The sequence below is a fragment of the Hyperolius riggenbachi genome, chromosome 7 (assembly GCF_040937935.1).
Source record: "Hyperolius riggenbachi isolate aHypRig1 chromosome 7, aHypRig1.pri, whole genome shotgun sequence".
Taxonomy (NCBI): domain Eukaryota; kingdom Metazoa; phylum Chordata; class Amphibia; order Anura; family Hyperoliidae; genus Hyperolius; species Hyperolius riggenbachi.
Window position 1 is genome coordinate 248,518,729 of NC_090652.1, and position 72,089 is coordinate 248,590,817.

The 72,089-nt window shown below is 45.8% G+C and overlaps 2 protein-coding genes across 3 annotated transcripts in view; both read left to right on the forward strand.

The window, feature by feature from the left end:
- The first annotated feature begins 7,013 nt into the window (after window positions 1-7,013).
- Window positions 7,014-37,550, forward strand: LOC137525814 (intelectin-1b-like). Its single transcript, XM_068247021.1, has 8 exons — window positions 7,014-7,050; window positions 7,151-7,205; window positions 11,859-12,023; window positions 13,576-13,823; window positions 15,965-16,123; window positions 22,020-22,140; window positions 27,708-27,811; window positions 37,398-37,550. The coding sequence occupies exons 2-8, from the start codon at window positions 7,154-7,156 to the stop codon at window positions 37,548-37,550; spliced, it is 1,002 nt and encodes a 333-aa protein (XP_068103122.1). The 5' UTR covers window positions 7,014-7,050; window positions 7,151-7,153.
- Window positions 37,551-50,093: 12,543 nt separating this feature from the next.
- Window positions 50,094-72,089, forward strand: part of LOC137524937 (intelectin-1-like) — a 22,552-nt gene continuing 556 nt past the window's right edge. Inside the window, exons 1-8 of one of the 2 annotated variants that reach the window (XM_068245465.1) lie at window positions 50,094-50,279; window positions 50,364-50,418; window positions 54,304-54,468; window positions 57,492-57,739; window positions 64,381-64,539; window positions 67,972-68,092; window positions 68,705-68,811; window positions 71,533-72,089. The exon at window positions 71,533-72,089 is cut by the window's right edge and continues 556 nt beyond it. In XM_068245465.1, the coding sequence (XP_068101566.1) occupies window positions 50,367-50,418; window positions 54,304-54,468; window positions 57,492-57,739; window positions 64,381-64,539; window positions 67,972-68,092; window positions 68,705-68,811; window positions 71,533-71,685 (1,005 nt within the window). In that variant the 5' untranslated portion in view covers window positions 50,094-50,279; window positions 50,364-50,366 and the 3' untranslated portion in view covers window positions 71,686-72,089. The remainder of the gene's footprint in view (window positions 50,280-50,363; window positions 50,419-54,303; window positions 54,469-57,491; window positions 57,740-64,380; window positions 64,540-67,971; window positions 68,093-68,704; window positions 68,812-71,532) is intronic. The other variant, XM_068245466.1, reaches the window with a different exon arrangement.

Below are 72,089 nucleotides of genomic sequence, written 5' to 3' on the forward strand. Positions count from 1 at the left end.
TTGTGATTCATGGGGGCTGCCATCTTTGTCATGGGGCAGCCATCTTTTTGGTTGAAAGGAGGTGACAAGGAGCAGGAGACACAGTTCCAACTATCCTGTGTCCTGATTACCCCTCCCAGCTGCACACGCTAGGCTTCAAATGTCAAATTCAAAATGTAAAAAAAAAAAAAAAATTGCACCAAAACAGCAGAACGAGAACAACAAAATCAGAAATCCCATCATGCTTTGCACAGCATCAGGGGAAAAAAGCCCGGGCAGTTTTCTTCTGTGCAGCTAAAAATGAGGCTTGTATAAGAGAAATAAAGTTCTGATGCTGTAAAACTTAAAGAAACACAAAGCCTTTTCAGTGCTGCTGAGTCGATTTTTAGTCCGGAGGTTCACTTTAATAGCAAAGCCCTCATAGGAGCTAGAAACACCAAATTTCAGGGTATATTAAGCAGAAAAATGGAAACAAGAGGAAAAAAAATATTTCAAAAAGACTTTGTAGTTTTTGAGAAAATCGATGTTAAAGTCGGCAGAAATTACTGCGAAAATCCGCAATGGAATCGCTATGCGGTATGACACCGACTTTAGAGGATAATAGCAAAGCCCCCATAGGTGCTAGAAACACCAAATTCTCAGGGAATGTTAAGCAGACAAGTGGGAACAAGAGGAAAAAAAATCTTGCAAAAAGACCATGTAGTTTTTGAGAAAATCAATGTTAAGTCGGCAGAAATTCCCGCGAAAATCCGCATTGGAATGCGGAAATCGTTAGCAGAAACGGTAGCGGTAGCTGTAATTGGCAATGACGGAATGCAGATTTTCGGCACAAAATGGAAATTGGCATTTGCGACCATCCCTAAAATCAGTAAACAACCTCACTGCGCTAGCCATCGTAGAAGTATGCCTTGAGTAAGTTGTATACTATGCTACTGGTGTGCTGGCCCCCCAAACAAAAGGGGAACAATTCTGGAGTCAATGGTTTCTTGCCCAATTTATGGGGCCTGTAATCAAGTATACTGGACAGTACAGCCCACCAGCGAAGCAGCTGGTTACGGTGCACAGCGCTCATCCGCTAGCACCAAAACTAGGTGCCGCAGTACCAGTAATGTTATACCGTGCAGGGGGCGTAACGGTAATTCTGGGTTCCGGCGGTCGCTTGACCCCGAACTACATCTCCCTCCGAGTTGTGACCACTCAGAGGGGGGATAGTATTTTACACTGCCGGGGATTTGCGTGGCAGCAGGGTGAGCCACCATTCATTTTAGGCTGCCAAATATAGGAAGGAATATAGGAATAGGTATAAAAATTGGTATCTAAAAATGTCACAAACACCTGATCTGCTGCATGCTTGTTCAGGATCTATAGCTAAAAATATTAGAGGCAGAGGATCAGCAGGATACCCAGGCAAAGTTAAAAAATTAAAAATTATGTTTTTAATTTTAGATTAGTGGTTGAACTATGGTTCACTATTTGAATATGCTTCACTGTTAAGGTTTTAGGTTTTTACTTTAGATTAATTATGGTTCACTGTTTGAACATGCTTCACTGTTAGACTAGTGGTTACTGGTTAGGTCTCTCCAATGGGGTAACGTCACCGTCGTGGGAGAGTCTAGTAGGGATAATTTGTGCACAATTTATGCTGAAGCTAACGCCCTCCTTTACTGTACCTGTTTTTGAATGCAAGGTGTGTACTCTGCCCATTATTCGAGCTCTGCCCACTTGTGCAGTTAGTCAAATCAGGGCAGTTGCAGCGTCTACTTGGAAGCACTGCCAGTCTCTGCTGTACAAAAAACATAAGTATACTTCAGGCTAGCTACCTCCATGGGCTTCAGTTTGCATTCAAATTTTTAGAATAGTGTTCAGCACATAATTTGCATTTGATTTGCATTCAAGATGTGTATTTACCCTCGGGGGGCTGTGCACATCTCTGTAGGTTTCACTTCACTTGCAGCCTGTGAGTGCTGCCCATTGCTAGCTGCCAGTAAATATATCATTCTTTATTTCCACAGGTTTACAAACAAAAAACAAAACTTAAACAGAAGCACTGTACAGTTTATTGCACAGCGTTTCCAAATGGCCACTAAGCCAATCCATGGCGCAAACTGCTCTGGGGATTGCTGCATAAAGCGCTTGCATGATTGCAGAGTGGGTCCCAAGCCTTAGAGATATTTTAGCTTTTAACATTGGTTTCCCCCTTCAATATCCCCTTCCCCCTTTTCACCAGTATGAGTCGAGGAGTCTGAGCAATTCTTGGGTACCTGGAGTCGGAGGTTTCATAAACTGAGGAGTCAGATGTTTTTTGTACTGACTTCATAGCCCTGCCACTGCTCGGGAGTTGGATTGTCGAAGTTAGAGTGATCTTGGGTACCTGGAGGTAGAGTCGGTGGTTTCATAAACTGAGGAGTCGGATGATTTTTGTAGTGACTCCACAGCCCTAATCACATCCCAAACTCCACTCTGACATATTCGGCCCTTGCCCCACACTGTGGAGATGGCCAATAAGATGCTAATAATTCCAGCTTGCATGTACATTGTATGCGGCTTGTGACTGAGACAATCAGTTGCACTTCCTGCTGATTGTGATTGGTCCAGTTTAAAGCTGCATGCAATCTGCATTACATATACAGGAAAATCTGAATTATTAGCATCCAATGGACCATCTGTAGGTCACCGAGAATAGGAAATAATGGTAAACCTCCTCAATACGAACACAGACAGTGATAAAATCCTGACACAGGTTCTACACATAAGCAACAAAATTGACTGAATTAACAATTAAAGTGAGACGCCACTTGCATTGAACATCGTTACATATACCATAAAGTTAATGGTGGTGTAACTAAGGAGCTTGGGGCCCCAGTGCGAGTTTTACATGGGGCCCCAAGCTTTGTATTGATATGGAGCCCCAAAACCTACCAAGGACAGCTGCAGTATGAGTGAGGTGTATTTAGAGTAAGGAAATCGTGTGTAAAGGATTATATCTATGCAATGCAAATATAGAGGTGTTTATAACCAGATTAGCACCAAGGAAAAGCTAACAAGATGGATGAAGGGCCCCTAGTGCGCACCTCTGGTCCAGGGAGATGGGGCCCAATGTGGCCACAACCTCTGCATCCCCTATTGCTACACCACTGGTAAACACTAATTCACCAAAAAGCAAATTGCACGTGAACTATGTTAAAGGGAACCAGAGAGGAATGGAGCCTGGAAAATGAAAAAAGCTTTTATACATACCTGGGGCTTCTTCCAGCCCCATAAGCCTGGATCGCTCCCACGTCGCCATCCTCCGCTTCCTGGAACTGCTGTTACCGGGCCCGTCACTTCCGGCGGACGCGGACAATTGTCCGCATCACAGGGGCTCCCTCCATACCCGTACGCATGCAGCTGCGCAGTAGGCAGCCTCATGCGTACTTGTATTGAGGGAGCTCCGTGTGATGCGACGAATCGGCAGCGTCCGCCGGCCGACTGGCCGACTCGCGGCAATGACGGGACCCGGTGGCGGCGGATCCAGGCAGCAGAGGACGGCGGCGTGGGAGCGATCCGTGCGTATGGGGCTGGAGGAAGCCCCAGATATGTATAAAACCTTTTTTTGAACCCCTCTGGTTCCCTTTAACTGTGAAAGTAGCCTTACAATAAGATCTCAAAAACTTGAGCCATATTTTTGCATTAAACATGCTGCCATCTTGTGGCAATGTACCTGTACTTCATGTGCTTATTACAAAGGTTTTCAATAAACATTTCATGCACATAGTGTGTCTGGTAGGGATATAAGAGTAGAGATGTCCCGAACAGTTCGCTGGGAGAACAGTTTGCTGCAAAAATGGGCAGTTCGTAATTCGTGTTTAAGGCAATTTTATTTTTTTTCTAACATTTGCGTTCACAGTTTTTACATTGAAGTCACTAGTGGCCGACTTTAGAGGTTAATAGAAAAGCCCCCTTAAATGCTAGAAACACCAAATTATCAGGCTACGTAGAGGAGGACAGTGGGTACAAGAGGGAAAAAAATCAAAAAGACTTTATAGTTTTTGAGAAAATCAATTTTAAAATTCTCCTTCTGAATGTAGGAAAAGTTATAATAGCTGCCGACTTTAGTGGTTAATAGCAAAGCCCCCTTACGTGCTAGAAACACCACATTTGCTGGGTACGTGGAAGAGGACAGTGGGTACAATAGGAAAAAAAAAATCAAAAAGACCTTGTACTTTTTGAGAAAACTGATTTTAATATTCTCGTTCTGTGTGTGTGGAATGTTTCTCTGGCCGCCGACTTTAGTGGTTAATAGCAAAGCCCCCTTATGTGCTAGGAACACCAAATTAGCTTGGTTTGTGAAGGACAGTGGGTACAAGAGGAAAAAAAAATCAAAAATACCTTATCGTTTTTGAGAAAATCAATTTTAAAATTCTCCTTCTGAATGTGGGAAAAGTTATAATAGTTGCCGACTTTAGTGGTTAATAGCAAAGCCCCCTTACGTGCTAGAAACACCACATTTGCTGGGTATGTGGAGGAGGACAGTGGGTAAAATAGGAAAAAAAAATCAAAAACACCTTATACTTTTTGAGAAAACTGATTTTAATATTCTCGTTCTGTGTGTGGGAAATGTTTCTCTGGTCGCCGGCTTTAGGGGTTTAAAGCAAAGCCCCTTTATGTGCTAGAAACACCAAATTTGCTGGGCTTGTGGAGGAGGAAAGTGGGTAAAAGAGGACTTTTTTTTTCAAAAAGACCTTATCGTTTCAAAAAAAAAAATCAATATCAAAATTCTCGTTTTGTGTTTGGGAAATGTTTCCCTGGCCATCGACTTTAGCAGGTAATAGCAAAGCCCACTTACATGCTAGAAACACCAATTTGCTTGGTATGTGAAGGAGGACAGTGGGTACAATAGGAAAAAAAATCAAAAAGTCCTTATAGTTTTTGAGAAAATTAATTTTAAAATTCTCGTTCTATATGTGGAAAAAGTTTCTGTGGCTGCCGACTTTAGCGGTCAGGGCCGGGCCGAGGCAGAGGCGAGAGAGGCTCCTGTCTAGGGCGCAGTGTAGGAGGGTGTGCACAACTCACTCAGCTATAATTCCCCTATTGTGTTTGAAGCAGAGAGAAATAAGAAAGGGGGATACATGGCAGTGACTGCAAGCCAGATTACTATAGATTAAGCTTTTTGGGGTGTTGGGGACCCTGGGGCGCCTCTTAGTCTAATAGCAATCAGTGTGTGACAGCTGGGGTGGGTGGGATGGAGGGGCGCATTTTGGTGTCTAAGCCTTGGATGCAGGAGGACCTTGTCCCGGCTCTGTTAGCGGTCAATAGCAAAGCCCCCTTATGTGCTAGAAACACCAAATTTTCCAGGTATGTGAAGGAGGAAAGTGGGTACAAGAGGAAAATAATTTCAAAAAGACCTTGTAGTTTGTGAGAAAATCGATTTTAAAATTCTCGTTCTGTGTGTGGGAAATGTTTCTCTGGCCACCGACTTTAGCAGTTAATAGCAAAGCCCCCTTTATGTGTTAGAAACCCCACATTTTCTGGGTATGGGGAGGAGGAAAGTGGGTACAAGAAGTAAGAATAAAAAGACCTAATAGTTTCTGAGAAAATTGATTTCAAAATTCTTGTTCTGTGTGTGGGAAATAAAAAAAAATGACATGGGGACCCTCTCCCGAGCCTCTTTAACCCCTTGTCCCCCATGGAACATGCGGGCTGGTATAGCTCAGGGTGCAAAGCCACACGCAGTCAAATATACCCAGCCTGCATCGGGGACAAGAGGTTAAAGAGGCCAGGGAAACATGTCGCACACACAGAATGAGAATTTTAAAATTGATTTTCTCAAAAACTATAAGGTCTTTTTGAAAAAACAATGTTCCTCTTTTACCCACTTTCCTCCTCCACATACCCAGCAAATGTTGGTGTTTCTAGCACATAAGAAACGGGCTTTGCTGTAAATCGCTAAACTCGGCGGCCATTATAACTTTTCCCACATTCAGAAGAAGAACTTTAAAATCGATTTTCAGCTCAGAGAAGCTCTTTTGCATAGATAACTAAAGTTTCTTAACTCTTCCTGTACTGGAAAACAGTAGGAGATTATTTTCTTGGCTACTAATGTTCTATTTCTTAGCTGTCCTACTCATACAATTCAATATATCATACGTTTTTTTTCTCTTCAGTTACGCATTCACCAATCAAACATACAACTGATATTTCCCAGACTTTTTACTGCCATGCACCACTTGACATTAACAATGGTTAATTTGCATATATTCAGCAGTGGTGCCTGGGAGACATCTCGAGCTCACTCCAACCTGAATTATCGCAAATTCTTTCTGTTTTAGGAAAGCAAACTTTTGTTTTTCTTAACATCTTAGTAAGGGGGCTTTTAGGACCATTGTAGTCCCTTACACACCCCAATGAGTTCTGGGTCACCATGAGCTTGCTGGTTAGTCTGTGCCTCTCGGATTTACAAGCCCTACTCCATAGAGCCAAATTAATCCATGCCATGCACTGATGAGGATCAAACAATCCGAAACAGTCTGTATGCATGTTGGATTATTATGGCTCTGTACATATTAACAAGCTGACACATCATTGCATTCCAGCGGTTCTGGAGGTGTGTTTAGCTTCTAAGGGTACAATGGTTAATTTGCATATATTCAGCAGTGGTGCCTGGGAGACATCTCGAGCTCACTCCAACCTGAATTATCGCAAATTCTTTCTGTTTTAGGAAAGCAAACTTTTGTTTTTCTTGACATTAACAAGATTTCTCAAGAAATCGGATTGCATATTGACTGGAATTCCACTAGCTGAAATTATGTTTTGCTCAAATTCCTGGAACATACTGTAGATTCCTCCTTGATAAGAAATGTTGCTGTCCTTGCAGCTGGCATATCCTGTTCACTATATACTGATGAGGTAAGGTAAGTTTAAAAGACCTGCATTCCTACTCTGGACTCAGATCGGACTAGTGCAGAAGTCTGTGCACATCTCCTTTTATCTGACTGATCCTGGAATTCTGAAAGGTACCTCTGAACATCCTCAGTACAATCCTTTGCAGAAGGACATCCAGTGTTATTCCAGAGGACAGTACGAAATCAGGAGGTAAGTTTTGTATTGTGCTACCGGTATGTGTTGTATTGTTGTATCGATGTGTTGTATTGTTTTTACTTGTATCATATAGGTTTATGTTTTTCTCATTTAGGAGATGATCACCCTCTTTCTATTGGGAGTGCTGGTTCAACTTGTTTTGTCAAGGGGTGAGTAAAACACACTGTCTGAGGGCTTGATTAACTAAGGTCTCCAGATCCCCCAACATCTCCAGGGATGAGCTTGATCAGGACTCAGGATACTTTCTGCCCATAAGTTGAAGCCACTTTTACACAAGTAGCAGCAAGCAGTGCTTTCACTGCCTGTCTACGGTTATTGTACACTGACCAGAAGCTTTTATCATGCTCCACATCGGCACTGGAGAAGCATCCATCCAGGGCGTAACTATAAATTGTGGTACCCCCAGCAAAACTTTGATGAGGCCCCCCAACATTTACACTCTTTCACTTGCCAACCTTTTGTGACCCTCATAGCCTGAAGGTCCATCTTGCAAGGGTCATAAAACAAGTGTAGACACAAAAATACCTGATCTGAAGGATGGATCCATTTATCAGAGGGATTAAAGTAGTAGTTGGTGTTCCCTTATAGCTCAAGGTAAGATTGCTTCTTGTTGTTGGGGCTACCAATGCTGCTGTTTGGGTGTATGAAATCACTGCCAGCAGGCACTTGGCAAGAACACAGTTCAACCTTCCATGTAAAAGTAATCTTAATTGCTTTCTTCCTAAAAATGGACTTTCTTCTAAACGGATCAGCTTATTTCTGGGCGCCCCATAGCAGCAATGCTATGCTGCGCGGGGTGCGTAGCAGTAATTCGGGGTCTACAACTCCCTCCGAGTTGCGACAACTCGGAGGGGGAATAGTATTTAACGCCACCTTGGAGTATAGCGGCAGCGGTGAGAGCCGTCATTCGGCTCTCACCACACTGAACTGAATGGTGCCGAAATAACATGCACTCTCTTCTAAATACTCATACACACAATGAATTGTGGTATGATTGTTCATTGGTTGTTTCACACAATCTAACTTTCAGTGTGTACATAACTTATGGTACACAAACATAGGACTGTAATAGAGATTTGATTATGAGCTCCACTGAGGGAGAATTAACGACTTGAACCATTCCATATAATGTAATTTGTAACAAGCTATAGAAAATGTAAGCACTATATAAATGTATAATGATAATAATATCATCATAAGTGATCCAGAAATGTTGGACCTTTCCTTTCATATGTCTGTTATCATCTGGTGAAAGAGCCTATCCCAGATCATAGGCTTCCCATTTGCAGGTTTCTTTCTCTATTTGCAGCCTCCAATTTTATGTATAGAGTGCTTGGAGGTACCCAATATAAAACTTGCATTGAGGCCCATATTTCTTTAGCTACGGCACTGCTTAACCACTTGGGCCGGCAGGTGTTTTCACCTTCAGGACGAAGGAAATTTTCCTCTGTCAGCGTTCCTTCCATCCAGTTTTCGGTGATTATAGTTTTAAAATAAAATGTTCTGCTGTGTATAAAATCCACACATTTTATTTGCCCATTTGTCCCGGTTATTGCAGCGTTCAAAATATTTCCCTAGTACAATGTATGGCGCAAATATTTTATCTAGAAATAAAGGTGCATTTTTTTCAGTTTTGCGTCCTTCACTAATTACAAGCCCATATAGGCTAAAGTAAATAAGGTATATACCGTGTTTCCCCGAAAATAAGACACTGTCTTATATTAATTTTTACTCTAAAAGATGTGCTAGGGCTTATTTTCAGAGGATGTCTTATTTTGGGGCAAACACAGTAGTATTTTTCTTATACAAAATGTACATACTGTATGCCATGTGCAACATACACAGAGCTTGTGGTTTGCAGATATTGGCTCTCAATTACAAGAAATTGATTCTGCTGATCATGTGGGTAAGAGTTTATTTCTTGCAGGCAAAGCCCTCTGTCAGTCTCCCCAGAGCTATGGCAGGATAAGCTGTGTGTGTCCTGGGAAGAGGTGAAGTGCTGGTGATGCTTATCATCACAACAGATCAGAAGGGCTGGCTCCAACAAAAACACAAATTGCCTGACACATATATAGGGCTGTGTAGAACTCACATTGTACTGCTGCTCTCCTGTATCCAGGCTTTGTATTGAGCGTGACTTGCTGGTGTCATGTGGGATGCTGCTAGGGCTTAAATTCGGAGAATGTCTTACATTTCAAGCATTCTTGAAATCCCTGCTAGGTTTTATTCTCAGGGGATGTCCTACTTTAGGGGAAACACGGTAGTAATATACCTTCACAACATACATATTAAAAAGTTTAGTCCCTAAGTTAACGATTTATGTATTTTTTTTTATTTTAATTTTGTATTTTTTTTAAATGTGTGTTTTTTATTTTTTTTGTTAATGGGCAGGGTGGGGAGTAAATCAGTTTTTATTTAGTGTGTATTGTTTTTTTTTTCAATTTTACCAGGAAGTGCGAGATCCTTTTTTTTTCACATTTCGGTTCATGAATCAAATACCTCCTGATTGGAGGCATCTTGATTCATTCACAGGAAATTTGTTTGCCTGGGGAACATTCGTTCCTCTTCAGCTATCAATGCTCTGTAATAGCGGCAGGGAACGAGCCGCCTGCACGTGGATATGCGTGCACAACTACAGCATCACTGCTGGACGGATATATTTGTCCAGATTGCCTTCAAATGGCGATTTTTGGACAAATATATCTGTCCAGATTGGCTTAAGTGGTTAAAGGATATCTGAGGTCAAAAGTGTATAAAGCTTTACTTACCTGGGGCTTCTTCCAGCCCCTAGAAGTCTATGTGTCCCTTGCTGCAGCTTTGGTCTTCTCTTGGGTCCCACTGTCAGTCCAGTACTTCTGCAGCTTTTGCGTATACACGGGCACGTGCACCCTCCCGTTGCCAGGAGTGTTCTGCCCATGCCAGTGCTACTGCACATGTGCAGAATGCTCCGAGCGACAGGAGCACGATTGCAGGTGGCGCACAATACTTATGGGGCTGACAGCGGGACCCTGGAGGAGGACAGAACTGCTTCAAGGGACCACAGAGAGACTTCTAGGGGCTGAAGGAACCCCCAGGTAAGTAAAACTCTATACACTTTCATGAACTCTGGCCTTTCGTTGAATGCATTCTCTTGTGGTTGGCAGTTAGTGAGCGTGCTGTGAGTGCCAGCAGGGGCGTAGCAATAGGGGTTGCAGCGGTAGCGACCGCATCGGGGCCCTTGGGGCAGAGGGGCCCCAAAGGGCCCTCCCTCAAATGCAGTATTAGCTCTCTATTGGTTCTGTGCTCATAATAATCACTTCTACAGATACTTTGAATAGTGGTAATCATTAACACACTGCTCCCCATTCCCTTCTTGCACCTCTGACACTGTAGTTGCCATTGGCAGGTTTTGGTGCGTCGTATCAATCGTTATGTATAGAGTGCTTGGGGGGCCCCAATGTAAAACTTGCATCGGGGCCCACAGCTCCAAAGCTACGCCACTGGTGCCAGGATCTCTCACTGAGTTCCCCTTTTAACTTTATGTGTGAATAAGCCTTTGATTTTACAGTATGTAGCCCACCAAGCTGAGGCCAATGTTAGGCATTCTTGGAAAGGAGGTTAGGGTTAATTAGCATTAGCACATTTTTGCTTCTTTACATCACAGACAAATTGCTGCACTGGTTGAACATTACCAAACAATTCTATATTTTATTTTGTGGATGTTTTCCCAGCAATACACCCAAAACATGTGCCATACACAGAAACCACCATACCCAGGTGCAACTATAGGGGACCTCGGATGATTTAGGCACCACCATAGGCCGTAATGAGAATTACGACTATATCGGCAGACAGTGAGTAATTTGCGCACTGACGATTGCCTGAATTATGTGTCCCTCCCACCCGAGTTGCGAGGAAGAATAGCAATTCAGACTTTCAGTAGGCACAGGGTGAGCAGTCTTTCAGTTTTACCCTGCGTTGAAATTTGGCCACGGCCATTTTACATGTATGCCCCTGAGGCTGTGGTGTCCCCAACTACTTATCCTAACTCCAATACAGGAGTCCACACTGTCCTCCAGATTTGGTGTTGTTGTGGCCTCCCTTCTAAGTTAGGAGATCACGATGGCCTTGTTACCCCTGGCAGATGAGTCTGGAGGCTGTGGGATTCACCACGGTGGAATGTGAAGATGGGTGTGGACAATAAAAGGGCCCCATCAAAGTTTAGCTGAAGTGCCCCATGTTTTGTAGTTATGCCTCTGGAGACCACCACAAGCATTTAAAAGGAATCTGAGGTGAGGGAGATATGGAGACTACCATATTGAATTCCTGAAAAAAATACCCATTACCTGGCAGTTCTAATCATCCTTCTGGCATCAGTAGTGTTTGAATCTCACACCTGAAAAAAAGTATGTGGCTATTCGGACTTCAGTCAGACACATCTGATCTGCATGCATGTTCAGGGTCTATAGCTAAAAGCATAATGCTGGGTACACACTATGAGATTTTCTGGCCGATTTTCTGTCAGATCGATTATTTCCAACATGTTCGATTTGCTTTCCGATCGATCTCCGAGCATTTTCCGATCGATTTCCAATTTAATAGGAAGTCGATCGGAAAATGCTCGGAAATCGACCGGAAAGCAAATCAAACATGTTGGAAATAATCGATCTGACTGTAAATCGACAGCCAGGCAATGTGCATTGTTTAAAAGGAAATACATTTGTCAGCCTCCATATCCCCTTGCACCTCGAGTTCCCTTCTACAAAGCATCAGTCAGTACCTTGCCTTAATTTAATGTATTTAGTTTTCATCTTTCTTCATAGACAGCCCATGCCTTCATGAGAACAAGATGAAAGTCATCAGTCAGTTATTGTCCTGCTGGAGGGATGATGACAACAACTACATCAGTGCATCAGATTTCAATAGATACAATAATGAACGCTACAGGAGCTGTGCTGAGATTAAGCAATCAAAGCCTGGGACTGAAGGTGAGTGAACTGGAGGTTATCCTGTACTTTGTAACCAAGAGGTAAGGAATTAGGCCCAAGGCCGAGGCTGGATTGTTACTTTCTCCATGCCTAGTCAAACTTTCTTGTAACTCCCCTTCCATGTGCATCATCTACCTTCCATTCCACGTGAAGCCAACTGTTCCATGTGCAACATCCATGTACAGCAGCCCCTCTTTTTATCTCAATAAGAATTTATGTACAGAGTCCTTGGACAGCAGCTCCCATATTACAATTGTTATTTCCAATTTTCAGTATTTCTTTACTATTTGCAGCCTCCTCTCTTCCACATCCAGCCACCTCCTTGGCCAGCAGCTGCCCAGGGCATGGGCTTTTGTGGCCTTTATGCTGGGTACACACAATGCAACTTCCCGCCCAATCAGTGGTGACAAACCAATTACCATATTTTTCAGACTATAAGATGCTCCTGACCATAAGACACACCTAGGTCAGGACAGAAACCAGGGGAAAAATATATACTAAACCTGGTGCATCCATGGTGAAGGGGCATCTTGTGGATTATGCCCCCTTTGTACCCCATGCCCCCTTGTACCTCCTCTGTCCCCCATGTATAGGCCTCTGTCCTCCCTGTGTCCTCCTTTTTGCCCTTTAGTGTCCTCCTCTATGCCCCTTTGTGTCCCCCTGTGTCCTTCGTTTGTCCCCCTGTATCCTCCTCTGCATGGGCACAGTACAGGTAGTCCCCGACTCCTGGACATTGCGGCGGGTTGGAGGTTCGTATTGGCAGGCGTTCACAAGTCAGGAACTCCCTACATTTGGACTATAAAACGCAGTGACTTTTTTCCCCCACTTTTGGGGAGAAAAAGTGAGTCTTATACTCCAAAAATATAGTATTTTCTACATTTCCGATTCGATAACAGGATCAATTTTCAGAAGTTATCGGAAAATCAATCCCATTATCAATCAGGAGCAGTTTAAACGTACACACGATTCCTGTCAGATTGCCCATCGATCTCTCCTGGAACACTGATAGGTGTGATGCACCATATTTCACAGAAAGGTTGGCAGTAAAAACATTTAAAGTAGAAATGTATGGTATTCACTAGCTATTTAGCCTGCCCGTTAGATAACACGACCCCAGGTCGCACATCCGCTTCCATGCCGCGCGCCCACACGGCCACGCTCCCTGCTGCCCGTCCTCCTGGCCCCGTCCTCCTCCTGTTCCAACTTCCAATGGCTACACATGCGCAGTAGCCAAAACACACAGACACAGGAGGATGACGCAGGGACACACGAGGATTATTATATAGGATGGTATTTCAATGAAATATGCCATTTCGTTGCCTCACCGGCCTACTGTGTACCCGCTGGCATGTGACATATCTGGCAGGTCAAGTGAATGTAAACACTGCAAAAGTAATGTAGATGGAGATGCCAGAAGAAGAACCCACTGGTGGACGCTTCACACAGGGCAGTGATTGGTTTTATAACACCCCCCCTTTGCTCATGTAACCAAATAGTAAATAGTAATCAGGGAATCTATCATTGACTTTTATAGTTGCAAATATTTTCACAGATGGGATCTACACTCTCACAATGGAAGATGGATTGTCTTATCAGACATTCTGTGACATGACCACCAGTGGGGGAGGATGGACACTGGTGGCAAGCATTCATGAGAACAACTTGTATGGGAAGTGTACCACTGGAGATCGCTGGAGCAGCCAACAGGGGAATAATGCTAATTATCCAGCAGGTGATGGGAACTGGGCAAATTATGCCACGTTTGGCTCACCAGATGGAGCAACAAGTGATGATTACAAGGTAAAAAATGTAAAAAATCATCTAATCTATGGTGTTTTATTTATTTGTGTGCTACATTTCCACAAATCCTTAAGCAACCTTTACTGAGGACATCCTATATAATAATCTGCCTGTGTCCCTAAGTCCTCCTGTGTCCTTGTGTCCATGCGTTTAGGCCAGCGCGCATGAGCGGCATGTGGGCGGACTTTAGACAGCACAGGAGGACAGGTGCAGGAGTGTGGGCGCGCGTTGTGGCTTGTGTGCGTGTCGCAGCCGTTGTGTTGTGCGGGCGTGTATGTGTAGTGGCTGCACGCACGTAGCGGCCGTGTGCATGCACATTGACCGTGTGGGTGTTGTTGCGGTGGCGTTGGTGGAGGCGAAGGGGGGGGGGGGGATAGGGTGTTGTGAGGGCCGTTAAAATAACAGACTAATGGACCTGCATCAGTTATATACAGTACAGAAATGGGACTGTTTGACCAGATGTCAGTTAACCTATAAGTATGTTTTTGGGGGAAGTAGAAAGAAACCGTAGCTCCCAGATGAAATGCACCCGCACAAGTAGAATATACAAAATTATATACATGGGTACTTAAGCATGGAAAAATAGTAACAGCTTAAACCACGGTATCACTATACTTTGATTCCTGCTCTGATTACTATTTAAGAGCTTTGGGCTGCCATCTGTTTACTGACTCTGGGACTAATTTACCAAGAGTTCAGCAATGAGATGTTGCACTATGCATTTTTTATGTTTTTCTTTGTCCATTAACCTCCCCAGTGTTTAATTTCCCTGCAATTTTTGTACCAAAAGCGGTACAATTTTTGTGGCACAAAGTGGTACAAAGTGTTTCTTTATATTGATTTGTAGGGAAGCGTCAGCACTCAAGCAGTTAGTCTTACAACATAATAGGTCATAAGCAGGTATCCACCCTGACTTGCATTTGGATTGTCCCAAATAATATTCGACAGTCCTCTCCGCCAATGGATCTGTACTCTTCACCTCCGGCCTATCCAGGTATTGTACCTCAGTGAAATAAATACAGGGAAATGATATTGTAGTATCTTCAAATCTAGGTACACCACCACCTCCCTATGGCGCTCCAGACCCTGTGAACACACTCTACACCACCATTACCAAAATCGCATGCAAAGTGCTCACCAGAGCTGGATGCCACCCAATTACAAACAGCTGTCTCGCTTTGTCATTCACGATCACTCTGATCTGTACTGACTTGGAATTCAAAGGGAAGATATTCCATCAGAAGCGGGTGTTCAATAAAGGCAAAAGCAAATCATAGTGCAATATCCTTCAGTTAGTATTGAACCACCACCTCCCGGTGCTGTCAATCACTTCCACATGGTGTGGAGTGTACTGCGCAGGCGCAGTACACTTCACACCATGTGCGAGTGATTGACAGCGGCGCTCATGCCTCGCAATGGATGTGAGAAAGGAAAGGTCTGGAAAAGGTCCATTAATGTATTGGGTAACTATGGCCTTTGGTCCACCGCACTGGTCTCTGCATTGAGATAGAGGAAATTGTACTTCTAATGGCATAGCTAAACCATTATGGCCCAGTGCAAGTACTGGAATCAGAGGCTGAAACGAATCGGGAATATTTACCTGAGCTTTTAGTGGTCTCTGGTCTCTCTCTCTCTCTCTCTCTTCTCCACCCTCTTGTCTAGCTCTCTCTCTCTTTTGCAACATCACTCTGAGCATGCTGATAGTTGGGGTTCTAATACTTCTAGCCATAGACTCTGAACAAGCATGCAGCAGATCTGACAAGATTAGCTGCATGCTTGTTTCTGGTGTGATTCAAACACTGCTGCAGCCAACTAGATCAGCAGGGCTTCCAGGCTAAATATGTCAGCCTCCATAGACCTCTCACTTCAGTTGTCCTTTAAGTTCAGAGACAGGTAGCTTCTGCAGGCTGATTTTGTATTGGGTTCCTTCAGTTCTTTAGGGTGCCTGTGCAGACATTAGACATTAAACTTGTTTTGGGTGACATAATTCTTATATGTGCATGAGGCTTTTGGTAAGTTTGAGATCAGTGTTCGGTTTCCAGGAGATTCCCGGCTCACTTATAACAGCTCAGCCTCTAATTTCATTTTGTGGGGGAAAAATAGCCTTTAACCCTATCTATGTAACTTCTTTTCCTGACCAGAATCCTGGATATTATGATATAAGAGCTGGAGATGTGGCAATATGGCATGTACCGAACAAGACGCCGGTAACCAGATGGAGGGACGCAGCTCTCCTGAGATATCGCACTAATAATGGCTTCCTGTCTGCTGAAGGGGGAAACCTCTTCAACCTGTACAAGGTAAACACGAGAACAGAGTGACAATCATATCCTGTATTTCTCAGGTCAGTATTGTGTGTCCGGCACTTTACTGTACTGTGCAGCAGAGGTGAATACATAAGGGCTTATTTATTAACAAAAGAAACAAACTGAAAAATGTTATCTTATAAGTTATCTTTATAACGGTCTGAACAGGCTTGTGTTCTCTGACAATCAGTCTTTCAGAAAGATAACATTTTAGTAATGACCATAAAGTAGCAAATCAGATGATCTATTCAGTCCAGTGGAGTAATGGATGGAGATTTGTTGTATCCACCACTTCTTTTAAGATGGCCATACACTGATAGATTTGCAACAGATTCGACCATCAGATAGATTTCTGTCAGATGCCTGTCAGGTTGAATCTGACAGGAATCTATCTGATGTGTGCCACACACTAGGAACAGATTTCCAATAGCTTTCATAATAAAATCTATCGGAAATTGATTTAAATGCATTATTGGACCATTAGATCCAATGCAACTCCATGGACCATCCATCTGCTGGCAGCAGCAGATCGACCTAGATTTTCCATCCAGTCAGATAGATCAATTTGAACGAAATTGGATGTGTAATAAATATTTGTTGGTTGCTTTGGGCAGCAACACTACACCTTTGTTCGGCGCCATATCACAGAACGTGTGATAACTTGACACTCATCACAGCAACAGCACAGGAGATAGAACTGCTTAGACATCTTCAAAGTTTAAGTAGTTTATTCAACAAACAGATATACAGATGTGTTCAGCAGCAATCTTATCTTTGTTACATGTTTGTTACCTCAGCAAAGCAATCGGTCTGTAGTAAGTCCTCTTAAGCGTTACAGGCTCTTGGTCTATTCCTTGCGAATTGACCAGATTTTCTCTTATGGTACATCTATCCTAAATAGCACTTAGCATATATACAGCATACAGGTAGATGACTAGAAGTAAAGTGAAAGTAGAAGGTAAGTCTGAAGCTAGAAGGTGGAAACTGGAAGTGGACTCTGGAGCCCATGTTGGATATTTTATACTAGCCTCTAAAGAGTTAAATATGACATCACCCAGCAGGGATGGATCAATAACCCATCACCTTCTATTGGCTGATAAGGACACAGGATAGCATGACAAGCACAGTCTTTACTTCGCATGCACTGGAAAATTCAATTTTCCAATGACCTGTTCCCTTATACTTAGGAGAACATTGTTTTCTGTTCCCTGGCTATTTGTTTACCTTTAGAAAATATGAAAACACTTGATGTTTACACTACCACAGCCTGGAGGTCTGTACATCTCGTGCTGATATGTGCTCTGGCCCTGTCACAGCATAATGTTCTACTGAACGTCAGAACTGTAATTCCTTCAAATGTCTTTATGTCATCTAAAGCAGGGGTTCAATCCCTGATGCAAGTCAGGAAGTAAACTCTTTGATCCAAAAAAGTATAAATACAATGTATTTATTCTTAAAAACACCCACGCAATCGCTGCACAAACTATACCTTCTATTGAAGCGGAAACCCCTCAAAAATGGTCCATGCACCGCTTTTCTGAGTGGATTGGAAAAAAAACGCTCAGATGTGAACTTTCTCATAGAAAATCACAAGCGCTTTCAGGGCGATTTTGAAAATCACCAGCGCTTAAAAAATGTCAAAAACGCCCCTAGGACTTGATTCTCTAAAGCGCGATCACATGCGCTTTTCACGTGAAACGCGCAGATGATTGCACGATAACCTTTGCTTATCACATGAACTAACGCTGTTTGCGTGATAAGCACTGCTGTTATAGCAGTTATCAGAATCAAGCTCCTAGTGTGAACGAGCCCTGAGCCCTCACAGTATTAGCTTCCAGACCCCTGGATAAGGCTTAGGCAGGGCAGAGCATTATACATTACCTGCTTTCGGTGGTGGGACAGACCCTCCCGTCCTCACTCATCTTCCATGCATCTGCAGCCTATCATCTTACAGCTTTTTACCAGTAACTGCACATAATAAGAGACAGCTTTTCACCAGTAAATGCACATAATGAGAGACAGCTTTTCCCCAGTAAATGCACATTATAAGAGACAGCTTTTCACCAGTAAATGCACATAATAAGAGACAGCTTTTCACCAGTAAATGCACATAAGAAACAGCTTTTCACCAGTAAATGCATATAAGAGACAGCTTTTCACCACTAAATGCACCTAATAAGAGACAGCTTTTCACCACTAAATGCACCTAATAAGAGACAGCTTTTCACCACTAAATGCACATAATAAGAGACAGCTTTTCACCAGTAAATGCACATAATACGAGACAGCTTTTCACCAGTAAATGCACATAATACGACACAGCTTTTCACCAGTAAATGCACATAATACGAGACAGCTTTTCACCATTAAATGCACATAAGAGACAGGTTTTCACCAGTAAATGCACATAATGACAAACAGCCAGTTGTCCCCAGTATATGTAGCCAGGGGTATATGTGCCCAGTATACGTAGCCAGTATATGTAGCCAGAGGTATATGTGCCCAGTATATGTAGCCAGGGATATATGTGCCCAGTATATGTAGCCAGAGGTATATGTCCCCAGTTTATGTAGTCAGGGGTATATGTGCCCAGTATATGTAGCCAGGGGTATATGTGCCCAGTATATGTAGCCAGGGGTATATGTGCCCAGTATATGTAGCCAGGGGTATATGTCCCAGTATATGTAGCCAGGGATATAGGTGCCCAGTATATGTAGCCAGAGGTATATGTCCCCAGTATATGTAGTCAGGGTGTATATGTGCCTAGTATATGTAGCCAGGGATATATGTGCCTAGTATATGTAGCCAGAGGTATATGTCCCCAGTATATGTAGTCAGGGGTATATGTGCCCAGTATATGTAGCCAGGGGTATATGTGCCCAGTATATGTAGCCAGGGGTATATGCGCCCTTTATATGTAGCCAGGGTGTGTATGTGCCCAGTATATGTAGCCAGGGTGTATAGGTGCCCAGTATACGTAGCCAGGGTGTATATGTCCCAGTATACGTAGCCAGGGTGTATATGTCCCCATTATACGTAGCCAGGGTGTATATGTCCCTAGTATATGTAGCCAGGGGGTATATGTCCCAGTATATGTAGCCGGGGTGTATATGTGCCCAGTATATGTAGCCAGGGTGTATATGTGCCCAGTATATGTAGCCAGGGGGTATATGTCCCAGTATATGTAGCCAGGGGGTATAGGTGCCCAGTATATGTAGCCAGGGTGTATAGGTGCCAAGTATATGTAGCCAGGGGGTATAGGTGCCCAGTATATGTAGCCAGGGTGTATAGGTGCCCAGTATATTTAGCCAGGGGGTATAGGTACCCAGTATATGTAGCCAGGGTGTATAGGTGCCCAGTATATGTAGCCAGGGTGTATAGGTGCCCAGTTTACGTAGCCAGGGTGTATATGTCCCAGTATCCAGGGTGTATATGTCCCAGTATACGTAGCCAGGGTGTATATGTGCCCAGTATATGTAGCCAGGGTGTATATGTGCCCAGTATATGTAGCCAGGGGGTATATGTCCCAGTATATGTAGCCAGGGTGTATAGGTGCCCAGTATATGTAGCCAGGGTGTATATGTCCCAGTATATGTAGCCAGGGTGTATATGTGCCCAGTATATGTAGCCAGGGGTAAATGTGCCCTGTATATGTAGCCAGGGTGTATATGTCCCAGTATATGTAGGCAGGTGTATATGTGCCCAGAATAAGTAGCTAGGTGCCCCCCCCCCAGGAGGGGAGCAGCGCAGAGAAGAGGGAGAGCAGTGGAAAAGGGGGGCCATGTCCCCCCCCCCCCCCTTCGCGTGCTCTCCCTCCCTCGCTGTCCCCTCCGGAACTAAGTGCGGTGGCTGGCAGGGGGGCGGAACTTACCTTCCGTGTCTCCTCCGTCTGGTCTCTCGCAGGCATGGGATGATTTGCCACTACTCTGGTCTGATCCAGACCAGAGCAGCGGCTGCGGCACCAGAACTTCCGGGCCGGCGCTTGGAGCAAGACGGAAGGTAAGTCCCGCCCGCTGCCAAACGCCGCCGCACAGTATCGGAGGAGAGAGCGAGGGAGGGAGAGCACCCTAAGGTGAGAGAAGGGGGGGAAATGGCCCCCTTCTCCGCCACTGCTCACCGCTTTCCCTCCACTGCGCTGCTCTCCTCCTGCTACAGGCGGCTGTCAACACTGACAGCCGCCCGGGACCTGGGGGGCTCATACCGGGATAGCGGGAGAGCCCCCCCAAATTGGGAGAATCCCGACGAAAACGGGACGGTTGGGGACTATGGACCTGTCATGTATGATGTTCCGCTGCTGCTTCTCTGCATGTAGGATAGGAGCATAACTATAAATCATGTAGCCCCCTAGCAAAACTTTGATGGGGCCCCCCATTGTTCACACCCTTTGCCAACCGCTTGTGACCCTCACAGGCTGGGGGCCCATCTTGCAAGGGTCATAAAACAAGTGTAGCCACAAAAACACCTGATTTGAATGATGGACCCCTTTATAAGAGGGAGTGGAGTAGTAGTTGGGGCCCACTTAAAGTGAATGGGAACCGCATTTAAAAAAATTAGACAGATACTTACCCAAGGAGAGGGAAGGCTCTGGGTCCTATAGAGCCTTCCTGCTACTCTCCTGGTTCCCTCATTCCAGTGCTGGCTCGCCCGGTACCAGTATTTGACTAATAGCAGTATTTGACTAATTTAGTCAAATACTGCTTTACCCGGCTGAAGGAGGCTTCAGAAGTCTTCAGGGAGCATGAGTGCTCCTGAAGAAGGGCGGCCCTGTACTGCGCCTGTGCAGGCACGCTCTCTTGCACGCTCACGCCTGCGCAGTATGGAGCCGCACGACTTCGGGAGGACACGGGCGGCTCCCGAAGACTTCCAAATACCCTTTCGGTAGGGGATTGGAATGGGGGGGTTTGGATCCAGCACAGGATAGAGAGCACCGAGAGAGGAGACGGAAGGCTCTATACGACCCAAAGCCTTCCCTCTCCTTAGGTAAGTATTTGCTTCATTTTTTTAAAAATGCGGTTCCCATTCACTTTAACTACTTTAAGGACTGCCTCACGCCAGTGGGCGTGACCGCGGCGGCAGCCCCAGGACCGCCTAACGCCAATTGGCGTCAAGTCCTGAGGCTGCAGTTTCCCAGGGAATGGCCGTGCGCATGCACGATCGTTCCCTGCCGCCGATCGCAGGTAGCAGGCTGCTTGTAAACGTAAGGGGAAAGAAATCGGGGTACAGCGCTGTACGAGATCGGGGATCCCCGGCCTCTGATTGGCCGGGGAGCGCCCTCCTCTCATAGGCTGATGTCTATGAGAGGCGGAACAGGACGGATCACCGTCCTGTTCCAAATTACATGATGGAGGGGAGGGAGGAAGGAGAGGGAGGAAGACGAGGAGAGAGAGAGCCTCTCTGAGGCATCTGAAAAAAAATAAAATAAACAAAGCCTGCAGCGATCGGACCCCTCCGGCGGCATGTCCCCTTAGGGACAAAAAAGGAGGTGAGTCTGATCGCTGGGCACCTAAGCTGGGCTGTGCATGAGGCTGAAAAGCCTGCACAGCCGAGCACTGCAAAAATGAGCCTGGTCTTTAGGGGGGGTTACCACTACGGTCGTCAAGTGGCTGAAGCTCTGGGCCCCCCTGCAGTCGCAGGGGCTGCTCCCCTTCAGTTATGCCCCTGATCAGGAGTGCGGGCCCCCTTTGCCACTGGGCCACCCCTTGGGGTTGCAGGGGATATTGTTAGACAGCTGTTGAATGATTAGCTCTTGAACTGCTTGTAAATTGGCATGCAGCAGCAGCTGTTTATTTCTCAGCCTTATATGAGATTATTAAAGGCTTGGTTTGGGCTGCATTATACTGTATAACTACTGCATGCACTGATATAATCTCCACTTCATTTTTACCTATAGAAATATCCAGTAGTTTACAATACTGGCAGCTGCCCAGCAAACAACGGACCCGCAATACCTGTTGTTTATGACTTTGGAGATGCAGTGAAGACGGCAAACTATTACTCACCAGGTGGAAGAGGTGATTTTTTTTCCTTCCTAATATTTAATCCTTTTAATCATTTTATTATTGTTGTTTTTTTCCATTCTTGTTTTCTGCTCTTTATTCAACTTATTTTGCCTATTGTAACTTTATATTGACTGGTTTGCGGTCCACGGTTGTTACCCCTCAGGCAGGGAACACACTTGCAGGGCCGTTTTCCCCTGCGATTCCCAGTTATCTGTCGGGTTTTTGTGTCCACGTTCTATGCGAACGTTTTTCCGGGAACGTTTCCATGTTTTCATGTTTGCAGCGGCATATACTGTATGCGAACGTGCACATATAATATAATGTAACCCCGGTTTAAAAAAAAAAAAAGGCAGGTACTCACCTAAGGAGAGGGAAGGCTCGGTCCTAATGAGCCATCCCTCTCCTCTCCCTGTGCCCCCGGTGCTGCGCTGGCTCCTCCATTCCTATCCCACTCCAAGGGGTCTTCGGAAGTCTTCGGGAGCCGAGTCTTCCCGAAGGCAGGCGGCGCACTGGCAAGTGCGTCATAGAGGGCGCGTGCGCAGTGTAGAGCGGCCCGTCTTCGGGTGCACTCGGGCTCCCGAAGCATTTCCGAACCCTCCCTTCGGCCAGGAGACAGCGGTATTTGACCGAAACGGTCGAATACGGCTACGGGGAGCCAGGACAGCAGTGGGCACCGGGAAAGGGAATGCTCTATGGGACCCAGAGCCTCTCTCTCCTTAGGTGAGTATCTTACTTAAAAAACGGTTCCCATTAGTCGCGCCAAAGGTTAGGTTACACACCCATGCTAGTCTGTTCAGCTTAGTGCACCTGCATCCCCGGACACCTAAGGGCAAATTCCTTATAGACCTGTTAGTGCTCAATCTCTTGTGGCTGAACGGTCGTGTAACTAGACAAAAAGTAGGGATAATAAAAATTGCACCCTGCAGAAAGAAAACACGGAGACAACAGGAGCCCAAATGGTGCAGTATGTCACAGTACCAGAAGCATGTAAAATATGCGAATGTATTATACTCACAAGAGGTGGGTTGCAGAAGGGCAACCGACCACTAGAAGCAGGTGGAGATGTATAACCCCGACTCCACTCGGGTGACCAGACAGAGCTGGTGATGGTCGCACTCTTGATAAAAAGCAACCTCAAATGACCTTAAATGGTCAAAGAGGGTTGATCCCCCTCCAAAAGGAGGGTGAAGGCACAAGGTAAAGGGAGAAGAGGCGCCCGGAGCAGATAAAATACGTTAAAAACAAATAAAATGAAAAAAGTGAGGAAGCTTACCTCAATGAAGACAAATTCAAGTATTAATAGAATTTTATTGCACTGGCAACACGTTTCGTGGGTGCATACCCACTTCCTCAGGCCAAATAGCAGTGCTGTAATGATCCGCTCAACTGTCTGCGCAGGCAGGCAGCTTTTTGACCACTGTTCAGGTCTGCATTCTGCAGGTCTCTGGAAAAGAGACCTTTTGTCAGTTTTGCAGCTTGCTGCTGCTGAGGAATTTGCATACGTTTGTCATGCAAATTGCCTAGCCACATCCTTTGTAGGCTGGCTCTATATATACTATGTGATTCCACAGTACTTCGCTGGTCATAACGGTTTATTAAATCACTCCTGAAGTGTCAGCCTTCCTGTTGGATTGCTTAGTTAGTTAGAGTCATTCTGGGGACTGCACTAGGCAGCCTCTCTAGTGCAGTTAGCCTGCTTATCTGTTTTGTCTGTATTGCCTCTCTGTTGCGATTGTCCTGTCGCCAACGGTGGTCGTCAGGAAATCGTTCTGTCTGTCTTGGAGTATAGCTGGAGCAGCGGCTGCTACCAGCTATCTCCTCTGTTTGTCTTGCTCAGATCGCACTAGCCTCTAGCGGTAGCGGCTGTGGATCCTTCTGATCTGCTTCTTGGAGTATAGCTGGAGCAGCGGTTGCTACCAGCTATCTCATCACCCTGTTTCGATACTTGGATCGCACTCGCTCTGGCGGAAAGAGCAGTGGATCTTTCCTATCCTGTTTCCCGTTCATCTGTCTGTCTTGTCTGAGACAAACGCTTGCTGGAGGCTCGGTGAGGTAACCGTTAAGCAAGCGCTCGCGTTCTCTGTTTCATGTTTGGGTGGCGGGGGTTAGTTAAGCATGCTTGTCTCTGTTGTGCTTAACATGCGGAGAACGTGCAGTAAACGCGTTCGCTGTTGCGAATGAGTGCGGTGTTCGCGTTTAGTTAGCGTTTGTTATTTTCCTTATCTTCTCATTGTATGATTTGCTGTGCCTTTGCTACTCTCGTCCCCTGTCTTGCTTAAGCCTTGTGTCACCTCTGGCAATCGCCTCTCTCGCGATTGCGTTCCTACTTTGTTTCTGCTGTTGTGTGTGCACCGTCGCGGGTTGGCGACTAGATTGGTGCACATACATACATTCTGTCCCTGTTCTCATCCTCATTCGCAATCACTTCCCTTGCGATTGCGTTCTCACTTGGTTTCCTCTGTTGTGTGTCCACCGTCGCAGGTTGGCGGCTAGATTCGTGGACATACATACATTCCGCATCTGTACTTATTCAGTCTTGTGTCGCTGTTAGCAATCGCCATCTCTTGCGATTGCCTTCTCACCTGATCTTCATGGTTGTGTGTTCATCGTCGCAGGGTGGCGACTAGATTGGTGGACACACATACACTCTGTCGCTTTGATCTCTCTCTTTCAGGGCTATCTTGCCCTGCGTTTCTTCCCTCCGTACAATTCCTGTCTGGCATCTGTGGCAGGGCAGAGGAGCTGTTCCTCTGCACTCCACAGCTCCACCTGCCGACAGGAATTTCCCTCTACAGGTGCGTTGCACCTTTTGCTGGGTTTCCTCAAATTATACGCTTGTGGAGGATTTCCGCAGTGTCAGCGCACGTCCTGTGCGCTGATCACGGAGAGAATTCAACAATCGTTACAAGTGCCTAATAGTGCTTGTAGCCACAAATAAGGTGCCTTATTTGTGGCTACAAGCACTATTAGGCACTGCTATTTTGCCTGAGGAAGTGGGTATGCACTCACGAAACGCGTTGCCAGTGCAATAAAATTCTATTAATACGTGAATTTGTCTTCATTGAGGTAAGCCACCGCACTTTTTTCATTTTATTTGTTTTTAACGTATTTTATCTGCTCTGGGCGCCTCTTCTTCCTTTACCTTTAGGTCGTGTAACTAGTTAGCCTGGGAGCATAAACCTAACTTTTTGTTAAGTGTCATTCAGTTCCCTAAACAATTTGTTTTTTCTAAATCATGAAGTTTTTTTTCTAAGATATGAGTTCTTGAAGGAGCCTTGTTACCTGCTGTATAGTGGCTGCAACAAACAATTTTTTTTCAAAATACATAATTTTACAAAATACATAATTTTGATACATAATAACAAAATACATAACACAAAATACATAAAATAAATCCTAAACTAAATCATAAACTATTTTTTTGTATATATACTTTTTGGTATGTTATGTATATGCCATGCCAAAATCATTCTGGCCTCTGCTTCAGCGGCTGCAACAAACAATTTTTTCAAAACTAGATAAAAGTGTTCTGACCTCTGCTGCTGCAGCTTCAACAACATTTTTTAAACTAAAAGATTTTTTTTAAAACCAAATAGATAAACTAAAGCTCTTTGCATTTTTTTTTTGCGGTGTGGTAAACGCAGCGTTTCATCTGTTAGTGTGAAGCGAGCCTAACCTTTACACTATCTGATTGACATGTACACACACTGGACGTTTTAAAGCACCTGATTCCACAAATTTAGGAATGTAGTGTGATTTCTGCCCTTTAAAACTTGACCCTGCGTCAACTACTTTTTTGTGCATGCCACCATCCAGGTGTTAGGCCCTTTGAAAGAACTTTTCCTTCACTTTTGTGGCCAGAAACAGTCCATATAGGTTTTAGAATTTTCCTACCCATTGAAGTCTATGACGGTTCGCTAACATTTGCAGATAGTTTGCATTTGCGAACCATAAATTTGATGTTTACGACATCTCAAGCAGGGGACAGGGGCCCTGGCAGAGGAGGAAAGGAAGAAGTCTTGGCCCATCCCTGCCACTATACCTAACACTAACCTCACTGCCACTACATGTAACACTAGCCTTCCCACTACACCTATTGCTAATCTTACTACTTCTACACCCAACACTAACCTCACTGCCGCTACACCTAACACTAACCTAACTGCCACTAAATGTAACACTAGCCTTCCCACCACTACACCTATTGCTAATCTTACTACTTCTACACCCAACACTAACCTCACTGCCGCTACACCTAACACTAACCTCACTGCCGCTACACCTAACGCTAACCTTACTGCCACTACATGTAACACTAGCCTTCCCACCACCACACCTATTGCTAATCTTACTACTTCTACACCCAACACTAACCTCACTGCTGCCACACCTAACACTAACCTCACTGCTGCTACACCTAACACTAACCTCACTGCTGCTACGAATATCATGCTGTAATATTGTGTTATTCATGTTGGCATGCTGCATTACTGAGTTCTTTAAGTGGGCATGCTGCGTTACTGTGATTTAGGTGGGCATGTTGTGTTACTGTGTTGTTTAGGTGGGTATGTGAGTTTCTGTGTTGCTTAGGTGGGCATGCTGTTACTGTGTTGTTTAGGTGGGCGGGAAGCGTTACTGTGTTAATCGGGTGTGCATGCTGCATAACTATTTTACATGTACTTGGCTACATATACTGGGGCCACCTATACCTTGCTACCTACCTACCTACCTATACTGAGGGTGTTTTTTTTGTGTGCGTTATACTGCGGGCTATAAGGTATGGTGCAAATTTGGGGGGGGGGGGGGGGAGTATCCTCACCAGTTTGCTTCAGGCAGCAGAAAGTCTAGAACGGGCGCTGGCTACATGCAGCAGTCATTAAAAGTTTATAAACAGGTATAGTTATTGCAGGGGTTAACATTGAGTTAATAGGCTGATAGGCTAGGCTGGGGTTAAAACTTAACTAGGGATTAAAAAAAACACTTTTTATTTTATTGGGATCATGTCACTTTAATTATTTTTTACGTTTTAAACTTTTTTTTTTTTTTTTTGCCTAATTTTATTGAATGATTGTTTCTATTTGCTAGCAGCATAGCAGCAATCATTCAGTTTTGCACAGGACCGGGCACTTGCAGGAGCGGTGGGTGGCTTTTTTTAATGGGGTAAGTAGCAGTGGCATAGCAATAGGGAGTGTAGAGGTTGTGACCACATCGGGGCCCAGAGAGCGCCGGCAGGGCCCTCCCTCAGCCACAATATTAGCTCTCTCTTGTTCCTGTGCTAGTAATAATCACTTCTATAGATGCTTGGAATAGTAGTAATCATTAACAAGCTGTTCCCCATCCCCTTCTTGCACCTCTTACACTGTAGTTGTCCCTGGCAGGTTTCGATGCTCTGTGTCAATTGTTATGTACAGAGTATTTGGGGGGGCCCCAATGTAAAATTTGGGGCCCACAGCTTCTTAGCTACGCCACTGGGAAATAGATTCTAGGTCCTAAAACCTACAGCAGCCCCAATTAGGATGTAGAGTCTATGTCCTGGAACGGGAACCAGTTAATTACATAAATACATTTTTCTTAAACAGGTGAATTTACAGTTGGATATGTTCAGTTCCGTGTCTTCAATTATGAGAAAGCTGCAATGGCGCTGTGCGCTGGAGTACGAGTGACAGGCTGCAATACAGAACATGTAATGTATTTATTTATAACTTATTGTTATAGAGAGTGATAGATACTTTTACACCACAATTTTAGAGAAAACAGGACACTGGCTCTCATTGAAAGACACACAATCTAACATGGGACTTTAACCACCCTGGCGTTCTGATTAAATCGCCAGGGTGGCTGCGGGAGGGTTTTTTTTAAATAAAAAAAAAACTATTTCATGCAGCCAACTGAAAGTTGGCTGCATGAAAGCCCACTAGAGGGCGCTCCGGAGGCGATCTTCCGATCGCCTCCGGCGCCCAGAATAAACAAGGAAGGCCGCAATGAGCGGCCTTCCTTGTTTTGCTTATATCGTCGCCATAGCGACGAGCGGAGTGACGTCATCGACGTCAGCCGACGTCCTGACGTCAGCCGCCTCCGATCCAGCCCTTAGCGCTGGCCGGAACTTTTTGTTCCGGCTACGCTGGGCTCAGGCGGCTAGGGGGGCCCTCTTTCGCCGCTGCTCGCGGCGAATCGCCGCAGAGCGGCGGCGATCAGGCAGCACACGCGGCTGGCAAAGTGCCGGCTGCGTGTGCTGCTTTTTATTTCGTTAAAATCGGCCCAGCAGGGCCTGAGCGGCAGCCGCTGGCGGTGTTGGACGAGCTGAGCTCGTCCAGACCGCTCAGCTGGTTAAGAGGCACATATACAAAATAAATGCAAAACTGAAAGAACAAACACACAAACCATATTTGGATTAAAATTGGCCGGAGGCGCCATTTATTGCGGTTTTAATAAAATGTATTATTTCTATTATTTGCTTAAATAAACCAGTACAACTTTAATGAAAATTTCATTAACAAGAATATCATCAATTAAATCATCAATCATAAATCAGCGTAAAACTTAAAGGTCATAACTTAGCCCGCCCACCACCGTGGGCAACTTTTACCAACACACAACAGGCTAAAGCCTGTCACCCCAGCCCACGGCCTTCTCAACCATACCTTGGAGCTCCATGTTAAAAATGTCCAGGCCAATCGGGAACAGGTGGACTAGATCCCCTCGGTACAACCCTCGGACCCCACCCTTCAACTCTGTGTGCCTAAAGGAAAAAACACCCACCCCAGGCAAAAATTTGCAAAGAGCCCAATTGACACACTAATTTTTTCCATAAAACTTTTTTTGGGGAAACAAACCACATCAAATGTAGGACAATTTCTGAAAAAAACAAAATAGTATGTGGAAAAGACTCGTACAGCTGGGTAAAATCCCTTCGCATCCTGGCCAGCAGAGTTAAAGTCTTGACCCTGCCCAAATCGTTGCCTCCTAAGTGAACAATTAAAAAATCGGGAACTGGCCATTCCTCTAGAAGACACACTAACTTAGACATCAGAGCATCCCACCTCATACCCCTACATCCTTTCCAATAGATTTGTAAACTATCAAGGTTCAGGTCCAAATTGTCTTTATAAGGTCTCATCCTAGCCCTCCTCCCAGCCCAAAAAACTAAGGAGTGGCCGATGAGCCACACCACTCGTTTCAAACCTAGGAAAGAAATACAGGTAAGTTAAATAACCAATGCAGGCCAAACATAAAGGCGATACCTGTTGAACTCCCAGCGACCTATTTTTCTAATAACAGTTTCAGATAATCCTAACCTAGCAGCCTCAGTCGCAGCTCCAATCCTAAAGGAATGGCTAGAAAACTTGAAACTTTGCAAACCCAAGGTGTGCATGCATTTGCTGAGAACAGCATTAAACTGAAAAATAGAAAGAGCTGATCCATCAGCATGTGCCAAAAAAGGAGACAACGAGCGTACAGCGGCAAATGAGCTAGCCAAGCGAACCGGACATGAAAGTGAACCATCTAAACGAAACAAAGAAATCCATGCACCGCGACCCAACCGATCCGTTTTAGATTTTTTAATATAAACTTGGACTGAATTACCAGACCAAGATACGTCTTGAGACCGAAGACCAGAATGCTTAGTTTTAGAAATCGACACCAATTCTGAGATTCGCATTGCGGCGAAAAAAGCTAACGAAAACGCAGCACGGAAAAGTCAGATCTCATAACCTGAAGCGCAATTTAAGGGGAGTATTTGCAACAAATCCCCTAATAACTCAAAGGAAATCGGTCTTCAGCCATCCGATACTGAAAGGCCCGAACGAAAGCCTTTCATCATTTGCCTCACCAAGCAATAATCAGTGCAAGTAGGCGAATGATGCAGCTTCCTAAAAAAGGAAATACCGCATAGTTTCTTCTGCAAGCACGGGATGGAAACCCCTAAAGAAACTTTTGCACAAATAAATGACACAATCAGTTCAAAACCTCGTCAGCAAAAGGAGACCTAAGGAACAACTCCGCATGGTTGCACCACTCCTGCCATGCAGCTGAATAATCAGCCCATGTTTTAGCAGAAAGTGAGCTACGCACAGAAGCTGTCACTAAGTCCCAATTAATGTCCATAAGTGGGCCGGGCACGGTATCCCTTCTTCGTCTGCTGATGGAGCCAAAACCTTGAAAACAGACAGGTTCTACTGAGACAAAGCGTCAGCAATAAGATTGGACTTACCCGGTAAATGTGTGGCCTTCAACCACACATTAAATTTGAGACATAGCAGGACTAACTGACGAAGAATCTGCAAAACTGGGAGGGACTTGGAAGAGAGGCAATTCACTGCATAGACAATGCCTTTATTGTCCGATTGAAGCAAGATGCGTTTATTAGCTAATGCCTCGCCCCACACAGAAAATGCCACTAATATAGGAAAAAGCTTGAGCAGAACAATGTTCTTAACTAGACCATGCTCAAACCAAGATAGCGGCCATCTCTCAGCACTCCATTGACCCCTCCAATATGCACCATAGCTGATTGACCCGGCTGCATCCGTGAACAATTCCATATTTTCATCCTTCACAAAGTCCTCTTGCCACATGAACTTGCCATTATAGTTAAGCAAGAAACTATAGCAGACCAGTAAGTCTTCTATCACTTCCCTGGTCAGGCGCACGTGCCACAATGGATTCCTTAAGCCAGATAATAATCGTGCTGTCCATCGAGAGAACACCCGTCCCATGGGCATAACCCAACTCGCAAAAGTCAAACGGCCAAGAAGCTCTTGCAACTCCTTGACGGTCGCTTTCGATTTGCTTAATAAATTATTAAATAAAGACTTAAACAAAGAAATTTTTTCTGGAGGCAAACGGAACTCCATTGACACAGTGTCAATGGTAATCCCCAGGAATACCAATTTGGTTATAGGTAAAACTGACTTTTCTTCAGTCAGAGGTACACCAAATCTGTTCGCAATGCGACAAAAAGTAATGAACAATTGATATGTATTGTCCGTACCGGGGGTTCCAACGAAAAGGAAATCATCTAGGTAATGCAACGCAGAACCGACATGACATTCCTGTTGCACTACCCACTCCAAAAAGGAAGCAAACATTTCAAAGTAACAGCACGAGAGAGCACAGCCCATGGGGAGACACATATCGTAGTAAAATAATCCACTGAATTGGAAACCAAGGGAGTTGTAACCCCCTGGCCAGATCGGAAGCAACCGAAAGGCTGATTTATTATCGGCTTTTGCAAGCAAAGGACCTCTTCCAAAACTTCTAATCACGGATACAGCTTGGTCGAAAGACAAATAAGAGACCGATCTTAAATCAGCATCAATGGAGTCATTTAGAGAGTCACCCTTAGGAAAGGATAAATGATGAATAAGGCGCCATTCACTTGGGTCCTTTTTTGGTACAATTCCCAAGGGTGACAATCTAAAATCAGGAAATGGCGGTGATACGAAAGGGTCTGCTACCCTGCCAGCTCCAATCTCTTTGTCAATTTTTTCTTGAACTACAGCTGACAAAGAATTCATTGATTTCAGGTTATTGACCCAGGAACTACCTGAACCGGCAAAGGGGGGATATAAAAACCGTATGAAAACCCCTTAGCCAGAAATCGACTGATCTCTGGATTTGGGAAGCGATCTAGCCACAGCATTAGCTTGAGAACCTTCATTGGAATCCGTGCTCCTGAGAAAGGATTCCTTAGTGGAGCCCTGAACAACCGCAGAGACTTTTTTGTAACAACGTGCCGCCGGATGCAGACCGCCGCAGTTCACACATTCATGTTTGTAGCAGCAATTAGCCGCAAATTTACATTGTGAGTCATTAAACACATGACAAAAACCTTTTTAAAAGGGACATTACCCGAACTACTATTCAGAGGAGCCGGCTTAGAAGATTGTGAGCGCTGAGGTAGGGTGAGGCTTATGCAGAGCGTGACATCCTTCGAGCCCCAATGCATAGAGGGATAGATTGATAGCTTCTGACGAAAGGCATCATCATATAGGAACCAAGCCATCCCTCCAAATTGACGTTGGGCCTCGAAAACTGCATCCAAATGCTGAAACAACCCAGCAGCCAACACAGGCTGCCTTTCAACAATAACACTAACAAGAATTAAAAAGGCTTGCAACCAGTTATTAAACGATCTCGTAACAGGCCTGCCCTGTCTTCCTCTTCCTTCCTATCTTTCAAAAGGTAATCTTTACTAAAAGGTAATAACGTTAAAAGATCAACATATTCACCCCTCCAGATCTTCTCCTTCACAGCCTAGGGCAAGTGATAACCCAAAGGGGAAAAAGCGTAAGGAAAAGACTCTGTATACAAAAGTTCAGAAACCCCGGATCTAAGTACTGGGGGAGGAACACCAGCCACAGGCAATGAAGAAGCAGAGACAGGAGAAGAAACAACAGCATTAGACCCTTGATTGCCTGGGGGAACCCAGACTGCAGCAGGTGAAGCAGAATATCCAGAAGCACGCAGTCTTTCAACCACCTGCTTCAAACAATCAACTAAGACATTAAACCTCTCATACAAACCCCCACTTTCACCCCTGCTCTCACCATGCCTAGTAAACTGGACTGGAACATCGGCTTCCCCATCAGAGGAAGTGGAATCCCTGTCCCAAGCAATGGCATCCACTGCAGAAGCAGGCTGACGTCCGTCCTAGTTGCCTGCAGCAGGTGTGGCTGCTGGCCCTTGAAGCGATCCAAGATCGGAGCTATATGTGGCAGTAGGGGCCCCTGATAGGCAGGCGGCCCGTGGAGGATCCCCTGAGGAAAGCCCTTGAAGTTGGTGCAACAGCAGGTGGAGAGGGGCTCCTGTACCCGGAGCCCTAGGATCAGCAGCAGTGGCAGCGCTTGTTCCTGGATCAGCAGGAGAAGAGATGAGAGGTGGATTGCAGGGAGGCACCCAGAGGGATGTGCCCGCAGAGATGGATGGAAGCGCCGTTTCAGAGATGCTGGAAGAGAAGAGGGGACTGCAGGATGTAGTAGCGGTGGAACGCAGACAGTCCGGTGCTGAATGCTGAGGAGGCAGGTTCCGGGAAGTGGCAGCAGACACAGATGCTGGAGCGCAGGCAGGCCTAAGATCCATGGCAAGATGGCACCCGCCGGTCACATGACCACGCCCACTTCTGCGCTTGCCAGAGCGTCCACTTCCTGTGTAGGCAGTGCGTCCAGATTTTGTTCCCCGCACATCAGGGGAATAGGGCCGCTTAGGCTTCTTGGTCCTCTTCGCCGGCGGCACTTCCGAACAGCCTGCGCCCGCAACAGATAGCAGTTGCTCCAGATGCAGATCCTTCCTGGAGCGAGTCTTGGATGTGCTGACAACTTGATCCAGCGGCAAAACAGGCGGTGAGGTGGCAGAAGGTTCACCCGAGCCATCAGGCAGAGTATTAGTAGCAGGAGACACAGCATCACCAAGGTTAGTAGAGACTGCAGGAGCTGGGACTGGACAAATAGAATCCAGCATCCTACATAACTGCTCTTCTCCCCCCCAGATCTAGCCACGGCAGCCAATCTGATTAATATTTGATCCATAGTCCAAGTTAAAAAGAGCCCAAAATTAATAAAAAAGTCCAGATAGATGGCACTATCTCAGGAAATAAATAATAAGAGAGAAATAAAGAAAGAAAGAGTCAAAATTATGCTCAAATGGAAGCACAAAGTGAGAGCACAGACAGCACGGCCGGATCGCAGCTTGTCCTGACTGAAAGTGAAGAGAACTTGACAGCATCACTCAGGCTATGAGAGAAAGTCACTGATCATCGGCTGCCGATTCCCCACTCCCTCTGACAGCTGCCAATCAGGACAGATTAACTGTCAAATTTCTGCCAAGAGATGAGAGCCTCAGTAGCATCCAGGACCCTGAAAGAAAAGGAGGGAAAGCCAGTACCACAGAAACACAAACACAGACCATATACATGACTAGAAATAAACAGCTGAATACATAGATTTTGTATGGCTACAAAGTCCCAAGAAGCCCTCACTCAATGCTATCGTTCAGGCCTTACAACACATCTTGGGGTAACAACAACAATAACAATAATATTTTTTAGCGCTTTTCTCCCTGAGGACTCAAAGCACTGTGACCCTGCATTATGCAGTCTCAAAGGCTCGGGAAAAGAGGTGAGTTTTTAGCCTTTTTTTTAAAGCTGTCCAGAGAAGGAGCCTCTTGTACTGATTGTGGAAGTGAGTTCCATAGAGTAGGGGCTGCATAGGAAAAGGCCCGAGCACCAAATGTTAAGTGTGTCCTCAGGGGCGTAACTAGACATCACTGGGCCCCTCTGCGAAACTTTGGATGGGACCGACCCCCCCACCCACACCTCCCTCGCTTTCTGCACAAGAAAACTGAGGACCAATGGGCTTGATTCACAAAGCGGTGCTAACTGTTTAGCACGGGTGTGCTAAACAGTTAGCACGTAAAGTGGCGTTCGCAGACTTTTGTGCGCGCAAAGTGCAGTGATTCGCGCGATCGCGGACTTTTGCGCGTGCAATTTGCTGCAAATTGCACGTGCAAAAGTCCAGATCGCGCGAATCGCGGCACTTTGCGCGCAAAAAACTCCGCGCCACTCGCACGATCGCGGACGTTTGCGCGCGCAAAAGTCCACGAACGACACTTCACGTGCTAACTGTTTAGCACACCCATGATAAACAGTTAGCACCGCTTTGTGAATCAAGCCCTTAGACTTAAAGGAAATGTCAGGCAATCTATGTTATCCTCCAGATCTACTTACCCGGGGCTTCCCCCAGCCTGTTGCAGCTGACAAGCAGCTCTGCTCCCAGTACATACATACACACACAGCCGTATTATTTTACTACAGGCAGTGGCGTATCTGGGCAAAATAGTGCCTATGGCAAACACTGAAGTTGCGCGCGCCCCTCCCCCTCCCATTCCTAGAGAATAGGATCTTTAAGATCCTCGACAACTGAATGCAAAGTACGGCAAACGCTCAACTTCCCTTTAGCACCCGTCGTATAAAAATGTGTGACGTCGCTCACAGGAAAATGGATCGGAGAATGCTCGTCGTTGCTGGATCCATCTTCCATCTTCTTACATGTTGTGCCAATGAGTGCTGTATTTAGTTTTGAGACAGTGAGCTGACTAAATGTTCACTTTCCTCCTTGCCCAGGCCCATTTCCAGGGCCGTGCGGCCCGTGCCGCTGCCCGGGGCGCTGTTGGGAGGTGGGCGCTGAAATGGAGGGGGGAGCCGGAGCCGCGGGGAGGGCAGCCCGACCTCTCCCTCCCTCTCCTGGGCTGCCCTCCGTGCTCCCGCCCTCCGCGCTGTAAACAACATACCTCCCTGCGTTCCAAGCGCTGTTCTCTCGCCGGCGGTCTCTTCCTCTCTGCCGCCTATACGATGATGCACACGCTGGTTCCGGCTAACAGGAACCAGCGTGTGCATCATCGTATAGGCGGCAGAGAGGAAGAGACCGGCGGCGGGAGAGCAGCGCTTGGAACGCAGGGAGGTATGTTGTTTACAGAGCTTTCTCCCTGGCTGCTGCTGCTGCGCTCTGCATCTGAGGGGGGAGCACGGAGGGCGGCCCAGGAGAGGGAGGGAGAGGTCGGGCTGCCCTCCCCGTGGCTCCGGCTCCCCCCTCCATTATGGGGAACAGCTACCTATCCAACCTACCCTGGGGGGCACCTACCTAATCTAACCTACGATGGGGGGCACCTACCTAATCTAACCTACGATGGGGGGCACCTACCTATCTAACCTATAACGGGGGGCACCTACCTAATCTAACCTACCCTGGGGGGCACCTACCTAATCTAACCTACCCTGGGGGGCACCAACCTAATCTAACCTATACTGGGGGGCAGCTACCTAATCTAACCTATACTGGGGGGCAGCTACCTAATCTAACCTATGCTGGGGGGCAGCTACCTAATCTAACCTATGCTGGGGGGCAGCTACCTAATCTAACCTATACTGGGGGGCAGCTACCTAATCTAACATACGCTGGGGGGCACCTACCTAATCTAACCTACACCTGGGGGCACCTACCTAATCTAACCTACACTGGGGGGCACCTACTTAATCTAACCTACACTGGGGGGCACCTACTTAATCTAACCTACGCTGGAGGGCAGCTACTAAATCTAACCTACGCTGGGGGGCAGCTACCTAATCTAACCTATACTGGGGGGCACCTACCTAATCTAACCTATACTGGGGGGCAGCTACCCATCTAACCTATACTGGGGGGCACCTACCTATCTAACCTATGCTGGGGGCAACTATTCTGGCTACCTATATTAGAGGCACCCACCTAGCTAACCTGTACTGGGGCACCTACCTAACTAACTTATACCGGGGCGCCTGCCTATCTAACCTTTACTAGGGGCAACTATACTGGCTACCTATACTGGAGGCACCTACCTGGCTAACCTATAGCGGGGGCAACTATACTGGCTCACCTATGCCTGGCTACCTATACTGGGGTACCTATTCTTGGCTACCTATACTGGGGGGACCTATACTAAGTGCAACTAGACCTGGCTAACCTATACTGCGGGCACCCATACCTTGCTTGGGGGGGGGGCGCAATTTTTACACACTCGCCCTGGGTGCATTTTAGCCTACAAACTGCACTGTCCTTGCCCCTACCCCAGCCAGTTCAGTCTCAACCAGCTGGTGTTCATCCAATTTTGTAAATCCACTAGACACACATTTATGGATGCTGAAGGGTCTTAATGGGTGCCAGGCTTGAAGGACAGATACAGTTGTGTGTCATCTGCATAACAATGGTATCCTAGGGGTAGAGAGACCAATGCTGGAATATGGAACACCAACCAAAACCCCATTAGATTGGGATCTGTGTGCGTATGATTCCGGCACTGTAGAGCTACAAGAAATTTAGGGGAAGCCAATTAACTTATCTGTATGTTTTTGGAATGGGGAAGAAAAACGGAGTGCCCAGAGGAAACCCACACAGACACGGGGAGAACATAAAAACTCCTTGCAGATGTTGACCTGGCTGGAATTCAAACTGGGGACTCAGTAATTCAAGGCGAGAGCACTAACCACTACCTCACCATTGCCCAGAGTTAGACAGATTTGTGAACGATATTTGAGGGTATTAGTAGGCCTGTCCAGGTCCAGTGAGTTCTAGTTACGCCCATGTGTGGGCCGCACCAAACAGCCATTCCACAAAAGCCTAAATATCGGTAGCGTACTGTGGTTGGCGGCTTAGTGGGGTGGTTGTGGTATGTGCATGATTCTTTTGAGAACTAGGGGGTCCTGGTAATACCTAAATTGCCATTCTCTTTCCTTCTAGCATTGCATTGGAGGAGGCGGCTTTTTCCCCGAAGGAGATCCCAGACAGTGCGGAGACTTTACTGCTTTTGACTGGAATGGTTATGGAGCGCACAAGGCCTGGAGCAACAGCAAAGACATTACAGAGTCTGCAGTGTTGTTGTTCTACCACTGACCTGTCCACAGTTTTCCTATTCTTAATAATTCCCCACATTTTGCCTTTTTGCTCACATCTACTGGTGCATAACATGTAATGCAAAAAAACACAAAAGCAAACAAACAAACAAAAACAACACTATTATTTGCATCAGTAAAACACCAACCATTTCTTGAAAAATTACTTACTTCTTTTTCAATGTAAGCTTTAGTATTACACAAAATCTATACTAGACTGATTTGCCGGGAGCAGTGAAAAATGGCGCCTCATTGAAAATCATTATTAAACGATATTTATCGTTTTCTAAAGTTAGAAAATGGCGCCTACTGTCAAAATGTAATTTATCGTTTTAAAACCTGCTTTTTTTTGTCCTGCCACCGACTTTAACGTTTAATAGCACAGCCCCCTTAAAACATAGAAACACCAAATTTGCAGGTTATGTTAAGAGGAAATTTAAAAAAAAAAAAAAAAAGACGTTATAGTTTTGAGAAAATCGATTTTAAAATTCACCTTCTGACCGTGGGAAAATTAAACGCCTGCCGACTTTAGCGGTCAATAGCAAAGCCCCCTTAAATGCCAGAAACACCAAATTTGCAGGGAATGTTAAGAAGAACAGTGGGAACAAGAGGAATTTTTTTTTTAAATACTTTTTGAGAAAATCGATTTTAAAAGTTCAAAGAAAAAAAAAACGATACATTTAAATGCCGCCGGTCAGCGTGTGGGAAATAATTCCCAGCAGTTAATAGCAAAGGCCCCTTACATCCTAGCAACACCAAATTTGCAGGATATGTTAAAAAGATAGTGGGAAACAATATTTAAAAAAACAAAAAAAATTTTTGGGGGAATGTTCATGGTGGCATCTGGGAGTCCCCTTTAAGAAGGGGACCCCAGATGCCTGGCCCCTCCTAGGAGAAATGAGTATAGGGGTACAAATTACCCCTTACCCATTTCCAAAAAGGGTTAGATGAAATAAAAACCCAACCAATCGGGAGGATCCCCATTGGTCGATAAGGAACCAATGGGGAGCCTTGGAGCCAAAATTTAAAGATGCTTTTTGCTCTCAGCTATACAGTATAGCTGAGAGTGCGTCTATACAGACGCAATACTGCCGGCTCCCGCTGCCCTCCCTGCCTCCCCCCACCTGTCACCCTCACCCATGCTGGCACCCATGGGTGCATTGGGTGCCAGCATGGGGGAGGGTGACAGGTGGGGGGGGGAGGGTGACAGGTGGGGGGAGGGAGGGCAGCGGGAGCCGGCGGTAATGTGTCTGTATAAATGCGCTCTCAGCTATACTGTATAGCTGAGAGTTGCGGCGGGGGCGGCATGTGTGGCGTCGGGGCGGTGGAGATCTTCAATCAAGGTAATTGAAGATTGCAAGATAGAGGATACTGTGTATGAGTGTGGGAACATTTTTTTAAAGGTACAGGTAAGTATTTATGGTTAATTTAGATTAACCATCTTAGCGGTATGGACGAGCTCAGCTCGTCCATCACCGCCGATGGCTGCCGCTCAGGCCCTGCTGGGCCGATTTTGTTCAAATAAAGAGCAGCACACGCAGCCGGCACTTTGCCAGCCGCGTGTGCTGCCCGATCGCCGCCGCTCTGCGGCGATTCGCCGCGAGCAGCGGCGAAAGAGGGTCCCCCCAGCCGCCTGAGCCCAGCGTAGCCGGAACAAAAAGTTCCGGCCAGCGCTAAGGGCTGGATCGGAGGCGGCTGACGTCAGGACGTCGACTGACGTCCATGACGTCACTCCGCTCGTCGCTATGGCGACGATCTAAACAAAACAAGGAAGGCCGCTCATTGCGGCCTTCCTTGTTTATTCTGGGCGCCGGAGGCGATCGGAAGAACGCCTCCGGAGCGCCCTCTAGTGGGCTTTCATGCAGCCAACTTTCAGTTGGCTGCATGAAATAGTTTTTTTTAAATTTTAAAAAAACCCTCCCGCAGCCGCCCTGGCGATCTTAATAGAACGCCAGGGTGGTTAATAAAATACTTTTTTCGTGGTTGCATTTTTATTTAATTTTTATCCCTTTGTGGAAATAGGTAATTTGTACCCCTATACTCATTTCTCCTGGGAGGGGGGCGGGCATCTGGGATGGGATCCCAGATGCCACCATGAACCCCCCCAGGGAGTCGTCGCCCCCACCTCCTCCTGGGGCACCGGAGGTGGGGAAAAGCCCCTTGTCCATGGATTGGACAAGGGCTCTGGGGGAGAGGGGAAGGCTTGGCCGCCCCTCTCCCCCGGAGCCCCCCCATACCATGGACCATGTGGGCTGGTATAGCTCAGGGTGCGAAGCCCCAGTCGGCCGGGGCTCTGCATTCTGGCTATCCCAGCCTGCATGGGGGACAAGGGGTTACAGAGGTTCGGGAGGGGGGACCCCACACCATCTTTTTTTCAGATTTCCCACACTCAGAACATTCCCCAAAAATATATATATATATATTTTTAAATATTGTTTCCTACTATCTTTTTAAAGCAGTAGGATTAGCCATACTATGCCAGGGGAAAAAACACATATATAAGTAGATAAATACTTGATCTACTTACATAACACATGTATTGTACTGTCCACGTTATGATTTCAGTGAATGTTATATAGTAAAGGACGAGAATTCCGCTCCTGTTGGGGGCCATGTCTTTTGCCCATAGTTAAGGCTAACTTGTGATGTCATTTCTGCCCTTTACTTTTTTTCTTGTCTCCTCCAATCGCTGAGTCACCTCAGCCTTGCTTGTAAACACAAGTGAGTAGGGGATCAAGTTTCAGATAAGCAGCAGGCAGGGAAATAAAGCGAAGAGGAGGAATATATTATATATAAAAAGAACCCCCAGCATGCAATTCTTTGGCAGCGACTACTAAAGAGCCAGTGCTCCTAAGGTATATGATAACTCCAAATCATAGCAGCAGAATTTTTTTTGAAAGTTTTGAATGCAGGCTTAGCCTCTTTATCACTTAATACAATCAGACCAGTTACTGTTGAAATTTGATTTTTATGGTGACACTCCCGCTTTAACATATCCTGAAAATTTGGTGTTGCTAGGATGTAAGGGGCCTTTGCTATTAACTGCTGGGAAATATTTCCCACACGCTGACAGGCGGCATTTAAATGTATCATTTTTTTCTTTGAACTTTTAAAATCGATTTTCTCAAAAAGTATAAGGTCTTTTTGAAAAAAAATTTCCTCTTGCTTCCACTGTTCTTCTTAACATTCCCTGCAAATTTGGTGTTTCTGGCATTTAAGTGGGCTTTGCTATTAACCACTAGTCGGCAGTCGTTTAATTTTCCCACGGTCAGAAGGAGAATTTTAAAATCAATTTTCCCAAAAACTATAAGGTCTTTTTGAAAAAAAAAATTTTGTCTTGTTCCCAATTTTCTTTTTAACATAACCTGCAAATTTGGTGTTTCTATGTTTTAAGGGGGCTGTGCTATTAAACGTTAAAGTCGACGGCAAGACATTTTCCAAACGGCAGCAAAGCAGGGCTTGAAACGATAAATATCGTTCAGGCAGGACAAAAAAGCAGGTTTTAAACTGATAAGTTACGTTTACAAGGTCTGTGCTGTTAAAACGATAAATATCATTTTAAACAAATATCGGCAGAAGGGGGGCGCCATTATTTAACCGGCGCCATTTTTCACTGGACACGAGTTGCCACATGCCAGCTGCATTCTGATATCAGGCATGTACTGTGTGTGTAGTAACTACCCCATAATGAGATTTCATACTGCTTAACTTGTGTTGCTATTTAAAGAACACATTAAAGTTACACTTACTGTATGCATGCCAGATGTATGTTGATTTATTTGCTCCTTAACAGGTAAAGTTTTTTTGGTTTAGATTCACTACCAGTTTGTTTATGAAGCAGCCTTTTGACTCTGTGTCAGGCTGTCAGCAATACGTGTCATACCATGGAGATGGGTTACCTTCCTATCATCTGATATTTAGGGTTATAGGCTTATAGCATATATATGTGTTCCTTAAAAAACAAAAAAAAAGATGATAAACCACCATTAACATGCTATGAGCTGCAATCCGCCAAAGTGATTGTGATATTATTATTATTATTATTATTACTATTACTCACATCATCTTCTGTACCACTGAACTGAGTGTAATATGGGCATTGGGCAATAATGGGAAACAAATACTGTAGTTCATGCACAGTATAACTGAAACATCCAGCAACACATGCACATAAATACATAGTTAACGGATACCCGAAGTAACATGTGACATGATAAAAAGATGTACAGAGGCGCCAACAGGATAAAAGATTACAAAAAATCTTAAAACATTCGGGTGGCGGCGGTGGACCGGCCACTCAAAAATGGACTTGATGCTGTCACTTTAAGAAACAGACAATTTATTCACATACTCCACGAACAATTCTGGGTGATTTCAGTCACTTATAAATTTAAGACAGAGCACCCCACACCTCACAGAGGCGCTCTACCTGGTTCATGACCTGATTTTGGTAAGTTGAGCATTTGCTCACCTTTAAACACTGCTGTTTCTTAGTATGCCTTTTTGTTTTATCATAATATACTGCTGCACTCACTCCTTCAAAAATGAAACCTTTCTCTGCTTCTCATAACTCTAGTAAGTTGAACATTTGCTCATCTTGAAACACTGCTTTTTTTAATTTTTTTTTTTTTTATGCCTTTTTTGCCTTATCATAATATACTGCTGCACTCACTCCTTTAAAAACTAAACCTTTCTCTGTTTCTCCCTGTTTTAAATTCATTTTTTTACTGTCTTATCATTTTACTAAGAGTGACTCATACTCTGCCTTTATATTATGGATATGTGCACTGTCACTTTATACATGCTATTTGCACACGTTCTCAGTCTATTTTGTATGCATATCTTGCTGTTAAATGCATATTGCACATTTTATTGCTGTAGACTTGTGGTGCACCTTTGGGTGCCTGGTATTTGCGTTCCTCTGGCAATCCCCTTTTTTTTCCTTTTGTTTCCCTTCCCCAGCACCCTCCAAATAATCGTTTGCCTGAAGAAGCGGGACTGTTACCCGTGAAACGCGTTGCACTTTTGGAGTTACTAATAAATGTTACTTTAGACTGTAAGTAACCTGTCCATTGTCCGGCCATTTTTTTCAGAAGGGAGGTGAGTCCACCCACTTCCCCCTTTTTAACAATTTTAACTAATTTTATTCTGCTTGGCGCCTCTGTTATCATATTTCAATATCATCTAGTCCACCCTTGGTGGAGGGGTGTATCCCCATTTTCTCCTATCTACAGAGAGCGACTTTTTAACCTGAGCGGGGTCAGGTTACAATTCTCCCCGCCGGCCTTTCCAGTGGTTGCCTTTGTGGCGACCCACCCTTGTGAGTATAATCATCTCATTTATTCACAACAGACCTCTCCATATTAACATACTGCACCATATTGGGCTCTCGGTTTCTCCCCCATTTTCAAACGTACATTAAATTGATTAGTGATTTTATATAAAAATAATAAATAATAATTAATAACAAATAGTAAAAAACATTCCATCGATTGTGTATTTGTGTATGACCTTGTCTCATGGGTGATAAGGTACCAGAAATGGTGCTGGAGTCAACGGTTCAGTGAAGGTTTAGCTGATGGGGGGGGGGGGGGTTAGTGTGTGCCAAAATGCTGGATTCTGGGGAGTACAGGTGGTAAGATGAGGTGGAAGAGGGGTGTATAGTAAAATATGTGAATAATGCTGAGGGGGGAAGTATTGTTTAGGGGAAGTGTGTGGCACAAGGGTGGGTGAGAGGGTGTCTTAGTGCTTGTGGAGGAGAAGAATATAGTAAAAAATTGCAGCTCTTACCAGGTATAGGTCCAGTACACGCTAGGCACCTCTGTATAAAAGTGTCAGCGTGGGACCTCTCTGTTTTTTTCAGTGCTGTGCTTTTACAAGCTGCTGTAACATGAGCCTGTAACTTCCCACTGTGAAAGCAGCCTTAGGGCGTGATAGGGAGATGAAGGGGGAGGACCCAAGGTAGTGCAGAGTGGGGAGAAGAAGCAGCCCCAGAATGCTTTGCAGTATGTTATGCGGCCTGGCGGCCTCCTTAGGGGCTTGGGAATAACCAGCCTTGCTGTTCAGCAAAGGATCAAAGTAAGAGAGATTTTTAACTTCAGTATTGCCTTTTTGGCTTCCTTCTAAACTGTTTAACACAGGAGAATAGAGGTTTAAATTAGCTTTTGCAGCCTGACAGTTACTCTTTAATTACAATTTCAGGAGGGTCTCACTGCTAATTTAGGACAAATAGATAAGACCACTTGTTTGCTAAAACATCACATACAACAGACTCTGGGTGATGGGGAGACATCGTAAATCCAGAGTTCAAACGTAACTAGGCAGAGTACATACACTATTAGTTATAAGCTAAAAAGCATTCTTACCAGCACATGATATACAACAAATAGTGGCATTAAAAACCATCTTACCAGCATAAGAAATAAAAAAATGAAAAGAATTGTGGCATTTAAAGTCCATCGTACTAGCCCAAGAAGTTAGAATCCTTGTTTAAATTTTCTTGTACAGTTTTGAACCAATGTATAAGTCTTCTCTTTTGCTAGTCTTTCTTCTTGCCATTTGAAGCCACGGTTGCTCGGATACCCCTGATCACGAATACGAGTGATCACGAGCATGACTCCGCCCACTTCGGAATTGACTTGTGATCACGAGTGCATTCATGGTCAGCATTCGTGAATGAGAGCCGATCATGGATGACGATCCCGAACTCGTGATCGCAAAAAATAGCTCGTGATCATGAATTACTCGTGATCATGAGCTCATGATGAGCACCACTATTTGAAGCCATTCATTAAAGGTGCGTACACACGCCATACTGTACAGTCCTGGCCAAAAGTTTTGAGACTGTCAAAAATACTGGAAATTAGAAAAGTTGGTGCTTAAAGAGAACCTGTAACAAAAAAAGTTCCTCTGGGGGTACTCACCTCGGAAGGGGGAAGCCTCAGGGTCCCAATGAGGCTTCCCCCTCCCCTGTAGCTGCAGGCAGTCCAGCGCTGGCTCACCCGAAGTGTCCCGGAATCCTCCCTCGACAAGCCTGACAAGGCTTGATATATTTACCTTTCCTGGCTCCAGCGGGGGCGCTGTTGTGGCTCTCTGCATGGAGATAGGCAAAAATAGCCGATCTCTGTCGGGTCCGCTCTACTACGCAGGCGTAGTATGTCTTTTAGAATTATAATGAAATTACTATGTAATGAGTGCTTGCCATTGTGAATATCTGTAGTTGTTGCTTGCTGTAACCATGGTGTATTAGATTAGTTCGTTCTTGTTGTATATGTATATCGGGGTTTGAGGAGTGGGCGTAGTACTTTTATGTATGATACATAAGTTTGTTGGCAAATATTGTGACCGTGGGAATTCTCTAGCCAATCATTGGGCTGGGATATCAGCCTGCGTTAATTATTATTGGTTGGCCACGGTATGATGCGGAGGCCGGAGCCTATATGGCGTCCGGATGCTATGAAAATTGGAGCTCTTTTGCCTGATGACGATGGACGGGAGGTGAGGATTATGCCTAGTCTGACGTGGCATGTAGCTATTGGGTAAAGTTTGGAAGAGGGTGGATGAGACGGCGAGTATTGCCGGGCTTTGATCTGATGGCGGAAGTACTCCAGTGGCCATGTTCATATGGGGCAAGACGCTGATTGGAGAAGGGGAGATTCCACTCATATTTAAAATGCCGATTAGCCATACGCCTCCAGCCCCTGATGAGTACGGATGTACGAAACGCGTTGGGCGGAGCTACAGGCATGGTCAAGTCGGCATGTGAGAATCAGTATTGTGATATGTGTGATTTTACTTTGGAAATGTGAGTGCACTACTTTTAAAGTTTTAACATAAATTGTACGTTTTACACTATGAGAAGCTCCTTTAGTTACTAGGCATGCAGCGTGAGATATGAGGCTGCAATCTCTGCTATTCTGAACAGTGATCCATTCTGCTGAGGCGGTGCTGTTTGGAAACTGCCTGGGAAAATTACAAGCTCTGTTGCTGTCTTATAACTTGGACAGCAGTATATCAGGTGAGAGGCCACGGGCAGGACCGGCCCTAGACTTTTGGCCACCTGAGGCAAACTTGTAAAAAATCGCCGCTCCCCCCCCCAAGCTGTGGGTGGGGGGCCGCCAAGCTGGAGGGGGTAGCGGGCAGGAAGTGGGTATTGGGCACAGCGGTGGGGAGGGAGATCGGACCCCCCCTCCCTCGCCTGGGTCCCCCTATCTGCGCTCCCCCTCCAGCTTATAGCCGATACTACTAAGAGGCAGCGGGCGGGAATGACTCACCTCTTCCGCGTTCCAGCCTGCGTTCCACTGTCGTCACTTCCTGCAATGTCGTCCACTTACAATACAGTGGACGGCATTGCAGGAAGTGATGACAGTGGAACGCATGCTGGAATGTGGAAGAGGTGAGTCTTCCCCGCCCGCTGCCTCTTACTAGTAGTGGCTAAAAGCTAGAGGGGGAGCGCAGATAGGGGGGGCAAGGGAAGAGGGGGGGGGGTCCGACCCCCCCTCCCCGCCGCTGTGCCCAATACCCCCTTCCTGCCCGCTACCCCTCCAGCTCGGCGGGCCCCCACACCCACAGACAGGCGGGTGCCGTCCCCCCAAAGGTGCCGCCTGAGGCATTTGTTTCACCCCACCTCATGGGAGGACTGGCCCTGGCCACCGGTGATGGTGGAGCTAATTTATGCTTCTGAAGACAAAAGCTACACTGTGGAGATTTTAAAGAAGAGGACCCGGAGCCAGCTTCAGGTAATGTATACAGGGGGGGGGGGGGGGGACAGGCGGCAGGAGCAGCTCAACAGATTGTGATCGGTTTCAGGCTGAAATCGATTCACAATCTGTTTGCAGTAAAGGCAGCCATACGATCCCTCTCTGATCAGATTCGATCAGATAGGGATCTGTCAGTTGGTCGATCTAAAGGCAAATCGACCAGTGTATGGCTACCTTAAGTTTGCATGGAACGCATAAGATTGTACAGAGTGATTGCGTTGCTGAGGTAACGAAGAGATAAGATTGCTGAACACATCTGTATATCTGTTTTCCTAATAAACTCCTGAAACTTTTACGACATCTAAGCAGTTCTATCTCCTGTGCTGTTGCTGTGATGAGTGTCAAGTTATCACACTTTCTGTGATATGGTGCCGAACAAAGGTGTAGTGTTGTTGCCCATAGCAACCAACAAATATTTATTACAGTATCTGGAAATGGAAGAGAAAGATTGTGGTAAGTTTTTGATGGGAATCATGCACCATTCTCTCTGTGTTTAGCAAGCAGAAATTAGAAGGGACAAAACACCATATGTGTCCCTCTCAAAGGCTTTTGGCATGCGTGAGTATGGTCCGCCCCTCCACAGTACCACAAAGCTGCTCTTGCACTAGCAGCTTCATGCTACTGCATAGGTGTGGACTGTACTTGCTTGTGTGCAGTACATCAGTACTTACAGGGACAATTATACAACCCAAATATGATGAGACAGAATCTCCCCACATCAGAGCCAGTACAAGGTCCTCCAGCACCCAAGCCTGAGACACCAAAGTGTGCCCCTTAATTCCTCCCACCCCTGCTGTCACACACTGATTGCTGTTAGACTAAAAGGCGCCCCAGGCCCCCCCCCCCCCCCAAACTTAAATCTCTAGTTATCTTGCTTGCAGTCAGGGGCATAGCTAGAAATGACTGGGCCCCATAGCAAAAACATTGTATGGGCCCGCCTCCCCCACACACACACGACCTTCCAACGCCACAGACCTCGAACCTCCCACCCAAACATTCCTACAGGACCCTCCACCCCAACATTCCCACACCCCTCTAAGTACAGTATAAGTAGCCAGGTCTATAGGTGTCCCCAGTTTAGGTAGTAGTCAGGGGAGTAACTAGAAATCACTGGGCCCCCTTGTTTTAACTCATACATGAACATTATGGAAAATCCAAGTTGAAAATAAACTGTGAAGATAAACAATTTCATCCATCCTACTGAAAAATATATTCATTTTTTTAGAACCTCCCAGTTTTATTTTCTGTTTTAAAAAGCTAAAAAAGTAGGTTTAATGCTATTGTCTCATATGATGATGATTCAGCTTTTCCCATAGTCTCGCAGTTAGCAATCATGTGACCCCCAACAAGACAAATTCAGCAATCATGAGGCCCCTATCAAGACAAATTCAGCAATCATGAGGCCCCTATCAAGACAAATTCAGCAATCATGAGGCCCCCAACATGACAAATTCAGCAATCGTGAGGCCCCCACCAAGACAAATTTAGCAATCATGAGGCCCCCAACAAATCATGAGGCCCCCAACAAGACAAATTCAGCAATAAATGAGGCCCCCAACAAGACAAATTCAGCAGTCATGAGGCACATAAATAGACAGCATTTCACATAAATAGGCAGAAAGCCTCCTTAATATGGTAGACACCTCTCACCTGGCTTCTGAATTCTCCTGTACTGGCTGCTGTGCCTGGCAATACTGTTTGTGGCTGGATTGGGGATGATGTGTGGGCTGAAAGGCCTGGCAGTGATGCTGTGGCCTGGATGGCGGTGATGCTGTGGCCGGGTTGGCTGGCAGTGATGCTGTGGCCGATGCTGTGGCTGGGTTGGCGGTGATGCTGTGGCTGGGTTGGCTGGTGGTGATGCTGTGGCCGGGCTGGCGGTGATGCTGGGCTGTGCTTGGCTGGTTGAAGTAAATGCTGGCCTGACTGGTGGTGATGCGGTGGCCTTTTTGATAGTGATTCTGGGCTGGTTGGCTGGTGGTGATGCTGGGCTGGCTGGCCTGGATAGTTTAGGTAGTGACAGGTGCCCCCTAGTTAAGGTAGCGCCAGGAGTCCCCCAGTTTAGGTAGTGAGTGAAAGGCGCCCCCCAGGTTAGGTAGTGAGTGACAGGGACCCCCCAGGTTAGGTTGTGAGTGACAGGCGCCCCCCAGGTTAGGTTGTGAGTGACAGGGACCCCCCAGTTAGATACTGAGTGACAGGGACCCCCCAGGTTAGGTTGTAAATGACAGGGGCCCCCCAGGTTAGGTTGTGAGTGACAGGCGCCCCCCAGGTTAGGTTGTGAGTGACAGGCGCCCCCCAGGTTAGGTTGTGAGTGACAAGCGGCACCCCCCAGGTTAGGTTAGGCCCCCCATTCCCCCCGGGCCCGCTCAGGGCCGTTTTTGTGGTGCTGGAGGGGTGGCAGCATGAGGGGAAAGCTTGGTGGCAGTTCGGCAGGGAGGGGGGATGCCCCCCCCCCCCTCACCTCGGGCTCTCCCCTCTGCGCTCTCCCCTCTAGCATTAAATAGGCTATATGCAGGCAGCGAGGCAGCGGCGACAGATACATACCTTCCGTGCGTTCCAAGGATGCGTCTCTCTCTAGCCTCTGACGCGACTTCCGGTATAAACAGGAAGTCGCGTCAGAGGCTAGAGAGAGACGCATCCTTGGAGCATACAGAAGGTATGTATCTGCCGCCGCTGCCCCGCCGCCTGCATTTATGTATAAATGATTTAGGCAGCAGTTGCCCAGTGTAAAATCTTTTTTCTCCCTGATTTACAATTTGACATTTACCACATGGTGACATTTTTACTGCTGGCAGGTGATGTCAGAGGAAGAAGATGCTGCTTGCTTTTTTTTGGCAGTTGGAAACAGATGTAAACAGCTGTTATCTCCCACAATGTAACAAGGCTCCCACAGTGTGATGTCAGGACCATGGTTCTGACATCACACTGTGGGAGGGGTTTCACCACAATATCAGCCATACAAACCCCCTGGTGATCCATTTGTGAAATGGTAAAGATTTCTCATGGGAATCAGAAAATTGGGAATGAGAAAATTGGGATGAAGTTCAATTCTTGGTTACGGTTTCTCTTTAAGTAGCTAGAGGTGCCTCTGACTGAAGGATGATCTTGTGGACTGCCGAGAGCAGGGTGAGTAGCCTGTCATTTACACTCTCATAGGGACGGAGGGAGGTGCTCGGGGGGAAAGTTAGCCACCTTTCCATCATCAGGTGCTCATAGGCTCGTGCCTACAGGGCTTTATGTTAAATCCGGCCCTGCCCACAATTGAGCTCAACATTCAGCAGTGGCTGGTTAGTGTACTGGTTAAAGGCTCTGCCTTTGATGTGGGAGGCAAGGGTTCTAATCCTGGCTAGGGTCAGTACCTATTCGGTAAAGAGTTCAAGGCAAGACTCCCAAACACTGCAAGGTGGCCTCTTGAGCGCGTCCCGGTGGCTGCAACTCTTGAGCGCTTTGAGTCCGACAGGAGAAAAGTGCTATACAAATATTCAGCTTATTATTATTTACCCGATCAAACAAACAACTGATATTTCCTGACCAAAAATGGACAAGAACAACTGATATTTCCCTGACCAAAAAATGGACAAGAAATACCAACAATTTTACCTTTTATTGCCATGAACTTCTTGATGTTACTAAAATTTCATGAGAACTCGGCTTGCATATTGACTGGAATGCCACTAGCTGACAATATGTTTTGCTACAATTCCTGGAACATACCTTCCTTTTTGATAAGAAATGTAGCTGTCCTTGCAGCTTTCATTCATTCCTGTCCACCATATGCTGATGAGGTAATGTAAGTTTAAAAGACCTGCATTCCAACTGTGGACTTAGATCAGTTTAGTGCTGAAGTCTGTGCAAATCTCATATTGTCTGACTGATCCCGACATTCTAAAAGTTACCTTTGATCAGCCTCAGTACAATCCTGTGCATAAGGACATCCAGTGTTGCTCTAGTACGGGACAATACGGAAACAGGAGGTGAGTTTTGTATTGTGCTGCTCAATGAAGATGTGTTGTGTTGCTTTTACTTGTATCATAAGGGTTTGTGTTTTACTCATCTAGGAGATGTTCATCTACTTATTGTTGGGTCTGATGGTTCTACCTGGGTTTTCACAGGGTGAGTAGAACACGCTGTCTGAGGGCTTGATTAACTTAGGTGTCTCCAGATCTCCCAGCATCTCCAGTAAGGATCTTAGTCAGGAGTCTTTCTGCCTTTAACCACTGAGGGGTTTTTCGCCTTTAGGACCAAAGCAATTTTAAACTTTCAGCGATCCTCCCTTTCTTTTGCCAATAACTTAATTACTACTACTAATCACAACAAAATGATCTATATTTTTTTTGCCAGAAATTAGGCTTACTTTGGGTGGTACATTATGCTAAAAATGTTTTTATTAATGCATTTTCATGAGAATAATAAGAATTATTTTTTCAGCTTTCGGACATTATAGTTTTAAAATAAAACATTCTACTGTGGAATAAAGCCACACATTTTATTTGCCCATTTGTTCCAGTTATTGCAACATTTAAAATATTTCCCTAGTAAAATGTATGGCGCCAATATTTTATTTGGAAATAAATGTGCATTTTTTTCAGTTTCGCGTCCATCACTAATTACAAGCCCATAATTTAAAAATTAACAGTAATATACCCTCTTGACATAAATATTAAACAATTTCAGTCCCTAAGGTAACTATTTTTTTATTGTAATTTTTTGTTTTATGTAAACATTTTTTCTGGGTACTATGGGAGATTGTGGGAGAGGAAGGAGTTAATTTTAAATGTGAGTGTGGATCTTTTTATTAAAATTAATATATGTAGGTGTAATTTTACTATTTGGCCACAAGATGTCCATGTGCATTATTTCCTTTTAGCGTTCTATAAGTACACGAACAGAAAGTAATGCGTGGAAGTGTTACTTCCTTAGATACAATGGCGCAGACATTTTATTGCTGACGGTGATCATTGCGTGCCAAAGATCACTTAGATCAATGAATGAGAACTGCGTTCCCATTCACTAATCTCTCTACTAAATGGTGGTGGTGAGAATGAGTGCAGGAGACCGCAGGGAGCGCGCACAGATGCGATGCGGCGGGGGGCGTATATCTACGTCCCTGGAATGGGAACAGTCCTCTCGCGGGATGAACTTTGTAAAATGAACTTTGTATAAAGCTTATAAAAATGTAAGCACTATATAAATCAGGGGTCTCAAACTCAATTTACCTGGGGGCCGCAGGAGGCAAAGTCAGGATGAGGCTGGGCCGCATAAGGGAATCAATCAATCAGCAGCTCCCTAGCCCATCCACCCCCCTCCCCCCCCCTTCCCCACGTCCCTTGCATTGATTTTTATTTTAAAATCAAATTCACACTGAAGCAAACTACTTTGCCTATTTGCCTATTTTACCTTATAGTTCGCTTCAGTGCTCCCATTACAGGTAATCCGCCGCGTCCCCGCCACAAAACGAGGGCTGCAGAGCCCTCAAATAGCCCGGGGGGCAATTGGCCGGCGTTTCCTGGAAGCGGCAGAGCTTTCAGCTTCAGCTCTGCTCCTCCTGACGTCAATCGCGGCGCATCACCCCCTCTGCCAGCCCCTCTCACTCTTCCTTCACAGAGAGGGTCGAGCAGAGGCGGCTATGCGCCGCGATTGACGTCAGGAGGGGCAGAGCTGAAGCTGAAAGCTCTGCCCCTTCCAGGAAATGCCGGCGGATTGCCCCCCGGGCGATTTGGGGGCTCTGCAGCCCCCATTTAGCGGCGGGGATGTGGCGGATTACTTGGGAGCACTGAAGCGAACTATAAGTAAGCTTTTGCCGGCGAGGGCCACAAAATATTGTATCGAGGGCCGCAAATGGCCCGCGGGCCGCGAGTTTGAGACCCCTGATATAAATGTATAATGATAATAATATCATCATAAGTGATACAGAAATGTGGGACCTTTCCTTTCACTTGTCTGTTGAAAGAGCCTATCCCAGATCATAGGGACTTGATTCCAAATAGTGAATAGCAGCTTCTGTTTAAAATTCACATGTGATGTACTACCTATGACCAGGTATGGATTGATACTTTTTCTGCCCCTAGGCCACCTTTCTTGTGGTTTCCAATTCACAGGCAGCTGTACGTGAAAGATAAGGGCAATTATACATGGATGTGACACATAGAAGATGGGGCTTCAATTGAAATTGGAGAGCGTCCAATTCCAATTGCAGCACAATCTTCTATGTGTAACATCGAGGTAGAATTGCTCCTATTTTTCACGGCTGCTGTGGGCAGCAGCTCCCCTCTTTTTTGTGTTGCTCCCCATTTGCGCTTCCCTTCTCCATTTGCTGCCTCCTTTATCATATGCAGGAATCCCACTTACTTTTTTAGCTTCCCCTCGGACAGCAGCTGGCCAAGGCTTAGGCCTATATGGCCTTTACAGAAATAACAGTATCTTTGTTTACATTTCAATGTTATTACAATGTGTGTAAACACAATGTAACAAGTGAAAAGGAGCTCTCTGTGAAGCTCTCTGTGCTTCAGGCACACACACACAGTTCAGAATAGCTCATTAGAAGATGTTAATATATAATAAAAAGCAGTTTGAATAAAATGCAATGACAGCTTTTAGGGCACAATAAACTACACTTTGGAAACTTGTAATTTGTAAACAGACAATATTACTTGTACACAAAAGCAAATATGATAACTGTATAAGTAATAAAAATTAGGAAAACACATTTTTTTGATTGTTATGTCAAAGTATCAGACCACTTTAAATGTGATCTGAGCCATTTAGCTGAATGCATTGTCTTACGCTGGGCAGTTAGTGAGAGTGCTTTGAGTGCCAGGATCCCTCACTGAGTTTCCCTTTTAACTGTATAAATAAGGCTTTTATTTTAGAGTATGTAGCCCACCAGGCTGAGGTCAATGTTAGGCATTCTTGGAAAGGATTCTGTGAAGTTCGGGAAATGAATTTCAGGTTTGGAAACCCAGGTACCGGTAAGAAAAGGAGACAAAAGGAGCACCAATAGTGTGTAGTATTTCTAGGAAATGGGACATGTAAAGAAATAACTACTACTCACAAACGTGCGTTGCTATAGGCATCCACAATTTCAGGCATGGGGAGAAAGACCGTCTCCCTACGCGGTTATGATGACTCAGTTGGGTCAACGTGGGTCACGCTCTAGAACAGGTATGTCAAACCGATCCTACGAGGGCCGAGGTCCTCACACATTTTTGATACAGCTCAAATGAATTGATGGGCCTGAATCAGGAAAGGTGTGGTCCATCAGGTAGAACTCATTGCTCTCTTTCTCAGTCCATCCTAAACACTGGCATGTATCTCGCCCTCCAGGCCTGGAGTTCGACACATGTGCTCTAGAAACATCACCACTTTATGTAGTTGCAGAGGCAGGGCAGTTTCTAGGCTAAAATGCACCCAGGGCGAGGGTCTAAAAATTGCACCCCCCACGGAGCCAGGTATAGCGGGATACGGGACATAGGTGGACGTACCTCCCCACAGACAACATAGACTGATTTGTTCAGTAAAAGATTCACACTTATTTCATACTCCAATAATAAGAGTCTGCAACATGTTTCGCTGGTCCACAGCCCACTTCCTCAGGCAAAGTACAATTGTGAATAACAGTATTCAGTCAAATAGGAACAAGAGCGCCTCTGAGGTCCTATTCAACTAAATACTGTGACTACCAATTGTACTTTGCCTGAGGAAGCGGGCTTTGGGCCCGTGAAACGCATTGCCGTCTTGTTTTTTTAGTACGAAATAAATGTGGATCTTTTACTGAACAAATCAGTCTATGTTCTTTGTGGGGAGGTAAGTCCACCTATGCCCCCCCAAGTTTTTAAATTCTTTTATTCTGTCCTGCCGTCTGTATTCCATAATAGGCAATCTGCAAAATAAATAAATATGTCAGCCTCCATATCCCTCTCACCTCAAGTTCCCTTCTACTAAGCATCAGTCAGTACCTTGCCTTAATGTAATGAATTTAGATTATATCTTTCTTCATAGACAGCCCATGCCTTCATGAGAACAAGATGAAAGTCATCAGTCAGTTACTGTCCTGTTGTAAGGATTATGACAACAATTACATCAGTGCATCAGATTTCAATAGATACAATAATGACCGCTACAGGAGCTGCGCTGAAATTAAGCAATCAAAGCCTGGGACTGAAGGTGAGTGAATTGGATGTTATACTGTACTTTGTAATCAAAATGTAAGGAATTAGGCTACGTTTCCACTAGTGCGGTGCGATTCCATTGAGGAAAAAGCATAAACCAATTTGCATGCGGATGCAAATTCATATGCGTTTCACACGCATTTTCGCATATTTTTGTAAGTATGCGAATTTAACCATGTCAGTGCCTGTGTGCGACTACATTAATATTACGCGAAAACGTACGCAAATTTACATGGAAGATTCGCATAGCGAAAATGCATGCGATTTTCCTATTAATTACATTACATGCGAATCACACACTATGCTTGCGGTGTGCGAATTCTGATTGCTCTGCTGTGCAGATTTTTTCCCATATTGATTATGCAAATCTGCATGCAGAAAATGCATGTAAATTTGCGCTTGTGGAAACGAGCCCTAAAGCCGAGGCTGGATTGTTACTTTCTCCATGCCTAGGCAAACTTTCTTGTGACTCCCCTTCCATGTGCAGCACCCACCTTCCACTCCATGTGAAGCCAACTGTTCCATGTGCAACATCCATGCAGTGGCGGACACAGCCAGCAGCGGGCCCCTGTGCAAAATTCCAATTGCGGGCACCCATGATCCCCATGGCAAAAAATGGGTGTGGCTACAACCTGCGGCACGCAGCGCAGCGGCAAAAAATGGGCGTGGCAATGATCGGATGAGGGCGGAGCTAATTGTAATTTAAAGTGAACATGAGGTGAGAGTGATATGGAGGCTGCCATATATATTTCCTTTTAAACAATACTAGTTGCCTGGCAGCCCTGCTGATCTATTTGGCTGCAGTAATGAACTGAATTACACCAGAAACAAGCATGCAGCTAATCTTCTCAGTTCTGACAATATTGTCAGAAACTCCTGACCTGCTGCATGCTTGTTCACGGTCTATGGTTGAAAGAATAAGAGGCAGAGAACCAGCACGGCAGCCACGCAACTGGTATTGCTTAAAAGGAGATAAATATGTCAGCCTCAATATTATTCTCACCTCAGGTTCCCTTTAAAAGTGCAACGCAAAGACAGTGAGCCCAAGTTTTGGTGACCCTTTTCCCAGAAAATTCACATAAGTGTGCAGGTTTTCTCAAGAAAATACACATAATGTGAGCAGATTTGCTCAGAAAATACGTTCAATCACGTCGGCGAATTTGACCAGAAAATACATTCAATCATGTCGGCAAATTTGACCAAAAAACACGTTCAATCACGTCGGCAGATTTGCCCAGAAAATACGTGCAATCATGTCGGCAGACTTGCCCAGAAAATACGTGCAATCGTGTAGCAGATTTGCCCAGAAAATACATGCAATCATGTCGGCAGATTTGCCCAAAAAATACATGCAATCATATGGCAGACCTGCCCAGAAAATACACCTGCTAGTATAAATAAAAAAACAACAACATTTACTCACCTGCAGCAGCAGACCTCCTGTTCAAGCCTCCGTCCGGCGCACAGCTCCCATGGGTGAGTGGGTAGGTAGCCTGGTGGGTGGTTGGGTGGGTGGGTAGGTAGGTAGCCTGGTGGGTGGGTGGGTAGGTAGGTAGCCTGGTGGGTGGCTAGGAAGGAAGCCGGGTGGGTGGGTAGGTAGGTAAGTAGCCGGGTGGGTGGGTAGGTAGGTATCCCTTAGGTAGGTAGCCTGGTGGGTGGGTAGGTAGGTAGCTTGGTGGGTGGGTAGGTAGGTAGCCTGGTGGGTAGGTAGGAAGCCTGGTGGGTGGGTGGGTAGGAAGCCTGGTGGGTGGGTAGGTAGGTAGCATGGTGGGTGGGTAGGTAGGTAGCCTGGTGGGTGGGTGGGTAGGTAGGTAGGTAGCCTGGTGGGTGGGTAGGTAGGTAGTCTGGTGGGTGGGTAGGTAGGTAGGTAGCCTGGTGGGTAGGTAGGTAGATAGCCAGGTGGGTAGGTAGGTAGGTAGCCTGGTGGGTAGGTAGGTAGCCTGGTGGGTGGGTAGGTAGGTAGCCTGGTGGGTGGGTAGGTAGGTAGACTGGTGGATGGGTAGGTAGGTAGCCGGGTGGGTGGATAGGTAGGTAGCCTGGTGGGTGGGTAGGTAGGTAGCCTGGTGGGTGGGTAGGTAGGTAGCCTGGCGGGTAGGTAGGTAGCCTGGTGGGTAGGTAGGTAGCCAGGTGGGTGGGTAGGTAGGTAGCCTGGTGGGAGGGGTGGGTAGGTAGCCTGGTGGGAGGGGTGGGTAGTCAGGTAGCCTGGTGGGTAGGTAGGTAGCCTTGTGGGTGGGTGAGTGAGTGAACCAATTCTTTTTTTACTTGTCCAATCGCCTCCCAATCAATAACGGAATCATTTTTCAGAAGTTACCATCGGAAAATCTATCCCATTATCGATCGGGAGCAGTTTAAATGTACACACGATTGCCCATCAATCTCTTTTGTAACAATGATAGGTGTGACACACCCTATTTCACAGAAAGGTTAGCAGTGACAACTTTTACAAGGTAGAAATGTATGGTATTCATGGTATGTTTGGTATTTCATTGAAGTACTAGGCCTAAGGCCTGTTTAAAAACGGCGCTAGGCTCTGGCCGCGACCCCAACACTGGCTGTATCCTAAAAAGTGGTGCGCGGATGTGTGTGCGCGCGTCAGCGCAAGCCACCCGCGGACACCTGCCCGTCGTCCTCCTCCTTCCGCGCGTCCTACTCCCAGCTCTGCGCTGTGCGTCCCTGTTGCCCTAGCAACAACAGGGACAGCGCAGAGCTGTTAGCGCATATGCACAGTTCTTTTCCACACGGACGCAGGGACAGGATGACGCAGGGACAGTTAGGGTTTTATTATATAGGATGCCATTTCATTGGCTCACTGGCCTCCTGTGTACCTGCTGGCATGTGACATAGCTGGCGGGTCATGTGAATGCAGACACTGCAAAAGCCATGTAGATGGAGATGCCGGAAGAGGAGCACACTGGTAGACAGTGGACACATCACAAAGGGCAGTGATTGGGGAATCTATGGGGAAAAAGTAATCAGGGAATCTTTCATTGACTTTTATAGTTGCAAATATTTTCACAGATGGAATCTACACTCTCACAACGGAGGATGGAGTGTCTTATCAGACATTCTGTGACATGACCACCAGTGGGGGAGGGTGGACACTGGTGGCCAGTATTCATGAGAACAACCTGTATGGGAAGTGTACCACTGGAGATCGCTGGAGCAGTCAACAGGGGAATAATGCTAATTATCCAACAGGTGATGGGAACTGGGCAAATTATGCCACGTTTGGCTCACCAGATGGAGCAACAAGTGATGACTACAAGGTAAAATATTTAAAAAAAATATCTAATTTATGGTGTTTTATTTATGTGTCCTGTATTTCCACAAAACCTTAAAGCAGGATGATTAGCCACACTATGCCAGGGAAAAACACATATATAAGTAGATAAATACTTGATCTACTTACATGACACATGTATTGTACTGTCCACGTTTTGATTTCAGTGAATTTCATATAGTAAATGAAGAGAATCCTGTTCCTGGTGGGAACCATGTCTTTTGCCCACAGTTTGAGGCTAAATACTGATGTCATTTCTTCCCTTAACTTTTTTTTTTCTTTTCTCCTCCAATCATTGAGTCACCCCAGCCTTGCTTGTAAACACAAGTGAGCAGAGGATCATGTTTCAGCTAGCCAGGGAAATAAAGGGAAGAGGAGGAATATATTATAGATAAAAGACCCCCCCAGAATGCAACTGTTTGGCAATGGCTATTAAAGGGCCAGTGCTTCTAAGGTATGTGATAACTCCAAACCATAACAGCAGAAAAAGTTTTAAAAGTTTTGAATGCAGGATTAGCATCTTTATCACTTAATACACTCACACCAGTTGCTGTTGATATTTTTTTTTTTTTTTTATGGTGACAATCCCACTTTAAAGAAAACCTGAACGGAACATTAAAAGTCAAAATAACCATACACAAGTCAAGTTGCCTCCTGTGTAGTCTACTCCTGAATCTATTTTTCCTCTCCTGCATTCCACTGTGATCAATGGAATTCTCCGTCCTCCATTTTGAAAATGGCTATTACCTCATAACAGCTTCCTGGTCAGCACACCGTTAAACTGTAATATCGCCCACTTGAGCCATAGGGAAACATGGACACATCAGTTCTCCTCTCAGCTGTAACTGACAGCAACTGATATATAACTGACAGCAACTGATATATTTCAGTGCTGACAAAATGGTGTCAGAACTGGAAGGGATCACTGTAAGAAGAAAATGGTAAGCTTCTGAGAGGAACTGATGGCAAGGTAACTATGTAATGTTCATTTGAAGTTACCTCATGTGTTTATTTTAAATAATTTTACTCAGTACAGGTTCTCTTTAAGCAACCTTTACTGAGGAGGACATAGAACATATTAGACTAATGGCCAGGGCAGTTTCTAAGCTAAATTGCACCCAGGGCGAGGGTGTAAAAATCCCCCCCCCCCCCCATGGAGCTAAGATAGGTGCCCGCAGTATAGGTTAGCCAGGTCTAGTTGCCCCAGTATAGTTAGCAAGCTATAGATCAACCCCAGTATAGGTAGGTAGCCAGGCATAGTTGCCCCCAGTATAGGTTAGGTAGATGCCTCCAGTATAGGGTAGCCTGTATAGTTGACACCAGTGTAGGTTAGATAGGTAGGTGCCCCAGTATAGGATAGATAAGTAGGTGCCCCCAGCATGGATTAGATAGGTAGGTTCCCCCAGTATAGATTAGATAGGTAGGTTCCCCCAGTATAGGTTAGATAGGTAGGTGGCCCAAGTACAAGTGAGATAGGTAGGTGCCCCGAGTATAGGTTAGCTAGGTAGGTTCCACCAGTATAGGTTAGATAGGTAGGTGCCCCAGTATAGGTTCGATAGGTAGGTGCCCCCAGTAAACGTTAGATAGGTAGGTGCCCCCAGCCTAGGTTAGTTAGGTAGGTGCCTCCAGTATAAGGTAGCCAGTATAGTTGCCACCAGTATAGGTTAGATAATTAGGTGCCCCAGTATAGGTTAGATAGGCATGTGCCCCCAGCATAGGTTAGATAGGTAGGTGCCCCGAGTACAGGTTAGATAGGTAGGTCCCCTGTGTAAAGGTTAGATAGGTATCTTCCCCCAGTATAGGATTGATAAGTAGGTGCCCCGAGTATAGGTTAGATAGGTAGGTTCTCCCAGTATAGGTTAGATAGGTAGGTGCCCCGAGTATAGGTTAAATAAGTAGGTGCCCTGAGTATAGGTTAAATAGGTAGGTGCCCCCAGTATAGGTCAGAGAGGTAGGTTCCCAGAGTATAGGTTAGATAGGTAGGTTCCCCCGAGTATAGGTTAGATAGGTAGGTGCCACGAGTATAGGTTAGGTAGGTAGGTGCTTCCAGTGGGGGGGGGGAGCGGGCATAGCGATGGGGGGGGGAGCGGGCGTAGCTTAGTTACAACTCACATCCCTCACGCGATCCCCCGCAGCCTCTATCTTCTCCCTGTTCCCGTTTGTTGCATTGGTAAACACCCCCTGCTGTGATGACATGCGGTCACATCATCACTGGGGGCGCTGTTGCCAATGGGATGGACGCTGGGAAACGGAAGGAGATAATGGCTGTGTGCAGGGATCATGGCAGGTGAGCTGTAACTATTATGCCCGCTCCCTCTGCCGCAGTGCCCACCCTCCTGCCACTCGGAGCGATTGCACGCTTCGCATGCCTGAAGAAATGGCCCTGCATCAGTCATATACATTACAGGAATGGGACTGTTTGACCAGATGTCAGTTAGCCTATAAGTATCTTTTGGGAAGGGGAAAGAAACTGTAGCTCCCAAGGGAAATGCAACCACACAAGTAGAATATACAAAATTCTGTACAGATGGGTACTTACGCATGGAAAAATAGCAACAGCTTAAACCACGGTATCGCTATATTTTGATTCCTGCTTTGATTACTAATTAAGAGCTTTGGGCTGTCATCTGTTTACTGACTCTGGGCTTGACTTACTAAGAGTTCAGCAATAAGATGCATTTCATTGTATCCTAAGAATTTTTGCAGACCAGTTGCAAGCTCTCCGCAAGCATGCATATAATATATAAAAAAAGCACTTAGTAGTGCTGCCCATACCTTTTTTTTTAACGCTTATAATTTTTTATATTGGGTCCGATACAGATGTTTGTAAGCCCACCGTCATTCAAAAAGTGTCAAATGGTAGTGTCAGGCATTGACAGACCTTCACCTCTGAGTTCACCTTGTTTCTCTTTGAAATCTTTTCTTGACTTCATGTCTATTGTTCTTATTATTGATCTTTATCATGCAAATCATTTGACTTTAACCCTCCTGGCGGTTTGCTAAAAAATCGCCAGGGGGCAGCAAATCTTTTTTTTAAAATTTTTTTTTTGTTTTTTTCATGTAGCGAGACAAAGTCTCGCTACATGATAGCCGCTGCTCAGCGGCATCCCCCCAGTCCCTCCGATCGCCTCCGGCGATCGGCGATTAGGAGATCCCGTTCAAAGAACGGGATCTCCTGGAGGGCTTCCCCCGTCGCCTTGGCGACGGGGCGGGATGACGTCACCGACGTCATCGACGTCGTGACGTCAAAGGGGATTCCGATCCACCCCATAGAGCTGCCTGGCACTGATTGGCCAGGCAGCGCACGGGGTCTGGGGGGGGGGGGGGCGGCTGCGGCGCGACGGATAGCGGCGGATCGGCGGGTAGCGGCGGCGATCGGGCACTGCACGCAGCTAGCAAAGTGCTAGCTGCGTGCAGCAAAAAAAAAATTATGCAAATCGGCCCAGCGGGGCCTGAGCGGTGCCTTCCGGCGGCATAGCCCGAGCTCAGCTCGGGCTTACCGCCAGGAAGGTTAAGATGTCCACAGAAGTAGAGGCGCTCTGGGCAACAAGATACATTGAACCACATCCATTGAAGGAACACTTTTCAACCAACTTGAATATTCACCTTTTCAAAAATTAAAGTGTGCTAAATCTTGTAATTATGGGGCAGTGGCATAGGAACAGGTGTCAAAGGGGGGACATTTATCAAGAGTGTCTGAGACAAAATATTAGTAGGTTTTTAGAAATTTGAAAAGTTTCTTACTATCATGCAGAACAGTTCCTCTACTGGTTAGAACAGTTTTAGAAGAAAAAACTGTCGGTAATGCTTTTGATAAATCTGGCCCAAAGAGTTTACATGTGTAGGCCCCTCCCACTTCTTCTGGAGCCGATACAGCTTCTCTAATCCTTCCTTATGCAGTGATCAGCAGGAAAAAATTCAGGCATACTTGCTTGATTATTCACTGTGTTGTACTTCCTCTGAAACCTGACTCCATCTAAATGTCAAGTAAAATCACTCAACGCATGCCAAGAGTGAGATGGATGGGACAGAGGAAAGGTCTGGGAAAGTTCCATTGAGATATTGGGTAATTATAGCCTTTGGTCCACTGCACTGGTCTCTGCATTGAGATGGGGGAAACTGCACTTGTTATGGCATAGCTAAACCATTAGGATCCAGTGCACAGTGCAATCAGAGGCTGGAAGAATCGGGAATATTTACCAGAGTCTTCATACCTCTCAACTTTTTGAGATGAGAAAAAGGGGACACTTAAGCCATGCCCCTTCCACACCCCTGGTCACGCCCTCACCACGCCTCTATTCACACATACCATAAAGATTTCATAAGAAACATATGTTGTTTTATAATTCAAACCACACTGGTCCTTTCTATCCTGGTTTATTTTCCTTCATAGTAACAATTTAAAATTAGTAATATATCAATTTAAAAGATGGGAATGAAGTTTAGAGTCAATCAAACACATTTTTAGTAGAGAAATATATATATTTACATAGAAAGAGGGACAAAGTCCTGAAAGAGGGACAAATGAAGGTGAAAGAGGGACAGAGGGACAGGGCTCCCCTCCGAAAAAGGGACAGTTGGGAGTTATGGAGTCTTTAGTGAGCTCTCTGGTCTCTATCTCTTCTCCTCTCTCATGTTCAGCTTTCTCTTTTTTTCAACATCACACTGAGCACGCTGATAATTGTGGAAAGGACCACCAATAGAGCATTACAGGGGAGAGAAGCATATGGGCCCCAAGGGATTCTGGGTCCCAGCCAGGGGGACCCTACCATGAAGCAAAATGAAGCACATGAAGGCACTTGACCAGAGCTGCAAGTTTTGAGGGGGATGCTTGCTGGTATAATATAGATTCTGAATGTCATTCAATAGTAAACTAGCACTAGCAAAGCACACAGATATTGCTGTCTCACACCTACCTCCTTACCCCCCTATTGTGATTGCATTTTCTCATCATTATTCACTTCAGTCACCTCCCCTCCCCACATGAAGGGCTAAGAGTGTTGGCAGAGGGTAAGCTCTCTGCTTGTAACTCCTGTGCTTTCGCTTTTTTCACATTTGTAGGTGTGATTCCACTAGTGTGTAGATATTGACACTTAGGTCCAGGCTAGAGGAGAGAAAGATTAATATACTGTAGCCTGATCTGCTCCTTCCAGCTGTGTTTACAGCTCTGAACCAAGCTGATAACTTCAGAAGTTTAGAGATGAAAGGGAATTGGGCAGGTCAGGGAGACAGTGAGTGAGGGACAGTGAGTGAGGGACAGTGAGTGAGGGAGACTGGCTGTGTGTGATGTATGGATATGCATGTGTTATGTGTTTTTGCATTTTGTGTGCTCTTTACAGTATTATACCTCCCAACTTTTTGAGATGAGAAAGAGGAAAACTTAAGCCATGCCCCATCACACCCCTGACCACGCCCCTGTCACACCCCTAGTCACGCATATCATAAAGATTTCATAAGAAAAATATGTTGTTTTATAATTCAAACCACAACACACTGGTCCTTTCTATCCTGGTTCATTTTCCTTCATATTATCATTTTAAAAATAGTAATATATCAATTAAAAGGATGGGAATAAAGTTTAGAGTCAATCAAACACATTTTTTAGTAGAGAAATACATATATTTACATAGAAAGAGGGACAAAGTCCTGAAAGAGGGACAAATGAGGAGGAAAGAGGGACAGGGTTCCCAAAGAGGGACTGTCCCTCCAAAAGAGGGACAGTTGGAAGCTATGCAGTATGTACAGATGGCTGTGCTGATTTTGGATCAGAGGGCTTATGCACACTTATAATGCACATGTGAATGTATTGTCCGTCAGGCAATACATTCTCCCAGTGCATTTCAGTTGCAAACAGCCTAGAAACAGTATGTCATCTCATCTGTAAAAATGCATCCTGTCATGTGGTAATGCAGAGGATAGAAATGCATTTTAATATGAAAGTCTCATTTGTCTATGCACATTGGTGTCTGCTTGGCTCTGGCTGCCCTTACAGATGTCTGCTGGGAAGGGAGGGGGGGGGGGGGGTGCTTTTCAGCTACACATCAATATTACAGATGAATGAAAAGCAGACACAAGGGTATTTGTGTGTTCAGGGCTTTAAAGACCTTTTTTTTCTGCAGATTGTGATTTGGCATGGGGGGGCGCAGTAGGTTTAGACAATATGGGGCCCAGAAGTTTCAGATGGTGGCGGTGGCCCTGCCTCTAGTTCTTCACCCATAGACCCTGAACAAGCATGCAGCAGATCAGGCGTTTCTGACATTTTCAGATCTGACAAGATTAGCTGCATGCTTGTTTCTGGTGTGATTAAAACACTGTTGCAGCCAACTAGATCAGCAGGGCTGCCAGGCTAAATATGTCAACCTCCATAGAACTGTCACTTAAGTTTTCCTTAAGTTCAGAGACAGGTACCTTCTGCGGGCTGATTTTAAATTGGGTTCCTTCAGTTCTTTAGGATGTCTGTGCAAACATGACAAATTCTTATATGTGCATTAGGCTTTTGGTCAGTTTGAGATCAGTGTTCGGTTTCCAGGACATTCCTGGCTCAGTTATAACAGCTGAACCTCTGATTTAATTTTCTGGGGTAAAATAGCCTTTAATCCTATCTATGTAACTTCTCTTCCTGACCAGAATCCTGGATATTATGATATAAGAGCTGGGGATGTAGCGATATGGCACGTGCCGAACAAGACGCCAGTAACCAGATGGAGAGATGCGGCTCTCCTGAGATATCGCACTAGTAATGGCTTCCTGTCTGCTGAAGGGGGAAACCTCTTCAACCTGTACAAGGTAAACACGAGAACAGAGTGACAATCATATCCTGTATTTCTCAGGTCAGTATTGTGTATACAGTACTGTATATGCCAGTCACTTCACTACACTGTGCATCAGCGGAGGATACACAAGGGCTTATTTATTAACAAAATAAACAAACAAACAAAAATGTTCTTTTATAAGTTATCTTTATAACAGTGTGAACAGGTTTTCTTCTCTGACAATCAGTCCTTCAAAAAGATAAAATTTTAGTAATGACCATAAAGTAGCAGCAATCAGGGGAGTACGTAGACTTAATAAGGCCCTCCTGCAAAAATGATAGCATGGGCCCCCCTTGGTCCCTGAACCCCATGCAGGTCACTGGGTTGGGAGACCCGACGAATGGCAGCAGGGAGTGTTCTGCTGTGACGCAGCGTCTGGGAGCTTTAAAAAAATTACACACGCTCCTGCTACTCACTACTCTGCATGATGAAAGAAGGTGTCGGGGACAGTTTTTGTGAGCAAACGGGGAGGTATTTTTGCTAATTGGCAGCACTTGCGGTTGGGGAGAGGGAGGAGAAGAGCCCCCCCAAACCTCTGGGCCCCCCTGCGTTAACAGGGGTCACTGGGGTGATTGTTACGCCCATGGTGGCAATTAGAAGCTATTCAGTTCAGTGGAGTAATGAGTTGGGTGTTTGTTGTATCCACAACCACTTTTAGAATGTTGGCGATATCCATGGATCCCTATAAAGGGTCAAGGAAGTTAGGTCTAGAAACAGGGTAGGAGAGGGAAAACACACAGACATAGAAACCAGGAAACGGGATCTAAGATCAGAGGTCAGAGCAGTTCAGCCTGGAATATCGACTTTGTTAAATGCTGAATAAAGCAGTTAAGACTGTAATTAGAATGTAACGACTTCAAGCAACAAGTGTTAGCAATTAGAAACTGCAGATATCTACTGATGAACAGTGGAACCAGATACAATACAGTAATGAGCCAAAATCCACCAACAGGTGAAACTGGGAACTGCAAGTTGCTGATGGGGCAGGATTAAAGTGATACTGAAGGGCAAAAAAAACCCCTCATGGTATAATGTATAGACATGTCGTGAACATCAAATTTTGGGTTCACAAACAGCGAACTCGAACTTCTGGAAAAGTTCGAGTTTGCGTGAACCACCATAAACTTCAATGGACAGGCACATTTTTACTATTTTCATTTTTAGTTTTTACTATGGCGCACATCACACAGTTCTTTTTAAAGGTTGACTTTAATGACCTGAGGAAGCGGGCCTGGTCCCGTGAAACGCGTTGTCAACAGTATAACCACTTTTTAAAAAATAAAGTCTCCCTGATATATATCGCTCTCGTGAGTCGTCTATAGAGGTAAAAAAACTCTTTTTATACATATAAATTGATATCAGTCACCCAACTCCACACAATTCTGGGCGCCTTCTCACAACCCTGATCCAGGCAAATTTAGAAGCCTACAAAGACTGTTTCTGGCCACAAAAGTGGTGTTAAACTTATTTCAAAGGGTCTAACACCTAGACATGTCCCACCAAAAATTATGGAGTTGATGCAAAGTCAGGTTTTGATCCCTAAAGGGCAGAAATCACAGTACATTCCTACATTTAGGAATGTACTGTGATTCCTACACTGAGATATGCAACAGTTCAAACAGAATGTACTGTGATTCCGACACTGAAATATGCAACAGTTCAAACACAATACAGTGATAACAGAGGCCCTGAAGCAGTAGTGATAGTACTATGCTTGCTTAGTCAGCAAGGATCAAAATAAACAAGCCTAGCTTAGGGCCCGTTCACACTGCACGCCTTTCCAGCCGCGTTTTGGAAACGCGTGCAGGTGGCCAAAACGCACGACATCAGACATTGCATAGAGTGCAATGTCTGATGTTCACACAGCATGCGTTCCGGACCTGTGCGGTCCGGGAACGCATGCTGCACGCAGATTTTACAAAAACGCGCGGCTGTCCCATTCACTTTTCAGTGATGGGATCAGCCACGCAACGCATACGAACGCGGACATGCGTGCGTTCGTACGCGTTGCGGTCCGCATGCGTTGCGGTCCGCATTTTGTAGTCTGAACGGGCCCTAACGCTTTCCCTATCTCCAGCAAGCTCTGTCCCTTCCTCTCAATTTTCCACCTAAAGACAGACTGGAACATGGTGGGCACGAGTGCATTTCATTTTTATAGAGAGGGGGGGGGGGGTCTGTGAGGGAGTGCAGGCTGCTTGGCTGCCATGTAAATGCTGGCTGTGATGTAAGGGGTCAATCGCAGGGGCTGCAATCGCAGGGGCTGCTCCCATGAAGTTATGTTAAGCAAGGTTGATAGGCACTCCAATGAGGGTAAACGTGTGTCTGGCAGCTGTGTCTCCTACGTCGAGTTGGCATTGCGCGGTTGCCATTGAGACGCGCTGCACCAAAGCTGCAAGAGTTTTGATGTGGGGGGGCCCTCTTTCCCCGCCCGACAGCTACTATGTCTGCCCCTGGTCTGACCTGCAGCAGCAGATCCGCCACTTATCAGCGGCGGATGGCCACAGGTAAGCAAGCAGGCACTTAGGGCTATTTTGCACAGTGAACTAGAGGAGGTCAGGTGAAAAGGGGCCCATGTCACTGACTCTCAAAAGGGGGGGTGCTGCAGCACCCCCTCTGCACGTGCCTGCAGCTCTTTATTTCTCAACAGGGGCGTTGTTAGTGTTCTTAGACTTCGGGGGCACTTTTGGGCACTCCAGCTGGAAAATGGGTGTGGGCACACACCATAATGTGGGTGTGGTCATGGGTGGAGCCAAATTTACATGAACTTAACAGCAGTCTATGTAGGCCTGCCCAGCAAAATGTCGGATGAAAACCCCCTCTCCATTAATACAAAAAAAAACCTAAAATGCTGCATATAAGATAAATAGGCCGTGCCATTTAACCATAACTTGGCAGAGATACCTGGCTTCGGTGCTGGCTGGTCTGGCTTTCTGCAGGGTGGGGTGGCCTGCTGTCAGGTTATCTGGCAGTTCCACCTTAGCATTCCCTGACATTCTAGTGGACCCCCTCCCTTGCTCACATGAGCCTCCCATTGAGGCACCACAGCTCCCAGCATGCCCCATAGAAGAACCTCAGCTCCTTGCATGCCCCCATAAAGGCATTACAGCACCCAACATTGCCCCACAGCACCCAGTATGCCTACATAGAGGCACAACAGTACCCAGCATACCCCTGATTGATGCACCACAGCTCCCAGCATTCCTGCCATTGAGGCACCACAGCTGACTCTGCCTGGGGAACATTCAGGGCCCCCCACAATAGATCAGGGGCATGTGCCACTGAGCTTTGGATGCTAGCAACGCCCCTGTTTCTCAGTCTTATATGAGACTATTAAAGGATTGGTTTGGGCTGCATTATATAACTATCACATGCACTGGTATAATCTACACTACATTTTCACTTATAGAAATATCCAGTTGTTTACAATGCTGGAACCTGCCCAACAAACAACGGACCCGCAATACCAATTGTTTATGACTTTGGAGATGCAGTGAAGACAGCAAACTATTACTCACCAAATGGAAAAGGTGATTTTTCTTTCTCCTCCTGATATCCAATATTTGTAATACAGGTAGCCCCCGGTTTACGAACACCCGACTTACGAACGGCCCGCCGACCCGCCGCGATGACGTCACGCCACTGGGGACTACCTCTTCTACTCCCGTTTTTAAAGCAGAGTAGGTGCAGCGGAAGGCAGATAGAGGACATCTCACCTGTTCCATGCCGGTCTAACGTCCCATCGTGCTGCCCAGAAGCTGCGCGGCCCGTCCTCTCTCTCCGTCCACTGTTACCCGACGGCTTCTTATGCGTCGCATAATGACGCAATCAGGAGCCCCTAGTGGCGGCGCCTCCTGATGTGTCATTATGCGACGCATGTGAAGCCGCCGGGGGGACAGTCATCGAAGAGAGAGGACGGGCCGCGCGGCATGGAACAGGTGAGGTGTCCTCCATCTGCCTTCAGCTGCGCCTACTCTGCTTAAGGAATGGGGGCGTCCCGACTTAAGAACGAATTCAGGTTATGAACGAACCTACAGTCCCTATCTCGTTCGTTAACCAAGGACTACCAGTAATTTTATTATTGTTGTTTTTTCCTCATTCTTGTTTTCTCTTTATACAACCTATCATTTTGCCTATTCTAGCCAGAGGATTTGAACCTGGATACGTTCAGTTTTCTGTTTTCAATTATGAAAAAGCTGCAATGGCTCTGTGCGCTGGAGTACGAGTGAAAGGCTGCCATACAGAACATGTAATGTATTTATTTATAACTTATTATTATAGAGATTATATAGCACTCACACTTTTACACTACCATTTTAAAGAAAACAGGGCACTAGCATTGAGCTTGATGCAGGAAGTAGCGGTAATTATACCGGACACACACAGTGCGTGTGAAAATTACCAAGCACATGCAGTGTGCGGCCCTCTCAGCATAGCCTGCGCTCATTACTGCCATACGATGCCCTTGCAGCACGACCGCGGTACTCTAGTAGCGCAGCTGCTACTATAGTAATTACCATAGTAGCAGCCATGCTAGTGAAGTAACCCGGTTGCTCTAGGAGCCCATCGCACAGCTGTGTGTGTGCTGTATATTTACCGCTACTTCCTGCATCAAGCTAATTGAAAGAGACTCACAACCTAACAACAGATTTTGGGGTAGGGAGACCAATGCAGGAATCTGGAACACCAACTAGAAATTCATGCAGGTTGTGATCTGTGTCAGTGGCGTACCTAGGGCATTTGACACCCGGTGCTTGGTATTATAAGACACCCCCTCCCCCAAAACAAAAGTAAAGCAGCGAGTGTGGCATTCTAAGTGCGCCACGGCGGGTAATGCCAGGTATAGATGCCCCCTGTATAGGTAATATAGTTGCCCCAGTATATGTAATAAAAAATTGCCCCCAGTATAGGTAGCTAGCACAGTTGCCCCCAGTATAGGTAGTTAGTTGCCCCCAGTGAAGGTAGTGTAGTTGCCCCAATATAGCTGCCACCAGTATAGCTAGTATAGTTGCCCCCAGGATAGGCAGCATAGCTCCTGCCCCCAATGTAGGTAGTGCTGCTGCCCCCAGTGTAGCTAGTATAGTGGCCCCCAGTATAGCTACCCCCAAGATAGGTAGTATAGTGGCCCCCCAGTGTAAGTAGTATAGTTGCCCCCAGTGTAGCTAGTATAGTGGCCCCCAGTGTAGTTAGTATAGTGCCCCCCCCCCAGTGTAGCTAGTATAGGGGCCCCCCCAGTGTAGCAAGTATAGTGCCCCCCCCCAGTATAGCTAGAAGGAGGGTGACAGGGACACTGGCGGGGAGGGGGGTAATATCCCCCCCTCCCTCACTAGGGTCTCCTCCTTCTGCCTCTCTTCCCCTCCAAAATGACAGCGGGGGCAGCGGGCAGCAAACAGGCAGGTTAGGCGGGCAGGTGGAGAATACTCACTTCACTTTCGCGTATCAGCCGCTGGAACGCTGCGCCGCCGTCACATGCCTCTTCTGCGCCTCCAGCATTGGAGGTGGAACGCGGAAGTGAAGTGAGTATTCTCCGCCCGCCCTGCCTCTTTGCTACCCGCTGTCATTTTGGAGGGGAAGAGAGGCAGAAGGAGGGGACCCAGGTGAGGGAGGGGGGTATATGTCCCCCCACCCCGCCGCTGTCCCTGTCACCCCTCCTTCTAGCACTGCTCTTCCCCTCCTGCTCTGTAAAACTGCAACTATGGGGGGTCGTGGCGACACCCACCTGGCTGTTAGTCACCCGGGGTGCCACGCCCCCCTGCGCCCAATGGTAGGAACACCACTGATCTGTGTGTATATAACACACACATGTGTTTTTAAAAGCACTCAGAAGCGCTCTTGGTGTGCACCAGCCCTAATAAACATCTTAAATGGAATCTGAAGTGAGAGGGATATGGAGGCTGACATATTTATTTCCTTTTAGACAAAGCAAATTGCCTGGCTGTCCTGCTGATCCTCTGCCACTAATACCTTTAGGTCGGTTTCATACTTCTAGCCGATGTTAACCGTGTGCTGTGGTACGATGATCACATTCCAACGCAACACTAAAAATAGCCTTTGGAGATTACTGCGGTAATGCGCAGTAATCTCCCGTCTGGCTGCAAGCTAAGCAGGAAGTGAGGCTCTAGGGTCCACTTCCTGTGGCCGAAATTAGAATTGCACGGAAGTGTATTGAAAAAATAAGTTTCTGCGCATGTGCACCGTAACGCTAACACCAAACATTTTAAAATCTCTGTGTTGCCATAGACTTACATGGCTTCCCGTCGCCGCACTTTGCTGCAGGTGTTTGCCTATAATGCGCTGTTGTCCTCATGTTAAATTTGATACTTTCAGTGCATCGCGGTAGCTATGAAAGGTTTTCATTGCTATAACTTTACCCTGCAATAAAAAAGGGTAATGCAAGGCAATGAAAATGGGCTAGTGTAAAGAGGCCTTAGCCTAGATCCTGACCAAGCATGCAGGCCAGAAACCAACATACAGTTAGCTGTATTTTGGTTTCTGGTGTGTGATTCAGACACTACTGCAGCCAAAGAGAACAGCAAGACTGCTAGGCAACTTCAGATTCCCTGTAACACATGTCCAAAGGCAGTGGGTATGGTATGCTATTTATAAAACTAATCCACAGTTGTAAGAATGCACAGACCCGGAAGCTGAGAGATCACCATGACAACCTGGCAACTGTCATATTTTATATTACAAGGTTTCTGACTAGTATTATTTCAAACTCATCCTAATTGTAAATATGCCTGGACCCAGAAGGACATGTGGGGAGCAGGTTAGTGTGGTGGGCTGCTTAGTATGGGAGGGGCAGTTGTAGGCGGCAGTTTAGTGTGGGAGGTGCAGTTGTGGGCAGTGAGTTAGTTTGGGTGGCAGCTTAGTGTGGTGGTTGTGTGTGGTGTGTGCTCTGCGCACATGATTCTTTTAGGAATTGGGGGTTTCCTGGTAATAACTAAATTGCTGTTTTCCTTCCTTCTAGCATTGCATTGGAGGAGGCGGCTTTTTCCCTGAAGCAGATCCCAGACAGTGTGGAGACTTTACTGCTTTGGATTGGGAAGGTTATGGAACGCACAAAGGCTGGAGCAGCAGCAAAGACATTACAGAGTCTGCAGTGTTGTTGTTTTATCGCTGACCTGTCCACAGTTTTCCTATTCTTAGTTAACCAACATTTCACTTTTTTCTTTGCTGTTACTGTATCTACTGATAAATAACATGAAATGCAAAAAAAAAACCCCAAAAAACAAACAAAAACAAAACAAAAAAAATGTTAATTGCATCAGTAAAACACCAATCCTTTATTGAAAAATTACTAACTTCTCTTTTCAATTTCAGCTTTAGCATTACGGGAAATCTGCTTGGAGTTGCTACGAGGGATGCTCATTCGGTTTTTACGGAATGGAAATCTCTGCATTTCCGATCAAAAATGGGCTTGCGGTTATTGGAAATCGGTATTCTGCAGAAATAACGCCTTACTGCAACTTGGAAATTTTAGCCCAATCACAGAGCTCGAAAGCATTGGCTTGGTAACACGTAGTA

Excerpts from the sequence above, each read along its gene's own strand:
- LOC137525814 (XM_068247021.1), top strand. The coding sequence starts at position 7,154 with ATGATCACCCTCTTTCTATTGGGAGTGCTGGTTCAACTTGTTTTGTCA. Across the intron at positions 12,024-13,575 it reads ATCAAAGCCTGGGACTGAAG|ATGGGATCTACACTCTCACA; the intron begins GTGAGTGAACTG and ends ATATTTTCACAG. Across the intron at positions 13,824-15,964 it reads CAACAAGTGATGATTACAAG|AATCCTGGATATTATGATAT; the intron begins GTAAAAAATGTA and ends TTTCCTGACCAG.